This window comes from Calypte anna, chromosome 3 (assembly GCF_003957555.1).
Source record: "Calypte anna isolate BGI_N300 chromosome 3, bCalAnn1_v1.p, whole genome shotgun sequence".
In the NCBI taxonomy this organism is placed as follows: domain Eukaryota; kingdom Metazoa; phylum Chordata; class Aves; order Apodiformes; family Trochilidae; genus Calypte; species Calypte anna.
Window position 1 is genome coordinate 58889239 of NC_044246.1, and position 72089 is coordinate 58961327.

Genomic DNA, 72089 nt, shown 5'->3' on the forward strand with positions numbered 1-72089 from the left:
CAAGTCCAACCCTTGATCCACCACCACTGCAGTTACCAGACCATGGCACTGAGTGCCACATCCAGTCTCTTTTTAAATATCTCCAGGGATGGAGAATCCACTACTTCCCTGGGCAGCCCATTCCAATGCTTGATCACCCTCTCTGTAAAGAAATTCTTTCTAATATCTAACCTAAACTTCCCCTAGCACAACTTAAGACCATGCCCTCTTGTCTTGTTGAAAGTCGTATGGCAAAAGAGACCAACCCCCACCTGGCTCCAACCTCCTTTCAGGGAGTTGTAGAGAGTGATGAGGTCTCCCCTGAGCCTCCTCTTCTCCAGGCTGAACAGCCCCAGCTCCCTCAGCCTCTTCTCATAGGGTCTGTGCATAGAATCATAGAATTGGCTGGGTTGGGAGGGACCTTTTCAGTCCTTGATGATCTCCTTATGTTAGATTTTACATTAACCTGCTGTTAGGCATTTAGTTTGAGCCACGGACACTGACTCACACCCATGGAAGCATCTCCTGCTGCTCAGTGAGGAAACCAACTGCAAACAAACTTACCCTCATCAATCAAAATTATTTCACAAACTTGTTCCTGACTTTGTTGACCCTATGTTTTTAGAGTTGAGAATGTAAAATGCAAGCTCTGTAGCTCAGGGCTGAAAGTTTGGACCAGGCAAGAGATACTGTTCCTTTACATTCAAGTATAAGATTATAATTATAACCAGATTGCTAGTGTGACTGCTTAAAATGTAAAGTCTTTACATTTGTGAGCATAGGGTCTATCTTTGCAGATCTTTTAACCTAATTAAATAGGTGATTGAATATTTCCAGTAAGAGTGCAGAAGAAGATGCAAGCACAGCAGAAGGCAACTTCATTTGTCTTTTAAAAAAGATGCTCAGACTTTTCACCCAAGCATTTGCTAAGGTCTTGATGGCCATAATAGCAGATATACCTAACATGCCCATAGGTTTATTGTTCACTGTCACCAGTCAGTACATGACAGAAGTTAAAGTCAGTGCATCAGTGACCCAGTCAGTCTGCAGTAAATGGATATGTGCCCTGGGAACATTCTTATCTCTACAACTAAGGTAAGTCTAATTCTTTCCATGTTTAATAACAAACCATTGTGACTGATAAGGGTTTCTCTCTCATAGAATAATGAGGATACAGAACTCTGTATCAGAGGATACATAATTTAGTCAAATGACTATTTCAGGCATCATTTGACTATGGTAAGCAAGGACTTAACACAGAAATTAGATGCCAGCGTAAACATGACAAAGCAATTTGTCAAATTTAGCAAGACTGTCCATTCTAGAGTGACCATGATATAGAGTGGCATTGAACTGAAGGTTATCGACCTGACCTCGTTGGCATCTGACAGTACTGATTTTGAAAGCAAATGAGTTCTGGTGCCTATGAGTTCATGGGGCTTCCAGATTCTCAGAGGATAAGCATTGGCTGGCCTTCTCTTTCAGCCTGACTTGTGCAAACACTCCCCTAATGCTTCCCATAGATCACGTAAGTGGAGTGAAATGGTAGCTGCTGAAACCTGGCACTGGTCCCCTCTGGTTGTGCAGGACATGATGAGTACTTCCATATGCATGAGTTATGCACCTGGCTGCTCCTGCTCAGCCTGTGAGGGAGAAGGGCTCATGCAGCACTGAAGGGACATTGAAAGGTTAGTGCACACTTCTGACTCCCTCTGACTTCATGTTTTAGGTTCCTAGATATTACCAATGAGTCTCTCCAAGGAGCCTCCTGTGGCCTGTAATGATGATAAGAGCCATGCAAAATCAGTCTGCTGCCTGAGTGGCACCTCTGTCCTCCTCCAGCCATGTGTCTGGGAGTGCTGCAGTCCATGGCTGGGAAGGAGGATGAAAACGTGGCTCCTTTCATAGCCACTGTTGACCCACTGCATTCTTGGCAGAGCTGTGCTGGATGGCTGACCTGCAATAATCTCAAAAAATAGGATTTCTGCTTAGAAATTGAGCCAACTGAGCTTTTTTATTCTAAGACCTTGATCTGCTTTACGTCTGACGTAATCAGTGTAACCTGATACAACCAAGGTAACATTTATTGTAACTGGAAGGTAAATAATCATGTTGAAAATGGCCTCTTGTAATGTTGCAATGATCTTTGGTGGTTTACTAGGGTTGCTGTGGATTGGTTGCTTTGGCTAAACTGACAGGTTACCCTGACTGAAACCAAAACTTTCTGAAGTGCTATAATTCTTCTTGGTCTATGCATATTTTTTCTATAAGTGGAATTGAAAACTTGTCTTCATAGCATATCAGTTAATTTTTAAAAATATTCTGCTAATTTAATTATATTTTTGAACTTATTTCCAGCACATTAAAAAAAATCTGTTTTTTAAAAACAAATATTCTGAATTTTCTAAGGTTTCCAGTTCATCTTTACCAATGGAGGTAAAAATGTTCTGCATAATAAGAGTTTTCAGGCAAACATGTGTAGGATGCTTCAAGATTATTCTTAATCTTTAAGTTAAAGGAGAGCTTGATCTCAGGCAGGTATCATTCACCTTGGCTTCCTGTGTGGATTGCAATCTGGAAATAAATCTGCAGGAATAATTGGCACATTGTTCTGCTCCATTTCATCTGCACAACCTACCTGATAATAAAGGGCAGGCAGACAGATGAACAAAACTGTTCTTGAAAGACATCAGTAAGAGAGAAAATGATTCATAGGACCCTGCCAGAAGGCTGAGACCAGCTTTGCTGGTGGAAAGCTTCTTTCTAATGGTTTCTATGAACCAGAGAATTGGGTTGGCCTTCTACTTACTACATCCATCTCTTGAAACCCTAGTGATCTTCTGTTCCCTGTGCTGTTCAGTGCTTTTCAGTAACCCACAGGTCATGAGTTACTGCAGTGTCTCTAAACAGCAGCAGCAGACACAACTGAGATGATTTTATTTATTAAGATTATTTTAGAACTATTAATTTGCATCCAGTTGGCTGTTCATGGAGGTTCGGGCTTGTATGTTGTCCATGAGCTCTCAATGAGAAGCATAATGGCTTCGGTATTTGCATGGTGTATAAACCAGGGTGTAAATTATACACCTGCCATCCTGCTCATATTCAAGCCCTTCCTGATATACACTGGAACCAATCTAGCTGGATCTTCTTGGAGAGTGGATTATCCCATTCTGGGGTGTCCACCGAGGTATCTTGGTTCCACAAAGAACCAAACTCTTTCAACCAAGTTCATCAAACTGAGCTGTGTCAAGATGCCACTTTTCATCAAAAGCTGAGCTGTTTGGGAAGTGTTACATGTGCCTGTTTCCATGTGCTCTCTCTTAAGATCTCTCTTGCTTTTTTTCCCCACCCCACCCTTTCCCCTCCTCTCTGTCAAAACAGAGACAGCTTATGTTTTGCACTGTGAGTGAGTTTTGATTTTAGCAAAGTTCAGTATAGCAAAAAATGTTGGCTATCTATCCCTAAATATGTGTTTCCTATGCTGCCTAGCACAGGGGTAAAAGCACCTCTTCTGCCCTACCCATCAGCTGTTAATACAAGACAATATATTCCTGTGAGTTGACACACTTCTTCATTTTTTAGGCATACCAGAAATGTCCTTTTCTCATACTCTGTCCTTCCCTCATACCAAAACAAAGCAGAGAGCAGCAGGACCCAAACATGTGAATTCCACTGCCTCCCTCCTCAGCCGTGCACCTCCTTCCCTCCCGCAGGGAGGTGAGCACCGTCCACACATCATTTGAGACAGGAACAATATAACACAATCTGTTTTCAGATTTTCTAAATATTTCCCAACATCCATTGCAGGCTGTTGTCTTCACATTGCGAGTTTGTGCCAAGAACTCCCCAACAGCATTCTTCTCTGCCTTCCCAAATCACTTGGAGAGCAAACAAACCTTTCCTTGAGTCATTGATTTCTGCAAGAAAGCGATTGTGTTTATTACACATGAAGAAAGAATGGCTAGACTGCACATTTTACATCTCCTAGCTCTCCAGTGAAATCCATAAATAAGATGTTTGACAGCATAGAGCTGCTTTCTCCTCTGTGTACTTTGATCTGAGAACAGAACTCCCTTCCCAGGGCAGAGGAGATAGGCTGCTGTGCTGGGCTGGGCTGGGTAGGAAACAACTGCCTGGCAGCTTTCAATCCCCTCCAAGTTCATAAGGCTCTGGGATATGTTGTGCCGATTATAATTGGTTTTGCTGCCTGAACGAAAGGCTTTTGATGTAATAAACACTGTGTACACAGTGCAGTTTCACAGGATAATATGATCATCTGTAATTCAGTGAGCTAGGCTGAACGGCTTGGTCTAGACTGGAATGTGTTAAATTAATACTGGAACAGTTCAGCAGACATTAGAATTAAGAAGGAGAGGAATTTTTCCCTGCTGTAAAAAATGTAGGTTATCTAACACTTAATAATTAAGTTGGACCATAGACATTTTCAGTCCTTATCATCAGAAGTACTTAAAATGATCACAGTGTGTCCTAACACTTGTCTCTGAGAGCTATACTTGTGACAACAGCAGTTTGCCCTGCCCTATATGAGTGTTTGTCCCTGTCCATGACTATATTTTGAAGAGGCATAATCATAGACTCATAGAAAGTCCAGGAAACTACAGACCAGTCTCACTTCTGTGCCAGGAAAAGTCACGGAGCACATACTCCTGGCATTTGTAGTAAGGCACATTAAAAACAAGGCAATTGGTGACAACCCACATGGCTTCACCAAGGGCAAGTTAGAACCATAGAATTTTCAGGGCTGGAAGGGACCTTTAAGATCATTTAGTTCCACCCCCCCCTGCCATGGGCAGGCACACCTCCCACTGGATCAGGTTGCTCAGAGCCCTGTCCAGCCTGGATGTAAAAACTTCCAGGGATGGGGCTCCCACCACCTCTCTGGGCAACCTGTTCCTGTGTCTCACCACCCGCATGGTAAAGAACTTCTTCCTAACATGTAATCTAAATCTACCCTCCTCTAGTTAGAATCCATTCCCCCCGTCCTATCACTACCTGACATCCTAAGAAGTCCATAGTAAACTTTCTCATAGGCCCCTGGATTGCCTCTGTTTATTTCCTAACTGCTCTAGCAATTGCCTCTGTGCTAGCAATGTAGCACACTTGTATTTCTGTATATTTTTCTTGTGGGTAAAAATCACTGTCATTTTGTATTTTGTAAAGTGCTATTGGAGCAAGTGTCCTACCAATTTTGTGTTTGTGTTTCAGCTCTCCCACTCCTTGCAGGCCTGTTCCAATACAGAAAGTATGATTCAGTGATTAAAGCAAAAAAAAAGAGGTTCTGCTTCTCAAGAGGCCATCAGTAGCTGTCACGTAAAACTGACAAACAACTTTTTAAGTTCCTTGAGATGCTGTAAAACAATATGCTGTACTGGGATGTGATTCAGTCTGCAGGTGCTCCGCATCAGGCAAACAAAGTGAGTTTTCTTTCTATTCAAAAATTAGTGTACCTGAAAGACTGTCTGATCTTTTGTTCCTCACTATGTCACCTGGTTTAAAACACATGCTACCTCATCTTTCCAACTTGTATTTTTGTGCTAGATCATAGTGCAACATAAAGAGATCAGCGTGCTTTCCAGGGTGTGGAGGGCTTTTATTATCCATAGGTCTGAAACAACATTGCCACAGCCTTGAATATGAAGTCTGGAAATCTGTGTGAACATGTCCTAATTTTGGCACCCAGATTCTGAGGCACCCCTCTTAAATCCCATCTGATAGTTATGTCAGTTTGTCTGATTGCCTAAGACAGATGTGGCTACCACAAAACTTAATTGTTCATCCCTACAAAAAATGTCAGGGTACCTATATATATATAATACATTGATATGAAACAATATCGCTGTTGCTGTGAAATACCTGCTCTTTAAAATTATCTTTTCTAAAATGAGGTGCCTGAAATTTCCTTAATGTTTATTTGCTTGATTCATATAGAAGCAGAATAATATTTCTGTCTGCTTTACATTGAACTTGGGGAAAGGCTGAGAGTCTCCATTTTGGTCTACATTGGCAAGAGTCGTCGCAGCTGGGGATGCCCCTTCAACAGTGGTTCTACTCTGCTGCAGCACTGAGCAATCCAAGTTCTGGATTTTGGATACAACAACTGAAGTTCTGATCACTGTTCATGGCACACTTAATATGATAAATCATTAGTGAAACCCATTTCTAATTGCCACTAGCAAGAATATTTGTTGTCACTATCTGCAAGTGTGTGCGAAGAGTGGTAGAAAATATTAATTTGCTTCAGGGGACTCTGAAGGCCATCTACCAGCAAGCAAGTCAAGGCATGGCAAGACAAATGGAGCATGTCTATGCTAACTTCTGGGTGTGTGTCCGAGGACCAGTTCCACTGTCTGTGCACAATTTCACATGTAATTCAGGCTCAGGAGATCCATAGCATCAGTATATTGATGACATATTGCAGATCTGAGTCTCTTCATTTAGGCATTCTGGGTGGATCAAACAGGGGCAGGCCCAGATCTTGCCACAAGTCTTGCAGAAGGCACAGAAATAATTTCCAGATGCAATTTAGCTTCTCAGAAGCAATTGATACTGCCATTTCTTAAGTGTCTGAACTCAGGCTGTGAGTGGCAGGTACCTCACCTGCACAGATTGGGGTCTGGCAAAGCCTGAAATGCAGACAAAAATCTCAGTCATGAGGAGCAGAAAGTTTATGTCTACACTTGGATCTGCTCCAATTCCCACTTACTGGTGTATGATGGACTTTTAACAGAGTGCACTTCATGTTTCTCCCCCAGTAAGATCTAATACAGAGCTATGGACACTGTGGGCCATGCAGGCTATTCCTTCTGAGGCACTCTGCTGCTAAACCTGCTTAATAGCACTCTAGAGGAGCTGTTTTTACAGCTGCATATGGTGCAAAGACTGAACTGTAGGCCTTTCAACTTAGAGGTGGCTCCCTACCATTGTTTTTGTTATGAAGAACAAGGTCAAATATTCCATAGTTTGGTGTTACATAGCTAAAAGCTTTCATAGGGCTTAAGAAAAACAGAAGAATTTACGTTATTAAAAAAAACAGAGCTCTTACTATAGGTAGTGAGCTCAAGTGGATATATTACTGTTTAACAGCTGATTTTAAAAGTACTTGTCACTATTCCCATGGTTTTAAAGCTCAAGAGTATGAAGAGTTTTTTCAAGTAATTAAGCAACTGTAACTGTGATGGACAATTTCATGCAGGAGATAAATTGGCTGTTCAGAAGAGTAGTTCCAGTGCTGTAGGAGAACTTGCTTCCCTGCTTTCTGCCTCCTTCAAGCAATTTGCCTGTGCAGAGCTCAGGCAGTCCTGTTGGGGAGGGATCAATACGCTGCCACATACCATCTGTAATTCTGGAATTTGCTGCTCCCACACACACCATGGCTGTTTCACAACGTGCTTTCTTGTGCTGCAGCAGGAACAGCCTCCTCAGGACATGTTTTTCTTAGTCATGTGGATTTGTCAGATCCAGTCTTTTTTTTCCTATTCAAATGAGCTTTTCAGTGTGTGCTTACCACTGGATAAGCACAAAGACTCACATAATCAGTCCAGACAACTCTTTAAGGAGAATTTTAATATCTGTAATTTATTACCCTTGCTTTCTTCTCTTAAAAGTGTTCCTTACTTCCCCACTTGGACCTAGCAGTACCATGGCACCCACTCTAAGTAAAAAATGACAGTGAGGTCCTGTATCAGCAGCAAGCAATACTTCATTTGAGTGTTTATAGCTGCAGCACTGGTGAGGCCACACCTCGCGTCCTGTGTCCAGTTCTGGGCCCCTCAGTTCAGGAAGGAGGTTGAGGTGCTGGAACAGGTCCAAAGGAGGGCAACCAGGCTGGTGAAGGGATCCAGCACAAGTCCTATGAGGAGAGGCTGAGGGAGCTGGGGCTGTTCAGCCTGGAGAAGAGGAGGCTCAGGGGAGACCTCATCACTCTCTACAACTCCCTGAAAGGAGGGTGTAGCCGGGGGGGGGTCGGTCTCTTTTCCCAGGCAACCCTCAGCAAGACAAGAGGGCATGGTCTTAAGTTGTGCCAGGGGAGGTTTAGGTTAGATATTAGAAAGAATTTCTTTATGGAGAGGGTGATCAAACACTGGAATGGGCTGCCCAGGGAAGTAGTGGATTCTCTGTCCCTGGAGATTTTTAAGAAGAGACTGGATGTGGCACTCAGTGCCATGGTCTGGTAACCACAGCAGTAGTGGAGCAAGCGATGGACCTGATGATCTCAGAGGTCCCTTCCAATCCAGCCGATTCTATGATTCTATGAAAACTGCACTGGGAAAGGACTGCACAGGGGTGGGTAGGTTGAGGAAACTGTGGAACAGCATGAGGACCTGGAGTGTGCGTAGTGTGGCTCCCTGGTTAGGCATGGAAACCTGAGAGATGTCGTCCTGGCAGGCATAGCTTGAGATGGCATGGAGTAGTAGGGCTCTGCTTCATTCAGTGGCACTGCAAAAGTTTATGAAATGGGAGTTGCTTTTTGGTTTTGATGCCCTGCTCTCCGGTGATCACCTTGACTATCCAAACTCCTTTTTCTGAGGGTGTGTTTCTTTGCGGTTAAATGTTGAATTATCCTGATTAAAAAGCCTGCCAAGTAAGGGTTTGGTTTGCTTCCTGCATTGCTGTTGGTAGTTCATGAAGGCTGCTGGTACATGGTTGTGCCCTGGAGCTTAATCTCCCCTTCATAGTAATATTTATATCACAGGAACCCACGGAATGGAGGCTGTTCCCTGTTGCAACATTGCTCTCCTCTCTAAAATAGAGGATCTGTGTGAGAAGAGAGGCATGTTTTAACATTGGTTTAATTCTTCACTATATCTTGAATTTTGAAAGGCTGATAACAGATTTTTTTTTTAATTTATTAGTCTCAGGTAAGGGTAGAACCTGTGTCCTGCAGACTGCCAGACCTGAGCATTGCTGTGATCAGCTTCAGTGAGGTGAACTACTGTGAGGTAGCACTGTGAACAACCATCTTCCTGCTGGAGTTGTGACCCAGTAAGGGGGTGCTGACCTCTCCAGTGTGGGAGCACAGACTGTAGCACAACCTGCTCATGGTGCTGCCTGGCAAAGCTTGTCCAAAGTTAGTCTGGAGGTATCCACAGCCATGCTGTGCTCTGCAGTCTGGACATGAGTTAAACACAGATCTGGGCATGAGTTAAACACAGAAATAGTGGCTGGAAGAATAGAGGCATAAGAGGGAACCTGAGCTATCAAGAAGACTGTACTGGTCAGATGCACGGTTCGGTGCTGGTTTCAGTCAGTTTGCCCCACTTCTCCACTAAAATTCCACTATAATTCCGTTTGGAAAATAAAAACTTTTTTTCCTTCTTCTGCTGGCCTTGTTATTACAAATAGAGATGTAGGCATTTACAAAATCTAGATCTAGAATCACATTTTCTACATAGCTGTGTTGAATTGGGATCTTCCAAACGTGGAAGATCAGAATCTTTTCAGAAATCTTTTTTTTTTTTTTAATTAATGTTTCTCATCAGCTTGCTGCAGAGATTCAAGGAGTCAGTATTTAATTACTGGAAAAAAATGCCAGTGCCAAACAGAATATTGAGTTCCTGCAGGCCAAAAGTTAAAAAGAGGATTTTGGCAGCTCATAGTTTTTTCTAGTGTGCTATTTCCTCTGTTTGTTCTCTTTTTGCTAATATTTAACAGGTTTTTATTGATTACAGTGGCAGATATGTATCCTAAATGGAAACTGAAGGTTCCTTTTCTGTCCCATAAGCAGTTGCTATATATATTTGTATAGCTATTTATTTATATTTATCTCTCTATATATATTTATGTATTTATATACATTTTTATATATAGACCATACAAATTTCACAAATCAATGGTAAGAGAAATAATGTCCTGGAAGAGTTGGTTATAAAGGCAAAATGGCATTAGTAATTTTAAAAACTATAATCTCAAAATCTGAGTAAATTCTCCATGGAGAAATGTAGAAAGTCTTCAGTGCTGCTGTATCATCAGCGTGTCTGAAGCTAGCTATGAACTCAGCTTCACAACTGCTGTAAGTTTCCTATGATTCTGCAGTCAAGTCAGCCATCTCTTCCCATTGAAAGTGGGAGTATTTCAAAACAAATCTGTGGCAAGTCTCCTTCAGATTCATCTGGCAGCTGCAGCTGTCTTTTGGTTTGGGTTTTTCAAATTCCTGTCTGTAGGGAGCAGTGTAAGGTCCCACGAGTCCTCCTGCTTCCCTGTCACAGTCCCAGCCTTTTTCCTCTGGGGTTCAGGCCACCTGTGGATTGAAAAGCTCATTTCCCAGCTAATCATACACCATTAGGAGTTTTTGCTTATTAGCCCAGATTTTTAGTCAAATGGAAAAGATTTATTAAGCTGCTAAAAATTTGCCCATTTGCAAAACTTTCACACAGTTAATTTCTTGTCAGCTAACCTATTCTTATAAATAACTCTTAATTTGTGATTTTGATGTATTTCCCTCCTCCTTGGTTTCTTTGGCAGATATCAGAGCTCCTTGCATCCATCTGAACTTTGTCAGCAAAGTCTATTTCCTTGCTTCATTATAACCTTAATCCTATAACTGTGTACATGCATGTCACATCCATGCCACAAAGGGTGGCAGACCCTGCCACTCTGGTCCTTAATGCCTGGATAAATTTGAAACTCAGTGTCACAGCACATTTAAAATTACATCTGTGTCATCCCCTTTCTGACAAGTGTGCTAGTGCTTGTGTGGTTGGAGGGGTATGGATGCATTTTCTTTGGCACAAGTTTTTTCTGCTACTTTTCTTGATTTTGCCAGAATGTTGTTCACCACTTCTGGTAATTTTGTCAAACAAATGTGAAATCTTTCTGAAATGTGGGCCAAGGTTTTGCTGGCAAAGCCTGCTTTCCCTTTGTATTCTGGTTTGTGAAATCATTAGTCATAAACACTTGGTCCAGATTTACCATAACTTTGCCTGAAACTGATGTCAGCTATGGCTAAATGGGTTATTTCACTCCATAACTGGAAATTTATCAACAGCTCACCCATCACCCATCTGTTATCAGGCTCATTAGATTGAATAATCTTGATCAAGAGATCCAAGAACATTTCTCTCCGGTTAAAATTGTTTTATACTCTTCCTGCTTGGTTGAAAATTCTCTGAAAGTATTTCATCAGCAGCAGTCAGCTTGTTCTTGATTTTCCTCAATGCTGGGAATTAGGTCTTTGGATTAGCTCTTTGAAAACAAAAATGTAAACACTACTCATGAGGACTTTGTCCGATTTCCTATAATTTGGTCTTGATCCCTGCTTATGAAGCAATTACAGTAGTATAGGGGGAAATGAGCTCTTCACCTATGACATACACCTGAGAAATGTTCAAAATCTAGCTTCAGTACTCATTATGTCTGTACCACTGTTATAAGGGTAATAGCAGGCTTTGTTCAAGCTCTGTCAGGAAGCTGTCATCTAAAGTTTTAGAAAATTCTACTCATATTTCACTGATGGCTTGATGTTATCTTGAGACTGTATATTCCATATGAAAAGTATTTCAATAATATACTCTTTGAATCCTCAGATTGATTTCATTATAGACAGGAGAAACTTCTCCTTTTGACCTGTCTCAGCAGACTGTGACAGGACCCTGATGGGATTGTGAGCATCAAGTTATTGTTCAACATTAATAACTCATCGTTTGAAAACCACTTGAAATGGTTCTAGGGTGTTTTTGCTTTAGAGTAATGCAACCACTACTGTGAACAACCAGTATCACTAAAAAAATAAGTGATAAGGTAGCACAGGAGCTGATGTCTTCCAGCTGATATTTCTTAGCCCTTCATTTTACCCCTCATCTCCCAGAGTCCTTTTCCTGGACTCTCCCTCAGCAGTATCTTTGTTTTTATGCTCCTCCAGTCTCATTAGCAGGTTGGTGCTGGGCACTGTAGGGTGGACAGACAGTGCTCTCCTCTGCTCAGAGTATTTGCTGCTCAGGTTCCTAGGAGCACCCTAAACTCTTGGAGGATACCACAGGGGCAACACAGACTTTTAATACAGAGCATCAAATAATATCTGCAAGAGAGAAATGTAAAACATGTTGGTGTTCATTCCTGAGCTATAACTAGTAATGAATTTCTTCAAAAACTGTCTATATCCTCTCTTTCATTGTTCTGTATTTCCGCTGCAAAGAACTTGCAACAATAAAAATGAAGGGATGCCAAATTTGTGTGGCTCTTCAAAGTAAATTCTTTCCTTGAAATCAAGTTCAGTTGAAACATCAGACCCTCTTTCCCAGCTTTCGTGCAGGCCACATGGGGTAGTGCTGTCCTTCAAAGTGAATCATTTTTAGGGTACTTTTTTCCTCTTTCCTTGTGAGCATGGGTGGATCAGAAACTTTTTGTCTCCCTCCTGTCTTTCAGAATTTTTCTCTGCTCTCTTCTCTTGGTGGAGTCCCCTAAGGCCATATGTATCATGATCTATTCGCTGGTGTGGCTAATATATTATTCTCCAGAGCCACTGAGTCATTACTGACCCTTCTTACAGCTCTGTCCTCAGGTTCCTCAATTCTATTCCTTTCTCACTAACAAGTGTTCATTATTTCTCCCTTAAACCTCACTTTGTCATTATGATGGATTTTTTTAATCTTTTAATTTCCAAGGAGGGATATGAATCTCTTATCCAGAAGATTCCAGAGGGGAATCAGATAAAAGCAGAAGTTAAACACTCAATGGTTTTTCATTATCAGCATCAATGCACTTTTTGGAAGAGAATAGCCTTATGCTTATGCAATAGGGTTTAAAAAAGTTTTCTTGTGTTTAAAATGGAGGAATCCATTTCTTTGGAAGTTTCTTTTCATTCCACTGGAGACAGAATAGAGAAATAGAGTGACTGGATACCCTCAGTCCCATACAATCTTCAACAAAGAGGGACTGTCCTTATCACATACCAGGCCATCATAAAGTCCCCTATCAGAAGCTGCAGAGCTGATGTGATTATTTGTACAGATCTAGATTTGTCATCAATATATAGAATTTAAAATTTCCTGTGAGTATTTTGGTATCTGAACTTCTTACATGATAGAGTTGGTGTCCCTTGTCTGCCATGATGAGAAAACTCAATGTCTTTGGAACAGTAAGAACTGCAAGCCAAGCCTTTAGTTAATCTGAAGTGGACTGACCAGAAGAGGTGTGGTACCCTTTCTCCTATTAAATGCTATTAATTTCAGGTGCATCTCATCATGAACATTATGCCAGGGGCTGAACCATCTCTATACACCTGCTGGTAATAAGACCATTCTAACAGCAGGGCAGATTGTTTGAACTGGTGGTGGGATTTTGCACAATACTCCCCATGGGCCGTGGGGCAGCCAGAGCATCCACATTAATGGACTGACTCTGTGCCTGGTGCTCCTGCTGCCTCCATGTCTCCACTGCTAAGCTTTGCCATTTGTTTCCTGCTGGGGAGAGAAGGAAAATCCAAATCACCTTTGAAGATCCAAAAAGAAGGTGAGTGTTGCAATTTGAGAGACTACTATGGGACATAGCTTTAAACTCTGTGCAACTGTCCTTTTATTTCTGCTCATGTTAGGTGAGGAGAGAAGATTCAGATTCAGCCTCTGCACTTAACATGCATTCCAAAGAGTTTGGTTCCCCTGGTCCTGTTTCCATTCTAACTTTCTCTTCTGTGGTTTTAAGGTTGTAATCTCTCTATGTTGGTGTTAGACACAACATGGTACCTTCAGCAGGGAAGTGAGAATAATGATTACAGGAGTATGGTAAAGCTTCAATTACTATTATTTGAAAACAGCTTTGATTTTCTCAAGGAAAACAATGATATAAACCCATATGTTATTAATAGTAGAAATATGCTTACTTTATTAATAAGCAAGTATTTTAGCTCATTTACTCTGTACTGCATTAGAGGCATAAATGCCTTACCAATTGTTTATTAATTATTCCCCCCAAACAACCTTCTGTGAGCATAGTTAGCTGCATGAAAATTTAAAATGTGTAAAATCAGGGGATTAAAAGGCAGAACTGTTCTCTGAGGACTGCCTTACTTCTATAAATCTAACTTGAAGGTTTTCAGAAGCTTCTTTTCTTAGCTTGACTGTTGAACCTGATGATAATTTTGATTTTTTTGTCTGATACTTGATTTTCTAAACTTCCAGACAGTTCAAGGAGAAAAAGTTCCTTTAAACAATGTGCCTCAGTAATAATAATTTATAATAGGAAAGGCTGTGGGTCTGAAGCAGAACTGAATTTCTTTTCAGTACTCTCTCATGGTCAAGCACTACACATAAAAAATGAATCCATGTAATTTCAGTTGTTCCTGTGGGATTGGAATTTTAACTGAAGGAAAAAGGTTTCTGTAATACCTGCTCAATCCTGACACAGTTCAGTGACCCATTTACGAGCAGGTTAATTATCTGTATGCTTCTTAATCCCTTTCAAGGACAATCTTTGGTGAAAGTCAGCCCTGCATGTAAAGCTGGTGGCTTTCTCTCTTCTGAGAGGAAGAGTCAGGCTCTGGCAGCCACCACGAGGCACAGCATCCCTTACAGCATAGCCTGCAGGAACATGCATACATCTGCATATACGTATACATAGAAATATATGTATAACATATATAGGACTATGCTTGAAAGGCTTCTCTGAGCCTGTTGCCCTCTAAGAGAAATTTAGCTACTCTCAATTTGGTTGCAGGCATGAGAATTGGTGTGGCCAGACCAGGGTGATGCAGTGGGTGGCATTACTGAGTGAGCAGCTCTTTGCTTTCTCCATCTCTCCAGCATGCCTCTGACAGAGAAGTGAGATGCTTGTTAGGCTGTGGAAGGTGCAAAGCTCTGGAAAATCCCACAATTCTGAGAGGGATGTAGATTCCTTTTCACAGTGTGAGAACATGATAAAATATTAACTTTTCCTTTTTTTTTTTTTTTTTTTTTTTTTTTTCCCCAAGATGGATTATTCTTATTCTTGTTCCTATATGAAATAGAATTTTCTTCTTGGAGATTACTGAGTTTTATTTGTTTTTCTCATTACAAAATAAATGCATTTAAATTATCTTTATTTTACCAATGCAATATGAGAAGACAGGAGACTTTTAGACAGGAGTCTATAAGGTACCAGGTTTTGTATATCACTGAATCTCAGCAGGCTGTTTGTAGAGGGGAGGAGGGAAGGAAAATCGCCTCACTTTTTCTGGTTGTTGATGGAGCAAGGGAGACAGAGGGGCTGAGGGTCCATCTCCAAATTGTTCTGTGGATGAAGTATTTGTAGAGGAAAGAGGAGCCTGGAGAAAGAGCCAAGTTCCAGCTTGGCACAACTAAGCCCATGGCCCAGGGATACACAGTTGTGAGCACTGTATCTGTATATTAACAATTACACTGACAGAAAATCAGGTTCTGGTGCTCTAGAGTTTCCATTGGCTGAACTGCTAGCATAGGTTTAAAAAATAAATTTTAAAAAATTCAGGCAATCTACTCAGTTTTTTTGGATGACAGCATCACTGAAATGTTAAAATGAGAGCTCAGAGACAATTTTTCAATTATCCTCTGGAAATACTTCATCCAGCAGAGACAGCTGTGAAAAGCTGGAGCTTTAAGGGCAGTTGGTCTACTTCTTCTAAAGAAATAGTACAGCTTCTATAGTCGTATAATTGGTAGAAGAGGAGAGGCCAAGGAAATGGTAGATCTTTTAATCTGGTTTGAGATGTTTCTAGTTTTCTTCTGGATTTGAAGAGAACCATTAGTGTAATGTGCTTAATGTGAAGTAAATAAATAAACAAATAACAGCAATAGCTTGATGGATTTCCCATTTGCAGAAAAGATTTTGGACTTCTTACTAGCAAGAGGGAATAGTGCAAAAAAGAAGCTGCTTCCAGCATCTGAAGTTTTATGGGGAGGCTTCAATACCTGTGTCTTTGCAGCTTTTTCTAATGCATGATTTGGTTCTATTACACTCCTGTTAAACTCTTGACCATCTTGCAATCTAAGTATGATCTGCCTCCCTCTTTATTGTTGGCAGAAAGTTGGGGGACAGTTGAAGCAGAACATCATAAGGAGGTAAAAGCTTTTCTCTTTTTGAGGTTGAACCTGTGGACTTTTTTCCAGGAAAAGACTGGGGTCGTTTAGCACTCATCTTAAATACAAAAACAGCACTACCAGTATGTTTGATTTGCAAGAGAACAGTTTCATATATTCCAAAACAATTTCTTGTGAGGCCTCCCACAGAGAAACAACAATATCCCTGTTACCTCATTGCTGGAAATTGCACTTGGAATAATAACTTCAAAATGAGAATCAGAAGCAGCCCACAGTCTACGTTTCTCCTGTCAGAGTATGCTCAGGGGTTGGCTTTTAAATGCATGGGTACAGAAGTGCTGCAGTCTTACACTTCATTGCACACTTGTCTTTTATTAGCTTGCTAAGAAGTTGTTCCATGGTGTGTTTTTAAAGACTATGTTCTCTGCATTGTCGCAAATTTGCTGCTTACGTCAATATTATGCTATGAAATAATGAGAGAAAGGTGTATATGATCCACAGAACTCTACTGGGCTTTACCAGTGCAGTAGGAACAAATCCTATCAGGCAGAATGGCCAGACTTATCTCTGATGATGGGAATACTGGAAAGTATTATACCTCAACCCTTCTAAATCATACAATCAGAATTCTGTCTGTCAGAAAATATACCCCACAGAGGAACTCTGAAATCTGAGGGAGAGGGGTTACAAAGATGTCTCTGTCTAGCATACAGTTAGGATATAGCTGGGGAGAGCACGTGGACCCAGTCTGGGAAGTGCTTATTCATCCTATGCAGTATGTATAGAAACTTGGCCCTAAAAGCCTTCCTCACAGTTATACTTACTTTCACTGTCATACTTAGGCTATATACTTAGGCTATATTCTGATGTGGCTTGAGTAAACACACTGCCATTCATTCATGTAAAGTTTAATGTTGTAGAAGACTATGTTATAGATGTGTTTTTAGGAAGCTTATCTGCATATGAACACTGCTAGCAGTTGGCAAGTGGAACTCAGTTCTGTCCCTAAAAACCAGGGAGTTCTTAAAGTTTTCAACACTTGATTCACATTTTGGTAAAGATGTTATTTTTGGATACATCTCTTCTCACTTGGATGATGCGGATCAAGTAGTTTTCTCTCATCATTGGGTGGACTCTCTCCTCCGATGTAACTGGTCTTTCATAGCTCCGGGAGCTTCCAGTGTAGTGGCAAAAATGATGGCCAGGACGGTTATGATGTTCTTCAGAGATGGCAGAACATGACCTCCTTAGGCAGGGAGTACTATATGGGTGATAAGACACTATCTGCTATTCTGGTTTTTGAGTTCATGTGCCTTGCATGAGCCTATGGGTAGACTCAGCAAGATCCTTGGGGGACAAATGCTGCAGAAATTGTTAGTGTGTGGAATTAGAAACTATTGAACTATTGCATGTTGACTCCTGCCTCATACAGCCCTATGCCTAGCAGATCATGCAAATACATGAAAGGCTTTTTGTCCATGCATAACTCATTATAAAAACGATGTTCAATTATGGTAAGTAACATCATAATCTCATATTCCAGAGATGATTGCATATGGCACTTGAGAAGAGACAAGCAGTGGATTATCCACTATTTGCTTACTAGAACACTGAAATAAGCCAGTAGTGAAATGCAAAGAAAAACCTTTATACAAAAAGGTTTTGTACAAGCCCAGGCAACAGTGACCCTCCTACCTGTGTTTCTCATGGCTGTAGTTGGTTTCACACATTACTAAGGCTGGATGCACACAGTGGAATTGATGGATTTTCTTTTAGGCACCTGCATTCCATCATTATAAACTCTTTTTAACAAAAGTGGGAGAGCAGAAACTATTCTGATTTTCCATTGTCATTAATGCTTTTTCATGAAAGCTGATTTATAGAAGCACAGATAGCAAACCAGAAGTGGATGCCTCTGTAAAATGCCTATATAAGTGCTTATACCAGAACCACAGCTCTCTGTTAAGAAGGTGGACTCGCAAGGAGGATGGTAGCACAGAAGGATCAGAGCAGAGAATAGTGCTGAAAATATTTCTTAACTGAATTCAGTTAAATACAGGTCACTGTAATAATGTATCTGTTATTTCTGAAACAAAGAAATGTACTTCTATACTATTTACATATACATTTGGCCATCCTTTCTCCTACTATAGGCAGGTCTTTCCATGCATTTCTCTTTTATTACAGGGTGACACCTACTATGTAGTCATCTAAAGTCTCTAAGTGGCCTCAGCACTTCTATGAGGGAATGACAGTGCTGGCAGCTGCTGCTGAGGATTAGGGTAAGAAGTGAAGCTGGCTCAGGTTCACTCAGAGGTTGTGATAAGTGAGTGGGTGTCACAGGATTCAAGCAAGGGAACATCTGGGCCCGGATTAAAGGAGCATTATAATTACTCAGCACAATTTAAACAAACCATTTTAAAAACCAGGCAGCATTGAAATAAAAGGAGAAAATGCCTTGTGGAGAAATTAACCTTTCATACCAGTAGCCTGGTTGGTTTTCAACAATGCTGCTTAGTGTATCAGGGAGAGCTTGGAGGCTAGGGTTGTGCTGCTTGTCAGTCATGCTAGCTGGCTTAGGAGACTGTTGGGATATGGGCAGGAAAGGCAGAATGGGGCTCTCTGATGTCCTCTTTGAGAAGCAATACTAGCGGCTGCAGTGCAGGCATACCCCTTGTTTCAGTTTCCAGAGGTGGGTGATGCTAAAAAATGCTCTGCAAAACATGCAATGAACTTTGATATAGAAAATGATTCCCCTTCACTACACAATTCAGAGAAAACCTTCCCTCCAGTTTGAACTTTCCTGCTCCAGGTTGTGAGTTCGCAATTCAGCTCATGAACCAAAAATTGTTATTTTCCATCAGTAATGTATAGAGCAGAAGTCAGAAGTTGAATTTTAAGGGAGTGAACATTATATTAACTGAATTAATTTTGCTTTTGTTCATAGAGAGGGCTACATCTTAACAGGATGAGTAACAGAATGAAACTCTTGGCCTGTTACCAATCAGAACAGTAGTATTTCTTAATCTTTACACTATTTGGGGCAGAGAATGACAGCACCAGATGTAGTCAGTGTAGCATGAGTGAGTCAGATCTCAGGAAAGTAATTAATAATGGTAGCTGAACAATTTAAAACCTGGTGTTAAGAGATGATCAAAAGACAACATTCAGTTCTTCACAATAGAGACACAAACAACTGCAATAGCTGTTGACAAATTAGCTCTGCTGCAGGGGCTTCTCGAACTTCTCTGTAACAAATGGTAGGCCCAGTAGCAATACATTTAGGAAGTAAAAGACTGTGCTAGAGAGATAACACTATACAGAACTTTGGCTCAGTTACAGGTACAGCAGCACTGGAAATAATAGTGAGAGGTCAGATAGGTGTGTCTATAAACTCCGGTGTCTGCTAAGAGAAGAGTCTTCCAAGTTCGTGACATTGACCAGCCAGGCTATAGGATGCATTTACTGAGCTGATACTTCAGCTGAGCAGGTAAAGCTGTCAGCTTCAAATATAGGTAAAGCTTGTGTCAGATCTTTCCCACTGCAGACACCAGAACTCAGATTATCTCTTGAGAAAATCTTGGAAAGTCTTGGGAAATTAAGTTTATGGCAACTTCCCAACTTTTCATCTCTAGAAAAGACAAGCCAGTCCCAATGTTTAGAATCTTGTTATTTTAGAGGACTTTCAGTTGGATGAAACCTTTATGGACTGCGCTAACCTGTATGCGCAGGAGCGAGCTGGGTGCACAGCTGTATCCCCAGAGTACGTCTGAGCCTGAGAACAGAGAGAGCATTTACGTAAGTCCTCAGATGAATGAAAGCCTGAAGAGCTTTCTGAAAAAAAAAAAAAAAAAAGAACAAAAATTGGGTCAGTGAAAAAAAAAATTATCCATGCTGGAAGAAAGGATAAACACAGGGAACTAAGCAGGCTGAGGTGGCTATGTGTGTGACTGAGTCATGTACAAGAGTCCCTGCAGCTGCTATTACTGGAAGTGAGCTAGAAGTACACCAAATGCCATGGGCAAAGCAGGGAAAAGAGGTTCCTGAAAAATTTTTCTCAGTGACAACTCACACAGACTTTTCATTGGCTCTAATTTTTTATGCTTCTGTTTGCTGTTTTTAAATTAAACCCCCACTGGTTTTTAGGGTTTCAGCAAGGGTCTGAAGGCTGAAGCCCTGGTGCCTGCAGCCTATCACCACACTGTCAAGAAGGTGTTGAGAGGTGGTGCCATGTGAAGTATGAAAAGCAGAGGTGAGAACAGAGAAAAACTTGGTAAATTGCTCTAAAATGCAGTTATAGAAAGATCTGTGAGAAACAGCATTATATGAAAGAATAGAATATATGTACAAATACCCTCCAGTATCCTTAAAACATACTTTAACTTTGCCTCCTGCCCTCCTACCTATCAGGTGTTCTCTTGTTTCAAACAGATTTTTAGTGACACTAAATCCATTTTTCTAGGGTGGTATTATGGCCTGTAATTGTCTCCTGAGAGAAGGTGATTGCACAGTTTTCCTAATACTTTCTCAAGGTAAAGCCAAAGCAGGTTTTGTGATTTGGATTTTAGTTTGGTAATTTGTTGGGTTCTTTTTTGTTTGTTTGTTTAGTTTGGTTTTTTTTTTTGTTTGTTTTTAGTGGGGGTTTTTTTGGTGTTTGCCTATATGTAATGTCGTGATTATCTAATGTCAAATATATAATAATTCTTGAGATCAGAGACTACAACATGAGTCTCCCCATTCTCTCTAACCTGTTGATTCTGTCTCCCAGCTACCTGCTCACTTCCTTACCCAAGGGCTTTACACTCCCAGCTGTAGTACAGTTGTTTCTCAGTGATGTGAAATCCTCTCAGGTTCACCTTTCATCACCTGCAACTTGGGATGGGAACTGGAGCCCCTTTTATAGCATCCCCCCTAGCAGAACAGCAGCCATGGAGGGATGCCCTGCACACTTTGAGCCCTGGGGCTGCTGATCCTGTTGGTTTGCTCAGTGCCAGCACATGGAGCACATGCACTTACAGCTGATTATTCTGCAAAAATTGGGTTGCCATGAACTAACACCCACCTCTGTTCGTGGCCTAATTTTTTAGTTGGAGAAATTGTGTACAGATTGTTGGTGTTTCTCTGCCTTAAGTGTGAGTCATGACAAAACTTGGGTGAGCACAAAATTCCTGGTTTCCCAAGTCAGGGCATTTGTCAACATATGCCTAGGCCCAGAAGCTCAGCTGTGCTCATCTAAAGAGAGATGACCTTCAAATTCAAGGTTGAGTTGGAGGGCAGGTTTGCTCAAGCTTACTCTCAGCTGACTTCCAGCTAATACCCACCTCTAGAGCATAAAGCAACAGTCTGTATCTCTATATGTGTTTAGAGGTTGTATGTACAGTTTGTGCTAGGAAATCCAATTAATTTGTCTGGATGTCAGAAATTATCTGGCAAATAAAAGGTTAATATAAAGACATTCCTCTGAATGCTCTGCTGAAGTAGTTAAGGAATTTACACAACTCATTTCAGAGGCATTACCTTATTCCCGCTGAGTTATTCCAAACAAGTGCAACAGTGAGGACATTTTAGTGAACAAGAAATGTTGCTGAGGAAAAGAATTATTTGCTCTTAAGCTAAACAGGGTAGAGTATGTTCTAAGTGCCTGGTGACAAGCCCTTGTAAGTATGTTTAATAACTGCCAAAGGCAGAACTTCCAGAAGGTGATAATGTGTGCTCAATGGGTGCTACCACATTACTTAATCTTTGCTGATTTTGTCACAGTTTTTCTTATATGCACATTATTATATTGAACTTACTAATTAATGCTACCTCTGAACAGAAACACACTAATGACAGCAATCAGTGATCACAGAAGCTTAACACTGTTACAAACTTGGAGACAACCCCGTAAAAGAGGAACAACCTTAACAGTTTGAACACACAGGTTAAATTTGGTTTCGTTCTAGCTATAAGGAAAGGAGGAAACTGCAGAGATTTCGAAGTAGAGGGTTCAGTGGAAGAAGGGACCAGTGTTAGTGATGGTATGGCCCTGTAGAAGTTTGAAAGAGAGACTGTGAGACAAATTAGCAGTAAAGTGGGTGCTTATGTGTTTCAAAAGGTCTTAGCATAATGAGAGCTAGTAGAAAAAGTTCCAGCAAAGCCTTTAACCAAAACATATCTTGTCTCTGAAACTACAATGTGTTGCTTAAAAGGTCTTGGATTCAACACTCTTCCACAGGGTCAGTGGAAAGTTCCAAGTCCTCCTACTGGAAACATGGGATGTGGGAAGCAGCCGTGTCACTGCTGTTGCACAGTGGCCCTCTTCCTGAGGCAAGGAGCTCAGGAGAAACCTCAGTCAGCAGACGTCTTCCCTTCCACCACTCCCACCTATAAATTCCAGTATTGGAGATTTGAGTGGTTTTGCAGAGGCCATTGTGGCAGCTGCCAGACTGACCTAGTGGCATCTTGGTAAACACCTTCAAGTCTGCAGCTCTGAGAGCCTGCCCTATGCTCCAGCCTTCAGGCATCCACTGGTTGGACTGGGGAGGTCCAGCTCTGTTCACACTCCTATGCTCTGTCCTTCAGGAGGTTGCCTCAATGTGGAGGCACTCTTTCATGTGTGGGGGAAGCAAAACAGTACTTTAATAAAGGATTTTGAAACAATGAACATTTAATACATTTAGTCAGAGACATGAGTTTACCTAAAAGTTCTCCAGTCACACTAGTGGTGACCCTAATTTGTGTTGGGTACTTCTCTTTTTGAGGTGTGAAGATATGTGCCTCCTTTTAGATCATGCACATATTTAGCAAGGGGAAGGGATGTCCTTGAGTTCAGTGAGGCTCATGCTTCTCCTTTGAGGATTTGGGAATGGTCCTTGATGAGCTTGGCTTTTACCCTTAAGTGATATAAAGATTTCACAAGAGCACTATCACAGCCTTTAGGTAGTACATACTTTTTTATTCAGTCAAAAGCCTTCCCTAAAGCAAACCCTCCAACCCTTACACAGGCCTTTCCTCATTCTGAGTGTAGGTTAAAGCAGGGTTGGATCCAAAGTCAGCAGGACTTTTTTCATTCCCCCTGTGGCCTCTGGAAAAAGGCCAGAGGTGCTATTAATGATGCTTCTTCTTGCTCTACACCCCAAAAACATAAGCAACGCCTACTGAAGTAAGTGTGAGACATCTGTATCCCATGCGAGCACTCTGAATGTTGCATTGAAGGGAGAACTTTCCTGATAAAGTGGCAGATTACAAATTATATGAACAGTCTTGAAAAACATTGCTGAAACAGCTCTTCCCCTTCCTCCTCCTTCCACAGACTGGCATTTCTAAGTTCTGAATATCCAGTGGTACCAATTAAATGCTCATAGATTATTAATGAATGTAGCAGCCTGGGAGGATGTATGCTGCAAGGCTCCCTGGGCACCAAAGTGGCTGTTGAGGACACCAAGGCTCCCCTGAGCCTTTTCTTTCCAAAAACATCCTCGCTTTGGTGCTGACATGAGTTTAGAATTTCTTATGTAGTTCAACATAGCAGAGAGAAATAAATGAAAATATCATAAGAAGTTGATAGCAATAGGATTGATATTTGCAGGAGCAAGGAAAAGCCAGGGGGGGATCTGGCACTGGGTAAGAGCCACCCTCACATGTTGCAGGGGAACTTTCCACAGGCTCCAGGCAAATGCTGGTCCCTCACGTGTGTGACTGCAGGAGCAGCCAGATTCCATGTGACCAGGCAGGAATGGTGAGCATGGCTTTCCATGTGCCTTGATGAGTGCCTGCAAAGTAAATTTCTATGGCTGTTATGTAGTCAAGTGGATTTCTTTTATGAAATGCTTCCGAGATGTGATTTAACAGCACTGACATTGAAAACCTGCTCCCACTCTTTCTCTTCTTGTATGTTAAGTGAGTGTTTTGAAGCAGGTAAGTTTTTGAAAGGTATAGCTTGCATTTTTTTAAAATGGCTATTTCCTAACTATGTTTTGAGTGTCCTTATCCTTTAGGAGGCCCAGAGTCCTGGAAAGCCCACACTGCTTTTGAAACTTGTTATTTCCATATTTCATCAAAGGGATACAGGAAAAATGTAAAATCTCCCAGACAGATAATATCTGATGTGTATACAATTCTTACAATTCTCTGACTGCTCCTTGTCACCAGATTCCTTTATCTCCAACTGCAGTCCTCTGAGAAAAGCTGTTGCTAGCAAGTTGCAGAGGAAAGAGTTGGTTTTACTGCACAGTCTAGACATATAAGCATTTGAATTTTGCTTCAAGGTCAAGTCTTCAGAAGCAAACTTTCTAGCAATTTAATCTTTGTTTTAAAAAATCACCCTAGAAGAAATGCCAAAGGGATTTAAAATTGAATTTATAAATAAATTTGCAGCCATGATCACAAGTTTCCTTTGCAGTTGTACAAAGATATGGGATTTAATGTTATGTTTGGTACAGAAAACTATCATCCTAGAATAATTACTTTATGAACTCTTACAGTGAAAACTTTCCAAAGGGGCTGGAAAGAGGCACAGGGACTGGCAGAGGACATCCTATAGCCAGACAGCTGACAGGACTTGGCAATGGTCATACATTGTGACAAATTCACAGCATGGGGTGAGTGAGCTCCCCATTTAACTGAAGTAGGATCAGGTCAGGGCTCCTGCAGCCAGCCCAGGACTTCTCCAAATGGAGGCAAAACCCTTGCTTACAGAAAGAGGAAGGGATGAGGCTGAGCTGAAGGAGTAGAAGGGGGATTTTAGACGGAAGATGAGGGGAGACATTCCTGACGAACTGGAATTAGGGTGTGTCACTGCAGGTCAATGGGATGGAAGATGGGGAGCATAGGTCATGACCCCTTTTCTAGGACAGTGGAAGAAAAGCCTGCTTTTCCTCTGCCCTGGTACAAGTAACCTAGAGTACAATTTCTTTCTCTGACATTAAGGTGTGTGGGACAACCATTTAGGCCTGTGGATAGTCCTGAAGCTCCCACATGTTACTCTGCCAGCATCTTGCAGTTAGCAATTGACACACTTATGACTGACAAGGGAGTTTCTTTGCCAGGTCTTTAGCATCCTTCTCTCTTTAGAGGCTTTTAATACAACAAAAAACCACAAACCACCTGGTCATGAATCTGCAAGTGCATTCTGTATTTTGGCTGCTGGAAACAGGGCTGAAACAGCTACCCTTTTTGCACAGGATATTAGAACAGTAGGTAAAAAATATTAGTCATTATCATGAGGCTGGTGTTTAATTAGTGACTGAGCAGCAAAAGGTTCCCAACTGATCATTACAACAGCTCTGAGAGCTCTGCTGGAGACTCATCCAGAACAGGCACAGTTTGCTGTGCAATGCTATTGGCATGCAGACAGTGTGCACACCGACTGGGAACAATGAAGTGGTGTCAAGAATACTTCAGATATATTAACTCTGAGTATGTCCTTGATGCCCTGGGATTTTGGTTTTAAATGCAATATTGTTTGAAAATGCTTTGTAGCTTTCAATATCATATTCCAGCAAGAGGAAGAATATAGTATGCTGATAAGCTATAGTTTGAAAGGAGGTAGCCAAAAATGCATTTTTTTTTTTTTGAAGAGGAATTTGAAAAGGAATTAAAGGAATTTTAATTTTATTTTCTAATCCTGTATACAATCAGAAAAAGCCTTTTTTTATGTGCTCATTAGCAAATAAAACTAGGAAGTTGCCTCATATCAAGATTTTGGGAATATTTTCATATTGATTAACCTAGTGAAGATCACAGACATACTGAAGGGTATAGTCCATTCCAGCTGCTGAGTTTAGCTGTCCTTGACACAGGGCAAATTCTCCCCCTCTGCATCTTAAAAGAATCTTCTTTTTTCTCTGCTAAAAATCACAATACTCCTCCCCCCTAACGCTCAGAAGCAGAGAATTTCTGAGACTACCATTCAGGATACTGAGCTGCTTTGTCTTCTGCTTCTTGTTGTAGGCCTGATCAGTCATCACCACAAGAAATGTGGCACTATTTTATTTGATTCAGGACTTGGGGCCTTGCTTCAGAGATGAAGCTGAAGGCTTCTGAACAGCAGTCTCCAAAAAGAAAATATCCTGATATTGAAAGTATAGCCATTTATTTTCACTTGGACAATGTGAAAACTTTGTGCAAGAAGAGAAGAAACATGTCACTGAGAGACCTTTTTATGCTGCTTCTCAGTTGTTTGCATTCATACAAATTAATTTTTACCACACTGAATTTAAAAAAGAGCTTTTGGACAGTGAGCTCTGCATCAAGAGGGCTTTACTTAAATTATACCAAATACAAGAAATAAAGCACAGAGAAATCTGGATACCATCCTGAGCTGTCTTTAATAAATATGGCTTAAAATTAGCATCGCATGCCCTATTTCTAAAAACCAGGACATTGATGGTCCAATTAAATGCTCACCTTTTGAAGACTAAGATGATTATTCCAGCTTCCAGTTCCTGAGAAATCTCAAGAGAACTGCTTTCCTTGTGCTCTCGTGTCTGCATTCCTCCTGACTCAGAGATTGTGTGAATCTGACTGGAAAAGACATTTTTCCACTTGTTTTGTCAATTCCCTTAGGAGTATAATCCCCTTAGAGGGGATCTTTGCTCAAATTAACCAAAGATATATGAATCCTCAAAGGGATAATTTAAAGCTGTATCATGGTCCAGTGGATTTTGATTCTAGCTGAGAAAATTTGCTCCTCTAAATTTCATACTTGATCTTCTTATCAACATATAGAGGAACCAAATGGTTTGTCATCCTTCTGCAAAAGGTCCTCCCCTAAAATTTTCTTCAAGGAGTGTAAAGAAAATAAAAGAACAAATGGATCCAGATGGTTTTATTTAAAAATCTGGATTAAAGGGTCCAATATTATTCTCTAATATCTGTTTGTAAAGCCAGCAAACATCCTGCCAGTACTAAGCATGAGAATTTAATGAGTAGGACAGGATCTTGGTGTAGATCAGTGCTACCCTACTGCAGGAGAAAAGATCAGTGGAGTTGTAATCTTTGTGCTAAATGAAAATCCAGCCCTCTGTGTCTTAGTGCATTTAAAGAGGTTTGAAGGAAAATCAGGTAATCTCCAGGCCCAGAAGTCTCTGAATATTTTAACCTTCTTCTCTTGTCTCATCCTTTGGTTTGCTCCTCAGTCCTCTACTATTTTAAATTCTGTTTCTTTTTCAGAGCATGCTTATCCTGTTATTGTTACCTTTCTGCCTCTGCTGCTTTTCCTTTCTTCAGTTAAGTTTTTGAGGACACAGTACTTTTGCTAAGTTTTCTTCATACAACAAACTCCCACAGTAGCCTTTTTTTTATCAATTATTTTTTATCTACCTAATATGATTTTGAACACAAGGAGTTCCACAACTGTTTATTAACATGTATAATATTTCATTGTCAGGCAAACGAGCCTTTCGAATAAAAGAGTGCAGAAACAACCACTGAGAGGACCCTTCTGAGACTACTTTATTTGGAAAAGCTGGAATTCAAAGAGTTGAAAATAAGAAAATACTTAACAGCCAAGTAAAATTGTACACAAGATGCTGGCTCTCCTTGCATTAGGCTGTTAGGATATGATGCTCTTCAGGATGGGTGCTCCAGGAACAGGAAGGATTGGGCTTTTGCTGCACTTCACACTGCTGCCCATTTCCAGTCTGGGAAAACCTCCTTGAAACTTTCTTTAGGTGAAAATTGTAAGACTGGGATTTGGGATTAAATGGACAGGGATGATGACTAATATTATTCTCATTGTTTCTCATAAGGTTTTTTTATAGACAGTAATGAAATTATTACCTCAGAAATCTGGTAGCGCACACACACACAATATACAAAAAAGGACAGATTTGAACACCAACTTCTACCCATCTGATGTGCTCTTTTGACCCCTGCTCTCTAACTTCTCCAATCAGTCTGCAGTTTTCAAGGGGAAGAGCTATAGTCCATAGATTTTAAGGAGAAGTGTATGTTCAAGAGAGAATGACAATATGTCCAGACAGGAATATTAGCAGAAATTATGGACAGGGAGGAATAGAAACACAAGACAAAAATATTGGGGAAAGCTCAACAGAGTAGTTTGTAGAGACACAGCATAGGGGACAAAAAGCAGGGGACATGGGGAGAAACATGAAGAGAAGCAGAAAGAAATATGTAGTGAAGAAATGTCAAATGATGAATCTAGAGATAGCTAGCAGACTGTCAAGGCCTTCTAAAGGATTTTAGTATCAGTATGTGCAAAATGTTAAAGGTTTGAATCTGGAGGCACCAGGAACTGGCAGTAGAGTACAGGAGAAATAATCAAAATTTGGATTTGTTGCTGCTTATGGGGCCATTGCACAATGCCAGTGTGGGGGTGGTCACTGGTTTTATTTTTAGAGACTTATGAAACAAAGAGCTTCTCTTGGCATCTGCCAACCTTGGATGTACCTTGCTTTTTGAACTGTTATGACTGTAGCTGGGGCCTTTGTTAATTTTTTGGTAATATTGTGGAACCGTGCACACCAAAAATGAACAGGAAATGCGCAACAGAGATTTAAATGTTCTTGTTTTTTCCTGTTACACTGTTTTAGTTATGGTTGCTTGGCCTTGGGCTGAGAAGAAGGAAAACAATGGCAAACTGACAGTTTCTGTTTAGTGGTTGGATGCAAGTATAAGGCATGTGTTTCCTAAAAGACATACTCATTGACCTTGATTTCTCCTAACCATATTTGGGCAAATAATCAAGGACCAGAAGCTCCATCCATAATTAAGGGAGGTAGATACCTCTAGAATATGATTCAGATCTTACTTCAGGGATGAGCCAAAAAAAAGATGTTAGCATCCTTTAAGTACAATTCCAAGAGTAAGTTGAATGGGGAACTGTTAAGATAATGAACTGCTGATGTCTATGAAGACATTAATTTCTAGTATTTACTACCATGTCTTCCTAAGGAAGAATTTATGAGAGTTTGCTCTGAAGGAAAACTCACTGAAGTTTTGATTTCTTAAAACTTGTCCCCATTTACTTCTCATCCACAGAAAAAAACAGGTGAAAAGTGATAGATTTGGAGTGCCTGTTCAGATTGAAGTTTGGAGTAACCATGACACTCCACACCTGCGTAACTACCCTGAATTTTCTGAATTTTATTTTCATAGATGATAGAACTCATGGGGTATGCACTCGACTCCACTAATATCAACAACCTCGCCATGCAACCATTGTATCATAGTAGCCCATTTTGTACTAAACCTTGATCTACTTAACAGCCATTGCACTTTGATCTATGCTAACTATGTAAGTGATATCACATGGTGGGAGAACCCAACTTAAGCTGTTTCATAGACCAAACATATTTGACAGGTGCAGTTTAATGACAGAGAGGCTGGGGCTCTTCATCCTGAAGGAATTTGAAAATATAGCTTGGCAAGGCCTTGAGTAACCTCAGTCTTGCTTTAAGTGAGAAATTGGATCAGATAATGACCTCTAGAGTCCCCTCCAACACAAATTTCTCTATTCTTTTATAATTTTGAAGCCACCAGTCTTGGAGAACTTTTTGTGTAAATGGTTCCCTAGAGAAAAGATTTAATGAACTGTTCCCATTCCCCAAACCAGAAACCTGATGTGGCCTTTGAATAAGGGTATGGATTGTTGTTAGCCATCAAGGCTTGTCCAACAAGGTTTTGAACATCTCTGATACCAAAACCAAACAAGTGTGGGTTTTTTTCTTGGGAAATAAATCAGTAGAATTCTGTGTACCGTAACAGGTTGAGTGGTAAATATTTATGGTTGCATCATCCACCAGAAAAGAGAGAAGACTCTCAAGGCCCTTCCCTCTGGGACTGGATGGATAGTCCTAATACAGCACATTTTGGCAGTGGCTGTCAAAGCATCCTTAGCACACCATCCATAATTGTGCATTTTGGAAGGTATTATACGGACACAGGACCTGCCCCAAGGAGCTTGGCACTAGAATGGTTCTGTTTGCCTTCTTTGTGAGCTTAACATTTCATTCAAGTAGAAACTCTCAGTGTTCAAAATTGATTCTTTTGACGTGCCTGTTATATTCTTCCTGCCCACACTGCAGCCAGCAGTCACTAGATGTCTTCTTGTGAGTCAGCATCTCCCCTTGCATTGCCTAGGTTAATTTTCCATCCATTCCATGCCACAGGAGCTGTGGAGCTAGTCTTATTTGTGGAAACATCAGATTCTTCTTCTGTTTTTGTCCTTCAAATACTCGTCGCAAATGTTTAAAAGCATAATAATATTGAATTCAGTCATGCATCATTAGGGGCTCTTCAGGAATGTGTGTAATATTTCTTAACACTTTGCACATTTTAGTATTTCTCATAGTGGAGTAACGAGGAAGAAACTTTTGTCTGATATCTAAATGAAGCTTTTTATCAACAGAGGATATGAAATTACACAGGGCATCTTTTGTTACTAATAGTTGATATTAACAATCGCTAAAATAGCTACAGGCACTTAGCCACTGACTTAGAAATTACAGATTTCAAGTACAAAATTTTGTGTTGTGTCATTGACACTTGATTGTACAAACCTGTCAACCTATTGCCTTGTCAGAACACCTGTGAGTGAAGCCATGTCACTGTTTCTGGGTTCCCATTTGACTGCTTAAACACTGACTGACCTACATAATTCAGTCAAATAACCCAATAGATAGGCTGACCACACAGAAGGGCTAGTGCCAAGTGGAGTATCTGATGTTTAGTACCAGTTATGTCCTCTCTCTTGACTGGGGGGCGATGAGCTTAACCTGTTAAACCCAGTAATGGATACTCTCCTTTTTGAATTGCTCCTTTTGCAGTTCTGTTTGCTGGCACATCATATCCTTTTTGAAAAGGCAAAGTTATACCAAGCCAAAATGGAAGAAATCAACCCTAGTGCTTTTTGATAGCCTGTGACATGGGCTCCTCTGTAGCTTTCTGCCACTGGAAAGCACTTTGAGCTGATTTGTTCTCCAAGGCGAGATGCAGCATAACCAGATCCCACTACAGGGTCTTCATAACTTCTTGAACAGTTTATCAGTATTTTTTTTTCTTGCCTATAAATAAGAATGTCTGAACAAAGCAATAGATTTGATAATTTGGAGAAGCTTGGAAGAGTGAGATCAGACAGTTATTACTTTGAAGCACATCTGTATAACTTATGACCTAGCCTTGATAAGTTTTACATGAGAAAGGTGATTATCAAGTTTATTATGTATAGCTTTTCCAGCTGCATTTGCAAAAGTACAATGAAATAGGTACAAAGATCTTCAAAAGTTGCACGTTGTTTCTTTCCTTTTGATATCATTTTCTCATCTTCTTGTGGAGCTTGAGTCAGTCTCTTCTCTTTTGGAGGAAAAGGACACTGGTGGAGATGTTAGCTTACACTTGAGATTCAAGTTGGAAACCACAGAGGTTTTGTGTGATGCCTTTAAAACTGGCCCCAGTTCATTTTGTCAACAATGTCAGTCACATCTGTCTAAAGTTAAAAATGTTCAAGAATGCTGCCATGTGCAGCAATGCCTTTGAGTCACCTTGACTGAGTGTGTGATGAGGGAATCCCAAATCAGATTTGCTCATCTTCTCAATAAACATCTTTAAAAATCTTTCCACATCAATATCTGCCCTGCATTGAATGGTGATGCTGTTATATCCTTCAGGATGACCCAGAATGAAAAGTTTCTTTATCCTCATTCTCCATGTCTCATATTCTTTATTTCTCTTCCTTCACTGTTCTGGGCCTGCTGTAGACTGGGAGTAACTCAAAGCAGGGGAGATGTGAGCAGTAAATGAACAGCTCCTCCTCACCATCCTCAGGTTCTCCTCAGGACAACAGCTGCCTGCAAGGCACTTTACAGGAGGTGGCTGCTCAGGAATGGGCTTCTGGGTCCTCTTTTCTTTGTGTTTCTTTTAGTATCATGACCTGATCACTGAGAGTGATGATTTATTTCATATGAACAATTCAACTCTATTCATCTGCAAACAGCTTTTGGATTGCTGCTGCCCTCAAGTTGAGTCAGTAACTGAGAATAAAATGTTCTGGTTCCTCTTCTCACCCAAGGACCTTCACATTCCTCTTTGCTTTGTGTAATGTGAAGCTAGGCATAGCAATAAGTACTTCTACAAATAATAATATTTGCCCATCAAATGGCAGAGGAAACAGGACTATGTATTCCTTTGCATAGTTGGACTTACAGGAAAAATGAAAATCTGTTTAGTACACAGTGGCCTTAAGGCTCCCACATGTTAAAAATAGAAATGTGTTTAATACATGAAGCTCATTGGATAATATATAAGTTAAATTTTATGTGAATATTATTCAATATAAGAGCTCTGGGGATTTTAAATGTTTCCTTTCACAAGAGCTTCTCATACTTCTTGTCTTGTCTATCCACAAACAGCAGTTTTACAGTATTTAAGGGGGACTAATTTGATCTTAAAAGTGTGTTTTGCTTCTATATTAGCATCACAGCGGGATCTATTGGGAAATTAACCTGGTTTGGGTCTACCCTGTGATCTATCCGTATAGAGGAACAGGTTTTGGTTATCTGAGCCCTGAAATCTGATATGGGGTAGGATCATATGGACAAAATCAGAAAAATCTTGGACACATGGAATAGGAATCATCATGAGAAAAGGGAGAATTTTGTGTTCTCAGGTCTCTGACCTGCTCTTTGCTTCTGATCACTAATTCATCTCCATTCTAGAGCATTGGCATTAAAAACTATCATATGCTTGAAAGGAAGGCAAAAGAGGCTCAGCCTATGCAAGAATCATGAGCCTTTTTTCTCCTGATGTGCCATGCTTTCTCTTTCTGAAGAACATCCACCCTTGACTGGAGGATGCTGAGCAGCCACCTAAAAATCATTTGCTTCTGCAGGTTATTCAGCATCTGGCAACTGTGAGGGGCAGCTGGAAAGCTTTTGTTAATATCTCTCCCACATGCTTCCTGAGTACTTTTCCAAAGCAGCTTAGTTGTATGCTATGAGCTGTCATTTCCTAATGCCAGTGGCTGAGAGTGTATGCCAGGGGATAACTGCAAAACCGTGTTACTGTGTCCAGTCACATCATCTGTGCCCACTCCCTGTAATTCCTTGAGAATGACTGATGCAAGGCAATGACACAGGAGCATTACACGTTACATAAGGCACATGAAATAAAACACAGTGGGGGGACACAGGCTGCCCTTCTGTTTAGACACATTTTTCCTTTCAGATACTGAGTTTGCACATGGGTCTGGTCAGACAAGACATTTTGTTAAAAGCTGAATAAAAGTCCATTTGTAATAAGGCTCTTGCCTTCGATTTAGTAACTGTGGATAATGCTGAAAATTAGTGGATGGACAAAAAGTAACGTGATCTCCTGGATCCCTGGTACAGTGTACAATTGAAATCCCTGTTGTCTTTAACAGCTACTCTGCCCTGTGAATGAGAGGCTAAAGCAAGAGGAGCTACATCTACCTGTTCTCCTAGCACACCTTCACTGATATGCAGGTATGATTTTGACTGTGTTCCAGGCATGGAGAGATAGGTCAGTGATATGCCCTCTGGGGTTACAAAACACCTGCTTTAGGGAAGAGCTTGTGGGAAGGACTTTAAGAACATAAATCTGACTAGATCTGAAACACAAACAAGCAAATCATATTTATGCCACCACTTTTGCCCTTTTAAAATGAAGACATTTTGCATTTGGACTGCTCCTGAATTATCTTTGCTCAAAGCATGCAAAAATAAAGATCTAACTAAGATAAAGTCTATTGTCAAAGGAGTCTTGTGATACTGCTGCTAGGAGGGATCCTCTTTGGACCTCAGTACTGTCTCAGTAATGATGAATGAAGAGAGAAGTAGACAAGGGGTCTGCTGTTGCACCTGGCATTTCTTCTGGCTTATCTCTTGCTCTCTCACATGTCAGATCTTTGTGTCTGGGTTATGGAGCTTGTTCATCTTGGTGGGAGAATAAGTAAGAACACTAGGGAGGAATTTATAGTCCTTTTTAAATACTCCATTTCCAGATAATAATAGCAAGGACAAACACCAAATGGAGCAAAGACATTTTCCCACATGATTACGCCACCATGACAGATAGTTTCCACAAAGAAAAGAAAAATGAAGGCTAAAACTGGGTTTGATTTTGAATCAATACTTCACAAAATTTGAGGTGAAGGGAGATGTTTGGCAGAACAAACAAAAGAGTGAGTCAGATATTCATGACTCATATTCGTAACTTCTGCTTTGTACAGATAAATCACTATCAGACACTGATAAGCTGATAACTGACCTAATAGTTTTACAAAGCTTATAATGTATCTTTTGTGATTCTCCCCCATGCCTTTTTTTTTCAAAGCTGAAATTTGTCAAATACTCCCTACTCTTTCACTGGATGGATAAACTCCCCTTGATGGTCTTCAGTGATAAAAAACTTGCTTTGTTGGACACGTTTGCTGCACAGGGAAGGCAGTAACTTGACCAAGACTCTGTAAGATAAATACTGGGCAAGAAATGGATTAGCTGTCAACTACATGAATCTTGCTTGCTATCGAAGTGCTTCCTTCTTGCTTTCTCCTAACTTGTATTAGAAGTGAATTAGAAGTCTATCAGAAATTGTCCAGCTTCAAAACTAGGTTTCAGATTACTTTTAGTGCGTAAGCAAAGGATGTCTTCTGCCTGTGAAATGACTTCTGAGCTGTACATGCTATTTTCATCTCAGTTTCACAATTTATGGGCCTTAAAAGTTTCTATTTGTTGTGGAGTGTTTGTAGAGTTTTGTGGGGTTTTTTTTCTCCTTTTTGAGCTCTCTGCTTGCATTAAAACATTTTGTTCAGCCTTGAGTAGTGTGGCTGTCCCTCTTGACCTTAGTCTCTGCACAGAAAACCTTGCTTCATTTTTGGTGTCAGTTCCAAGTGACCATAGCTGGGAACTGCTGAAGCTGAGCTCTTTTTGCTACTACTTTTTACATTAATACAAATCAAATAAAAGAAAAATCTATATCCAGGGAGAAGAAAGATAAGGAGCATAAACATTTGAGCAATAGAGGAAATTTTGACAACTAGGAAGCACATTATTAAGATGGAGATTTTGAAGGGGACAAAGGACATTAGTTGTAACTCTGTGCCTGTAAAGAAGTAGAAGAATTCATCTGCATCCTATACATGATCTTACTCAGATAGTCCTTAACTATCTGAGAAGGATGATGACAAATAGCTATGGACAACCTTTTAAAACCAGTAGGCATAGTTAATTTGTACTAATCTAACATAGAAAAGTTGGCTGAAGATATGAATGATAAACCTGAACCAGGAAGCAGTGTAAACACTGACTGTCAAGGTGTTTTTCCAGCACTGTGCAGTGTTTTGATTTACATATTAGTGCTGTTTGGTATGAAAGCAATGTTAGAGGTCAAATCTAAGGTAAATAAAAACTCCTACAAGTGGTTGCAAGTGAGGAGCCCAAATAGATACCTTTTTTTTTTATATCACTAAGTAAAATTGTCAAGACAGTCACAAGACTGAAACTAGTGTGTATTTTTAGCAACAGCCTAAGTTCATTACTGAGAAAATGTCAGATAATATAGTGATCAGCAGACCATTAAATTGAGACAAGGAAGCAGCTGATGGAATGATCATGATCATGTGATAAGCAAGGCCATTCAAATGTTTGGAAATGAATGTTTATAATCCAGGAACAAAGAAAGCTGAACATAGCTGAAAACATGGGCTTTGGATCTAGAGAGGCCCTTTTGAATTTCAGCAGCAAGGTTCCATAGAGAACAGCAACCAAGGCAGTGCTGGGCTCTGCAAGGCAGCAGCCCCAGCTCCTCCCTTTGCTGCAGAGCTGCTGGGCTGGCATTTAACCATAGGGGCTGTTTTGGAAAAGCCAAAATGAAAAACTGGAGACACAGCCAAAGAGATGTATAAAAATGATTTGAAAGCAGGAGAATATGCCCCGCAATTTAAAATAGGAGACTGTCTGGGAGATGATTTGATTACAGTGCACTGTCATATGAAACACATATTTTTCAACTATGAAAAGGCCCAGACAAAGAAGGAAGCACAGTGAAGGCTTAGCAGCTGATCCTCTACCGCCAGCTCATTAATGAAGTACATAAACCTTCAGGACAAACTAGGGAGTGGATTTGCTGCCCTTTAAATTCTTCGGATATAAATCCAACATCTTTCTGTTGGTGGGGCCATGAGCTTAGCTGGGGGTCAGTTGGGTGAAACTTAATCACATGTGATGTACTAGAGAGAACATCTAATAACCTAGTGGTTGATTTAGGCCTGAAACTCTGTGAATAAATTATGTGGATTTTTCTCATTAGCTAGCAGCAGTGGAAGAGAAATGATCAAATCTAATCATGTGTTTTTAGAAGCTTTAACTTTTAATTTCATACCACCTGAGATACTAATTTGGCCAGTTAAGGAAGAAGGAGTCATGAGGAACTGTGCTGCTTCTGGCTCCAAGTGTGATTTTTCACCATCTTATTTTAAATTGATTACACCAGTGGACCAGTACAACCAACTCTCCTTCCACATTTTTTTGAAAGATTTCACAGCTCATGAGAACTCAAATTTTAGAAAGCTGCTGTTTTTTATTCTCTATGTTTGTATCACAAAATCACAAATTATTGAGTTTGGAAAAGACCTGTGAGATCATCAGGTCCAGCCTATGACCTAGCACTACCACATCATCTAGACCATGGCACTAAGTGACACATCCATCCTTTCCTCAAACACCTTCGGGGATGGTGACTCCACCACTTCCCTGGGAAGCCCATTCCAAAGTCTGGTCACCCTCTCCATGAGGAAGTGCTTCCTGATATCCAACCTCAACCTCTCGTGGTGCATCCTCAAGCCATGCCCTCTCCTCAGAGTGAAAAAATACTTTGCAAAACAGAAACCAGCTGGTACTGTATCTTATCATTTGTGATCTCAAGTAGGAAAGCAACCAACAGGAAAAATTCCAAGGCAGATTGGGTCAGATGAGACAGAAAAAAATTGTTGCAGGTCACTATTTGGCGAGTTACTTTTTACAAGTATAGTGAGCACTGCAATCATTGTTGGTATTGGTTGCAACTGATCTTATCAACAATGTAGGAAAACAAGAAAGAAACTGAAAAGAAATTACATTTCTGTAGATAGCAGCATGAGGTGGAAAGTGAGGTCTGTTAAGCAGTGCGTCTTCTGGAACATGGCATTCCTAGGACTTGGACTGGGGATTTGCTGTGTGGTAAATGTACCCTGCTGCCTCAGGATTGCTTGGAAAAATGCAGCAAAGGTTACATGCTTCTTGAGGGTTTCTTGGTGCATATACTCAGAAGAACAGCTGAAGAGAAAGATTACTGATTTTAAACATGGACTTGAGCCTGAAAAATTCTGTATCTGCTTCCACTTAAGCATGTTACCATAAAATTTGACTTATGTAAGGCTTGCATAGGTTGTTTTTATATATCTCTGTATGTATACAATACATCCCCCTCCCCTACAAATAGAGATATGTATTGTCCAGCCAAAGAGGAAAAAAATACTTAAAATGAAGTGCCTGTCAAACTGTGCAAGATAAAATTGATCTTTAGCATGGCACTGGGTTAAAGTAGATTATTTATTGTACATGGCATTTACCTGCAGCACTGCTGTGGGTGCACTTAAGAGCTATAACCACTGAGTTGATGTTTTCTTGCATTGTCTGGGGGAGTGCCTGTGTGGACAGATATGACATGCTGATATGAAAGCTTGACAGTAGCAATATAAAAACATGCTTTTCAAAAATGTTAGGAATGTTTCTTGGTCTGATATTCTGGTACATTCCATGCTACTGATTAAAAGATACACTAGGAATTGAACTCCATCATGCAATTACATACCTAGGCAAAGTTAAATGGTTTCTAAGTTACTCATGTAGAATGTACAAGAGGCTTTTTGAAGATCAATGTCAAAACAGTAAAAAAATATATAAATATACAAGTTTTATACTTACCTTGCAAGATGCAGTTGTGTATACCTTAGGTGGGCATTTCACATTTGTGTGGCAGAACTATGGCTTCTCTGTGAACTTCATGATTTTTTTTTCATTTAGGTGTCTACACTAGAAATGTCAGGTCCCATTGTATCTTTATCAATTTTTGCAGCTCTTGCAGAAAATCTGGTGGATAACATAATTTGTAACCAAAATATGTGATGCACTTTTCTTACTCTCAAGGACATACAACAAGGAGTGAAAAGTTGGGCTCTAGTTAAGGCACTAGTGTTTTACAATCACCTAAAGTGTATCTAAGTCAGGGGGTCAGACAGGGGTAGAGATGCAAAATATATTGGCAAGCATTTTCCAGCTCTTCAAACAGACATTTGGACAGCTTTCATCTTGTGAATATTGGTTATTAGCACCACTCTGACCATGACAGTGTATGCTGCATGTGTCTGCTCAGGACTTTGTCAGATCTGATACCAGTTGGGCCATAGCTGGGACAGTGGAATTCAAATCTATCATTTTAAAGACTTTTAAAAGTTTTGGTGTCTGCAGCAGCATCAGTTTGAGGCTGTGAAAGATTCACTCCTGCAAAACCTTCACAAATCCGTATGCTTTTTTAAAGCAGTAGAAGGAAAGCAGAATCCATATCTATGTTTCAGATGGTTTACAACTGAGTCTTTCTACTGGGTTTCTATTGTGATTATGGAGTGCTCCTACCTGGAAGCCAAAGATCCGCAAAGTTATTAAACACATAATATACAAGGTCTTATGATAGCTTTGGGCATTTAGCTATGTTTAAGAGCATGGTCCAAAGACAAAAGGCTGTTGTTCGTAAAGATACTGGTCTCTTCAGTGTTGCAATGATAATTTGACTAATTCCTCTATTTTGTATAAAAAATTACTTGCAATTCTATGGCTGAGACTTCAGAGGAATGCAGGTGCTTAAATTAATAGGTGGTCTAATTTCTGCTTGTTTACCCAATAGCTATCTAATGGAAAATTCAAAAAAGTGTCACAGATGCAAGGACTGAAATCTAAATTTCCTTCTTCTCAGATGAGACTGAAGGAATACCAGTTCCAGCTTCTTCCTTTGTGGTTTCTCCCTCAATACATCTTGAATTTTTTGTCTCACAGCTGCAGAGCTTCTGTAGAGAGTTGGAAAGGTTTTCCTCTTGATGCTAGGAGATGTGGTTTTGCATTCTTTTATGTGCAAAAAGGAACTAACTTGTCAAAATTGAATCAAATAATGCAGGACTGAGCAGACTCATATCTCTAGAGACAACTATAGATAGTTAGAAATAGATAACTGCCTCTAAAAGCTCCAGGATTTCTAGATTTACCCTGCATAAATTTACTCAGTAAGTGGGTAAAATGGTACCCAGTGGCAGACTAATAAATTCTCCAAAGTTTCAAGTAGTGATGTGAAAACTAGGCCATTTTCTCTCAGTTTGAGACAGGTTTTTAATGTAGTTGGGATCAGTTAAAAAGTATTCATAAGCCCAAGTAAAGCTTTTCAGTATCTAAAATATCATTAGTATTTGAAAAAATAACCTTCAGCTCCCCTCTTTTTATATAATATCCTAAGATTTATTGAAAAGTGTTGCAAGCTGAAATACTTAAGTCTGCCTTTCTGAATACACTACCTCTGTTATTAGGTAATTGAAACTTTGTAGCACATAGCATTTAATGTAATTCCCTCCTTCCATAGGATTAAATATCAAGATCTCTGTGATGGAAACAACTATTGAGACAATCTCTTTTTAAAATCACCTCACCTGAAAAACTTTTAAGAAAAGCCACTATTGTGGGGTTTTTTGTTTTAATCATGTGGCAGCTTCTCAATTCTACTATTCTATCACAAGTCTTCAAATTTTAATTATTTCTGGCAATATACTTCCAGGATAATAAAACTCCTGAAGTGTTACACTATACTAACTCTGTGAGAGAACTGAGAGTAATTTTAAGGCAACTAACCACTGATTAAATCACTGGTTACCATCTTTGCTAGTCTCAAATCAAAACTTCTCCAAACACATTTAATTAATATTTTACTGTGTGAGAGAGAGAAGCTTAGGACAATTTTCAGCTGGTTGGAATCCATACGCAAAAAATAGTCCAGATCTGGATCCAAAGAGCTTTCATCATCAATAAACAAGACAGATGAAGAAGAGAAAAAGAGAGGCAGTATTACTTGCCCAAATATGAAGTCAGCAAGTCAGTGACAGGAGAAAAATTATTTTTTAATTTCTTTGCTTGAGATTGGTATGGTAATGAGTATCCTGCATTTAAAAATTAAACTGGATTGCTTTGTGATGATCAAATAATTCAAAGAGGCACGATGTTGAATATTATGAACTTCAGAGAACATCTGCATCTCATCACACTTTTAAAATAAGAGTTAATTTGCCTCCAGAGTATTCCTGGGTGAATAACTCCTTTGTTGTTTAAGGGGTGGTAAACCTGAAACAAAGTAAATGCAAGAAAAAAAGATGTCCAAGTTGCATAGAAAGAGTTTTCCTGCCTCCTGTTCCATTGTTGTTCACAACAGATCACAGACTACCCACTGTATCCAGCCTGCCATGAGAGAATTTAAAAACAACAGCAACTAGAAAACCATAACCCTAACCATAATTTATTAATTTTTAAGATGAGAACATACCTAAGAAAGCCAGTTTCACAGACAAAGACTGGACTGGTTAACTCACACGAAGCATTATACCTTTCAGATTTTATACTGTTCCTCCAGTCACAAATTTTTTTGCCTTGAGAGAACTATATTTTGAAAATATTTTTAGGTTCAAAAACTACGCCTTGCCTTTACTCTGGCTTTTATATCCTGTCCTTTCTTGTGTGTGTGAGACTACTTTATTAATTGTAAAGAAAACATCTTTTAGAGATTAGCATAAAACATATTTTTTTGCAACCAGTAATATAGGGCATATCCAATGACATCCTATGACATTCATAATATATCTTTTGCTGATCTAAGAGCTCACCTATTCCACTCCCAAGCGAGAATAATAATCTAAGACAGATGATGGAGTAAAGGGACTGTCTAGCTAAGTCCTGAAGGGGGAAAATAAAAAAATCTTTGTCTTATTCCTGCTTAAGAGTTTGCCAGGATAGCTTGACGGGGAAATCGTCCTCTAGGTTAGTCAGGGCCAATTAGGTTGGGATCTGCACTCTTGTCTTGGCTTAAAGCATGTAAAGTGTAATTAGAGTTGCAAAGTGGTACTGCTACATTGGCATGGTGCTATATCTCAAAAGGATTTACTAATGGGCACAAGAATGACCTGATGTGCCAATAGTGCTTCCAGTTTGTGTGTCTGCTCTGGCTCTCTGCAAGATATTTCAGCACATGGTGTTACACTGTGGCAGGGAGTCCACTGGGCACATTCCATCGCTCCCCACATCCCTGAAAGGGATGCCCTTTCAGACTTGTAACTGTTCTCATCCAAGTTACTTCATTTTAAAAATCAATGTTTCAGCAACTTAGTGAGTTCCCTGGCTTGGAAAATAGAATTTTCAACCATCCAACAGCATGATGAGTCTTATTTTGCTTGGTCCAACTTGCCATTGCAAGCTTGATGGAGAGCGCTTGGTTTCTCAACAAAAGTTGAATTCTCTTCTGGTTGTGAGAGGGGAAATGGTTTATGTATTCATATAAGGAAAAGATGTTGAGACAACGCATGCCAGCCCTATAAGTTCTGTTGAATTGATCACAGGAGCTCTTTGCTTTACTTAACTCAGTACTTCGGAGCCTGGAGAAGAGAAGGCTCCTGGGAGAACATTTAGTGGCGTTCCAATATCCGAAGGGGCCCACAGGAAAGGTTGGAAAGGACTTTTTATAAGGGCATGTAGTGACAGGACGAGGGGTGATGGTTTAAACTGAAAGAGGGTAGATTTAAGTTAGACATTAGCATGAAATTCTTCCCTGTGAGGGTGGTGAGACACTGGAAGAGGTTGTCTATGGAGCTGTGGATTCCTAACCCCTGGAAGTATTCAAGGCCAGACTGGACAGGACTTTGAGCAGCCTGATCTGTGGGAAATGCCTCTGCCCATGCAGTGAGTTGGAACTAGGTGATCTTTAGGGTTCCTTCCAACCCAAACCATTCTTTGGTTCTTTTCGATTTGATTCTATGGTTCTATTTGTCTGTCCTTCCCTGCACATAAATGCACACCAAGGGCTGTGTTTGGTGTACTAGTTCCAGATACAGATGCCCTGGAATAATGAAAAGAGAGACAGAGGGTGAAAAACTAACTTGTTTTGACTTTAGTTTCTTCTGTTCATATGAAGGTCATGTATGGATTAAAGGAGTCTTTATATAAAAAAATCAGTGTGTGTGGAAGAAGTAAAATGAAAAAATGATGGGGACATTAAGGTAGAATTCTTGCATGGAAATTCAAGTCTACTGTGCAGCTAACTTCAAAGGCATTAACTTTTTATCTTTTTCATATGCTTTACAGAAAGCTTCACTACCAAGATGTGTGCTCAGCTTTAAGGACCTAAGTTGTCCTGCTTACATGGCGTATGTGTGCCCCTGAAGCTGAGCATACTAGGGTTTTCCAGAACATGGCTTTACTAGGATCTGTACACAAAGGAATAACATGATTTTCCAGCTTAGGCTTTAGACCTTCATTGATGAAGGTGGCTATCAGGGGTCCAGGCTCTGCTTAGCTTTACACAAAATGGCACTGTGCTGGCTTAGGTAGCTTCTGCCCCATCCCTATGTCTAATTGTGGATGGTTTGGGGTCTTTCTATAAACCTTTCCACCCCAACTAGTTACTTCTTCAGATGGGCAATTACAACTGCTTTTGAAGCTGCATGGGAAATTGGATCACTGAAATGACCAAGGAGAAAAAATAATGCTCCATAATGAGGGCTTCATTCCACCTCCCTTTGGCATTTTGCCCTGTGAAGTCAGCACATTAATTCTCATATAGCTACTCACAAGGCAAAAATTATTGCAAAAATTATTTGATAAATTGGTTTTAGAAGCTAATTGCTGATAGAACTCTTGCTAAGACTCCTCAGAGAGATCACATCTACACTGGAGTAAGAAATATTTGTAATTATGCTCCAAAGATGACAGCTAAATCCTTGCCACTTTTTGAATCATTTTGATCCATTTCCGTCAACACAGAAAAGGCTCTTGTGCCCTTCCTTCTTATGATTTAAGAAAAACTCAATTTGTACCCAAGGGAGATGGGTTCTAATCCTGTGGACTCAAGTTTTCAGTGGCTTTTCTGTTCTGCATTTCTTCTGTCTAAGCATAGAAGGCGCTCTTACACTGCTGTCGACCCCTTGGAAGCCCTTTTCTAGAACTAAACTTTGTTGGAAGTGTCAGTTTTGACCAAATAAAGAAGTAACTGGTCCTATCCCGGGGCATAAATCAAAGCTGATAACAAATAAACAAACTCATTAATCTTTATTTCTTCAAATGTAAATCCCTTTCTTCAAAGGTAAATAAAGTTAGTTGCATTTAGAGTAAGAAAAACTCCACTGAGACATACCATGGTAAAATCTGTGAACAGCTATAAACCATGATGTTTTACCAATGCAAGCTCTCTTGATATCTTGATCTTATACTTTGACATTTGCTAGGTACTTCTCAAAAGAAAAAACACATTACCTAAGCAGAAGTCCTAGATACTGGTGTTTTAGAACAGATTATTGTAAGAAATCCTGGCAATCACTCCAAATAAATGATGTTTTGGACTGTCCAAATAGGCTGTTTGCACTGGTTTGAACTGTCTGAAATCCTTTTGATAAGTTAATAAGAATACTGTGCAGTTTGTACATACATATGGACATGTATATGGACGTGTATACATTTACATGTACATCTGTATACATATCTACATATACATGGAAATGTAACCCTTACACACATCATGAGAACAGTAAAAAAAATAAGAGTATGTTAGGGCTAGTTTTGACTTGTGACAAATCTTGATTTGCTTTTAACTTATGTGCTTTGGAAAAGCAAGTGATAAGGCACCTCCTGCTCTGATTTCTGCTCTCTTGGGACACACCCAGAAGAGACCAGGACAGATCCATCAGCAAGGTGACATCACTGGAAGATGTAGCTATGGGCTGAATAACAATATCTATCCCTTACTTGTTGAAGCAAGAAGATCTCTCCTCTCCTCTCCTCTCCTCTCCTCTCCTCTCCTCTCCTCTCCTCTCCTCTCCTCTCCTCTCCTCTCCTCTCCTCTCCTCTCCTCTCCTCTCCTCTCCTCTCCTCTCTCCTCTCCTCTCCTCTCCTCTCCTCTCCTCTCCTCTCCTCTCCTCTCCTCTCTCTCCTCTCCTCTCCTCTCCTCTCCTCTCCTCTCCTCTCCTCTCCTCTCCTCTCCTCTCCCTCTCCTCTCCTCTCCTCTCCTCTCCTCTCCTCTCCTCTCCTCTCCTCTCCTCTCCTCTCCTCTCCTCTCCTCTCCTCTCCTCTCCTCTCCTCTCCTCTCCTCTCCTCTCCTCTCCTCTCCTTTTTCTTTTCTTTTGTGTAGTGATTCCCTTCATCCCCATATTTTACTTCTTTTATGCACATCTAGCTCATTTTCTTTCCGTATTCAATTTTAACTCTTGGTGTGTAGTGCTTACTTATTTGGACTCCAGTTTTCCCCTCTTTCACTGAGATATTCCTTGGTTTTGCATACCCCGATCTAACTGGATATATTTTAAACTTAATTTGGCTTCCTATACCTTTTACTCCTAAGACACCCAGAGTCTCCAAAGGGAAAAGGCAGGTACGCCTATGTAAGAGTCTGACTCTCTCCTTAGTTCTTCCTTTCACTGATACCTTATTCCCAGCTCTTCAAAAAGGAGGTGGCCATTGGCCACTTCGCTTTGCAGACTTCACCTCTGGTATCTCTCAGGTCTAGATGTGAAGGCAAATCTAGACGTGATTGTATCTAGAATCCCATCCACATGGGGAAAAATCTGAACATCTGTGGGACTTGGCACAGAGAACTGCTATAAACAGAAGCGTAATTCGTCACACTAGCATGCTTTATCATTGAACACCATCAAAAGCTGGCAGAGAATTAATGGAAAATTAGTTAAATGTCATTCTGCCTTTTCATAGCTTGTCATTATGTTTTTTCATCAAAGACATTGGACAAGTTTAGCCTATTTTGGCATTACTTAACAATTGCTTGACAATTACAAGGGCATGCTCAGCTGTACTCCTCTTTTCTGGTTTGGTCTCCTTATCTTTTATGAAAATAAGAATCTAAAATACAGATGAGAATCTCAGAAAGTGTCAGGTATGTACACCTCTTTGAACCATCAAGTTTTTCTACATGTGTTAGGAGCAGTTGAAAAGAAAGAGGCACACAAGATAATTAACAGCTCAACAAAAGCTTCAGAGGGAAGCTGCTTGTGAAATGAATACAGATCAATCTAAATGAGGAGGGGAACAATGAAGTGAACAAGCAAGTGAGTCTACCAGAGAAATGCAAAGCTGTGATTGTGTCAGTTAGAAGCACCAAAAAGGAGCTCTTGCACTACTCCTCTGAGAAAGAAAAATGGACCTCACTCCTTCAGCACCACTGAAGGGAGGCAGCTTTATTGCCAAGTAATTTTTTTTTCAGTGACGTAAAATGGAAAAATAATAAACATAGGTGTAATCTCTTGCACCATAACAGAGGCATGGAGTACAACAAGAAGTGAAACCTAAGCATGCTTGGAAAAAAAGAAGGGGTTAGGATCTTGTATTTTCTAGTGTTTTCAGATTTTTTCAGCTTCATCTTCCCATAATGTGGGATGAAAGCATACTTCTTTAAAAAGCAAGAAACCCAAACATGTTTCCATTTGTTCATATGACTGCAAGAGTTGGTGTTATTGCAGAAAAAGCACATCATGAGATTCGTAACACCATTTGCACAGCGTGGTGACACAGGGTCACATGAAGATGTGATCTTGTCACACAGATCAGTGGCTGCTGAGTGCAGAGGAAGCTGCCCGAATGTCAGAATCATCAAATTTAAAGTTTTTTAAAGCTTACACTGGAATCTAAAGAAACATAATGATTAGATCAGCCTTTTTTCCACAAATATGTGTCAGTGTCATGTGCTTAACTTCAATCTACATTCCAACAGTGTCTGATGTTTTATTAATTTTTCCCAGTTGTCCATAACAAATACTTCTAACTTGAGCTATTTTCCTCCTGCATCACATTTTTTAACATCATTCTAAAGAAAAGGAAATAATTTTTAAAAGGCACAAATGGTAGTTAAGGACCTCACAATTAATGCAAAGCCTTTGAAAACCACATGTGTAGCTGCCATTTAGATTTTTGAATGCTTCTGTAGAAGTTGTAAACCACTCAGTAGTTTCTGGAAGAGGCCAGGTGGGTCTTATTCATTGTTATTTTCATTTGTTGCAACCCATCTTCCCATCCTGAAGAGGAGGTTAAACACAGTGTATGTTTTCTGGGTATCTTTATAAATAGCAAAATGCAGCAAGGTAGCATAGGAGCAATTGTGAACACTCTTACTGGTGTGTGTTGTAAGACAGATTGTGTGAGCTTGTTGTTATAGGTCGTAATTACATACTCCTGCTAGACATATGCCTGAGGACACTGAGCTATAACCCAGTAACATGGAGGAGGTTGTGGACCATGGAGACAGACCCTAATGTCTTTCAACATCCTCTGACCAAAATCTCCTGAGATAACTGATATTTCTCTCCTACTTTTTGTTTGTAACTAGAAAAGTTAATTGGTACGAGTTCTGAACTCCTGTTCCTATGAATTTCATAAAGCAAAAAGCTCTAATGTTCACCAGAGATTCTGGATTTATCAATTGTCACCTGACTGGTTTGCAGGGTAAGAAGGCTCTCCCAGTGCTGGGGGGATGCAGATACATTGCTTTACTGGTTCCAGTTCAGCAACTGGCTCTGAGCTCAACAGCTGATTTGCCGCTTCCTCCCATGCTGTGCCTTCTGCGTGGATTTATTCCCACACCTCTCTCTCTCCACTACCAACCATGCTCATCTGATCTCTCCTTAATCACACACCTTAGGATTTCTGATGTTCTGAGCTGTTTTTCTTACTTTGTCCTGATGAAATAAATACCTAAAGAATTAATGTATTAATGACTTTGGACACCGATAGATAAAGAATATTAAAAACCACATCCAGCTGAGAGTTACAAGTTTTTTCTCCAAGTCCAGTGGCTGGCAAGTGTGCTGCCCACTGTGAGGCTTCACGTGCTTGGGACAGAAGGGGTTGGAGAGTTTTTCCACTCTTCAGCTGTGCTTCTGTTGATGCTTTTTGCAATGGATGGGACAATGAATAGGACCCAGCTGTGTTTTCTCCCAAAAGACAGCTGAAAAGGTTTGGGCCTCCTAGGAAGCAAAAGCTGAATTTTGCTGAGGCGAATGCTGCCTGCATCAGTAGCATGGTGGGCAGACACTTGGCTCCAGACAGGCGGCACAGGTTAATGTCACTGAAACATCCTGAAGTGCTTTGGGAAGTTCTGCTCAGTAGCAGGCAGGCAGTGGCAGACACCACTGACCTATAAACAGGATGAGGGAGCAGCAGCAGCAAAGCAGAGAGACAGTCGCTGGCGCTGTGTTGACAGGCAGACGCATAAACAAAGCAAGGGAGGAAGCTCTGTTTATATCTGGAAAAGAAATCCCCAACTATAGGATGCAAATGATGGACATATGTAGCTATAAATAGCTACAAAAGCATAATGTGACTTAAAAGATTTGGTTGTGCCGTAAAGACTCCGTTTCTATACTTAGAATAGACACCACACATGTTATTTTACATTGAAGTAATTTGCTTGTTTTTCTGATTATTATTACTTAATATTTTTTAAATGTTTCTTTTAAAACCCAGAGAGGAGAATTTTTGCATAAATTAAATAATAACTTTCCTTTATGTTATAAAAAACAAAAGGCTAAATAAAACTGGATGACAGACCGACAACTTTTCAGGCAGTCGTCTAAGAGACCCGGTCACCAGTAGTTTGATGTTTGGCAATGATATTGTGTTTTATTAGATTAATAAAAATACTTTGAAAGCCAAAGCCCAATATTTTGTTGGACTTTTGACTGTGTTCTCAGGGCTTGGGGATATTAATCAGAAGGCAAGTTCCCCAAACATTACAATCTGTGCACAACAACTTCTAGGTGCAGGTAGAGATATTCTTTTTACCTTTACATGTATGTAGTTAGGGACATTTACTTCCAGCTTTTGCTGGAGTACCAGATAGAACTCGATATGTTTTATGCATTCAGTTCAGTGATGGTTTACATCAATTGTGATAGTCAAGAAAGTTGTGAAAAAGAAAATTGTATTACAAATTGCTTTTTTTTTTTTTTCAGAGCTTGAAGTGATGATATGATGCTGACAAGGTGCATACACTTAAATTATTTGTGGATGTGGTCATTTCTGAGAGGAATTAGTTATGTGGTATAAAAGAAGATTAATTGTATTTAGAAACAAAATCACTGGAAATAGGATGCCTGCTGGCACTCTTTTACCAGATAACAGTTCTGTGATCATTCAGGAATTTCTTGTAGCAGCCCTACTGTGGGTTGCTATGCTTTTAGTTTTTAATTTTCCATTTTCACTTGCAACAAACTGCTTTCACAATGGCCTTTCTGGCTTTTCTTAAAAAAAACAAAAACCAACCAAACAAAAATCTCCCAAAACCCAACAAAAACCCCCCAGGTGAGTATTATTGTTTATACACACAACATAAAAACCAGTGCTTAGTACTTTCTGGTATTATGTGCAGACAGAAATACTTGGTTTAAGGAACAAATGAAATTACCATCTGTTCCGTGTTACAGTAACATGCTGTGTCAGACTTTGTCTTGCAAAGTCAAGGAGAAGTAAAGCTTTCCATGCCCTCAAGTCACCTGGCCAAATAGATATTGCACAATAACTTCGGTTTCATTCAGGGTGGCATTTTAATTTTCAACCTGTCTGTCAGACTCATTTCTTTCACATCAGGGCATGCTGTGCTTTCTGCACTGTGCAACTTCCAAAACTGAATTTCTTTACTAAAATTCAGAGAGGAAATGTCAGAATTTCCAAAGCAACATGCTTCTCCAGCTATAAATGTCCTCAGTCTGTCAAATCTTTCTTTCATGGCTTCTTAGGATCAGCTTAGGAAGAAGTAAGGCTTTCATTATTAAATCTCTACAGAAGCTGTTCAAACACACAAAATTAATGTTGTCAATGTACTTTCTTCACAACTGTCAGTCTTCAAACTGGAGAGGAGAGTTTCACTCTGCCCTTGGCAGAGCCTTTGGAACAAGATCTGACCAAAAGGCAGGAACCCCCACAGTCTCCCACAGCTTGGTCTTCAGGACAAAGGCAAATGCCTTATTTTCCTTTTCTGAAGGAAAAGGAAAAATCAAACAAACAATCAAGGAGCAAGATGGGAGGGAACACAGTTTCTCTTCTCCTGTCTGTAGTAGCGAGGTGGACATGATAAATCAAAATGTGGCCTAAAACAATATACATAATTCCTTCTAGCAGCATAGCACCACTGTTGATGGCAGTGGCTATTTTAGCCCTTATTTTCTGGAGGGGGATTCACTTTTTCACTTTGAAAAGTACTTTTTTGCTTACCGTTTCCAAGAGCACAGGCTATATGAGTTCTTAGAAAACATGCCCACCATACTCAACTCCATCTTCTGTGGGACCGGTTTTGGTTGAATCTTCGTGCTTTCTTGAGATCAAGATATTAATCTAGTATTCTTGAAAAGAAGGAAACATAGAGAAACTGATGGGAAAGCTTTGGTTCTCCAGAGTCACAGATCTTGGAGGCAGAATATTTGTGTTCTGTGTTGCTGAGGATTCACTACTTATCCATTCTACAAAGAAAGAAAACCTGTAAGAGAAGGCATAGAACCAAAACCCACTCTGGCTGAGTGAGGTCTTTCTGTTAATTGTCAACACAGCAACCAGAGTGAGTAGTTATTGTTATTTAATCTTTGGAAACATTTGCCACTGATCCTGAAGCCACTTCAAGCTTGGTTGCTCAAGTCCCTTCTCTTTTGGAGACAGGAGCACAGAATCACAAAGGTTGGAAGGGACCTGTTGATATTATCTAGTCCAATCCCTCTGACCAAAGCAGAGTCAGCTATAGCAGGTTGCCCAGAACTGTGTCCAGATGGGTTTCTAATATCTCTAAGACTTTCTTCTTTAGTTCCTCACGTCTTTGTGCCTCTGTACGGGACGTGCTTAAGTATGTCCATACCTTTCTTGTATAGCACTCCAGGTGTGGCCTCTGAGAAGTGCTGAGAAGAGGGGAAGGATCTTGACCTGGTGACAACACTCTTCCTAATGCAGCCCAGGGCACCGTTAGCCTCTCTTACAAGGGCACATTACTGGCTCATATTCACCTTGGTGTCTACCAGGACACCCAGGTCCTTCTCTGCAGAGCTGTTTTCCAGGTGGGTGACACCCAGCAGGTACAGGGCCCCAGAGTTCCCTTTTCCTAGGTGAAGGATCTTGCATTTCACTTTGTTGAACTCCATCAGTTTCCTGCAGGCCCATTTCTCCAACCTGTCAAGGTCCCTCTGACTAGTAGCACAACCCTCTGGTGGATCAGCCACTTCTCCCAGGTTTGTATCATCAGTGAACATCTAGGTCACTGGTGAAGATATTAAGCAGTAATGCCCCTGGGTTATGCCATTACTGTTTTGCCTCCAACTGGACTCTTTGTGGTTGATCATCACCCTCAGGACACAGCTATTCATCCAGTTTTCAGTCTACCTCATTCTGTACTTTTCTAACCTGTATTTTGTTGGCTCGAATATAAGGGTGCTGTGGAATACAGTGACAAAAGGCTCTTTCTTGAAATATGCCTTGATTTTTTTCTCTGCAGCAGAATTGACATTTCTGTTTTTGTCTGCTTCATTTGAAACTGTTTATATCAGTAGACTTCAGTGGTTTGTGCTAAGAGGGAGATTTCTGGTGGTTTGTTTTGGGGGTTTCTTGTGGGTTTTTTAATTTATTTTTTTGTGAGCAAAGTGTGATTTCATGAGTTAAAGCCCACTGGCAGCTCTGCTCTGCAATGCTGTCACTGCTGTGTAAGGCCCCTTCCTTTGCTCAGGCATGTTTGTACTCAAGTACTATTTTCCTTACAGCATTCAAGGAACCAAAGCTCAATCTTGGAAGTGAAAATGTCCCCATTGACCAAACGTAGCTTGCAGGAGTGTTCAAACGACATGTAAGAGTTTCAGCTGCAGTTTCCAACTCTAACATCCCTCTGGTGCTTTCTGCATTTTACCCAGTAAGATGGAAATAGGTTAGTCATATTTGGACTGGATCATGAGTAACATGCGACAAGTGACCTTGGGGGAAGTTTATCAAAGACATAATTTGGCAGATATACCACGGGTATAAAGTGCTGGAACTTTTTAGGGTAATGAAACCAGTCCCTGCTTGTGACTTTTGGGACTTCTTGTCCCAGGTCAATATTGACTAAGTTCTCCAAAGACCTCACCTGGGCATGAGGTTGCTGAGCATCTCTGCTATGTTTCTAAATTACCTGTTTGAACCCGGCCATGTTTGGAGGGCTAAACTGACTACTGGTATTAAACTGTTACTCTGTTCTTAAAAAAGAACAGTGTCTTTGTAATGCAGATATAAACTGTGGCTTTTATAGCATAGTTAGTACTTTTGTTAATTCCGTATTAATCATTCCATTTGCGTTCATTAGTCACTGCATATGCAATGCATTGCATTGCATAAGTTGTCTTAGAAAGCTAAAAATATGAGCAAAGAGAAAGAAAATGTGCTGAAAACATTAAAATTTTGTCCTGTTTTTCTCAGATGGAGAAGTCAGTTGTTACGTGCTACTCAGCTTGGTGGATATGTGCCTGGCTACAGTAGGTTAAAAGGAAATCAAGGGTGGTGCTGGTAACACTCCACCCTCAGCTCCCTATTCACCTCTCCTCATCCACCCTTGCATTTGAACTCAGTCTTTTCACCCACCCACTTAATTTCCATGTGAAATCGTGATGATGGAGATCTGTCCCACAACATGCAGAGAGACTTGAGCTGTTTGTGTAATCTCTTCAAAAACTTTCTTTTTGAATTTCAAGTGTTTCAGACTCACCAAATCCTGATTTGGGTCAACATCTGAATTCCATCCACCTGTGTGATAATTCAAGGATTCTGCCACATTGAAATAAGAGGCTGATTATGCATCAGATCTAAACTTTATTGTTGTTCATGGACAAAAGACCCTGGGATTTTGGTATAATTCTGTGTCTACCAGGAACGAAATGCCAGAAAGAGATCTGTTTAATAATTTGAATGGAGTTGGGTTGGGCATTTGTGTTCTGCATACCCTGCAAGTTCTATACACCCATTAGCTCTGAGGAAGCATTAGAGACATGCCTGTTACCTGAGAGAGTTCAGTCCCTTCAGGAATACTTGCTGTGTTTTTATTTCCTGTTATCTCCTACATGTGCCTTGGCAGAACTAGAGTGATGCAGTATAACACCAGGCTTTACACACCTTTGCTACATTTCCCTCTTCCAAAAGTTTTCCACCTGTCCCTTCTCAATCTAAGCTTCCTCTTCTCTTTCCTTTGTCTTCTTCCACTTTCCCTTCTTTTCCTTCATTCCTTTTCTCTGTTGGAAATCTCCATATCAGGAGAGGCAAAGACAGAGTTGTAGAAATAGGTTGTCTGGATTGCACTGTGAGCTTTTACAGTTCTTGTATTGTATCCTGTTATACTCAGCTGTCAGGAGAAGATGTGCAAGAAGAGAAGATGTTCTGCATGAACTCATGGCATAGCATCAGGGTGAAGCACCTTGTTGTGGATCTGGCCAAGGGTCCCTGTCCAGAGAAAGGAAAACATATCTTATTCTGGGCCACAGTCTTAAATTCTGGATTTAACACGCTAAATGTTTTCTGGTGCTGGGGCCTATAGAAGCATTCACTTAAATGTGGTGTGCAGCTAAGCAAAGGTGACCTAAACCCTACATTTATTACTGGTGGTCAAAGCATGCCTGGCTATGTGCAGCCAGGGGCTAATTTCCTCTTCTTTCTCTGCCTACTATGAGGCCTGATTTTACCTAACTCCTGATGTTAGAAACTATCCCAGATCCTAGGCTGTGTAGACCAATTAAATATTTGTTGCATGAAAAACAAAGAGAGAATAAACCTACAAAGTGGAATTATTTCAGGAAGAGCTGTGCTATTAGGTCTAAAAAGACCTAAAAATCCACTAAAAATCCACTAAAAAGTGGATTCAATGGGGACATGCCATTTTTTCAGGCTGAGGAAAGGCCTTAAGTCTAAGTGCTCCTCAGCTAGATCAGGGATCTCAGCTACTGTCAGGGAATTTGTCCAAGAGGAAAGTCCTTCTGGGGTCACTTTGAAAACACCTGGCACTTCTGCCCTATAACTAAAACTCAGGGAGCTAAAGGGTTGCTTAGACACAAGCAGTCTTGGGCTTCCTTTGTTTTTTATATATCTGGATAATTTAACTGCAGTTGAAAGAAGCACTGGGAGTTCAGATGTCTCCAAGCCTAGGGCATGAGATCTTAAGGAGACAAGGTGACAGTCAGGTCCTTTTGTAGATCCAGCCTATGGTGAAAAAATTTCATGTATGTCATCACTTTACAGTTAACTTAGGAAAATTGTTTCACTAAACTACACACACTGCTATAGCTATTTCTGGGGCAAAGATGGATGCATATGAGAGAACAGAAACAAAGGAAATAGCAACAACTAAATAAATTGTATTCCGTCATACGTCCCAGACCTCAAAAGTGTTTACTCCATCCTTAAGTCCCTCAGCTTTCATCCTGACCCACTCTCACTTTTTCACCTAGCAGAGACTCAGCTGTGTGTGCTAAGATACAGAAACAATCTATAGACGTGGAAATTCATCAAGTCCTTTCATACATCAGCTCTTGCTGCAGAATTGTGAAGTAATGTTTAATTTTCAGAAAATTCTTAGCTGCAAAAGCATTGGCTTAAGTACCGTTCCTTAGCCTGACACTGAACTTTGGCAAGGTGTTTGTTGCTCATAGCTATGGAAGGGTGTTTCTCTGTAGCAGGAAACATTTAAAAACCTGATGTCAAGACAAAAAATGAAGAAAATTCTAATTTCTTTCTTTTCTTTCTCCCTTTCTTCCTTTCTTTCTTTCTTGCTTTCTTGCTTTCTCTTTCTCTCTCTCTCTCTCTCTCTCTCTCTTTCTCTCTTTCTTTCTTTCTTTTTTCTTTCTTTCTTTCTTTCTTTCTTTCTTTCTTCTTTCTTTCTTTCTTTCTTTCTTTCTTTCTTTCTTTCTTTCTTTCTTTCTTTCTTTCTTTCTTTCTTTTCTTTCTTTCTTTCTTTCTTTCTTTCTTCTCTCTTTCTCTCTTTCTCTCTTTCTCTCTTTCTCTCTTTCTCTCTTCTCTCTTTCTCTCTTTCTCTCTTCTCTCTTTCTCTCCCTATCTCTCTCTCGCTCTTTCTCTCTTTTGCTCCCACCCTTCCTCTCCCTCTCTTTTCTTTTTATATATGTTTAGGAGAAAGTTGCCAAAATTTTCCTGAGCCTCCATCAAAAAAATAGAGAGAATCCCTCTTTTTCCGTGTCTCACTGTGGCATGTGATACTTATCTTCTATCAGGCTCTGTTGCACAGTCCCATGGAGGCCGCAGTTAACTTTGGCAGGCGTTGTATCAGTGACTCAGTCTGCCCTGGCCACAAATCAGAGTAGAAACAGGAATGTCAGGCCCCTAAATTAGAAATGATAAAATGATGAAAATGAAGAAAGGAAAGGGGTTAAAAATATTTATTCTGGGTAGGATTCAGAGGAGCTTCTAACCTTGGCCTCTCTGCTTAGTGGAGAGGACAGTGTCCTGAACTTGATTATGAGACAGAGCTGAAATGCAATGTAAAAGTGATTCCAAATATCTGTTGCCAGGAAGCAGATGACATACTAAATTGCTCTGTAGATTGAGTGCTTAATTCAGCGATTTCCTGCTGCAGGAGTTGCCAGTATACAGCCATTTTGTCTTTTTTGGCAGAGTGGCTGCTTTTGGACTGCTGTCTCCAGTAGTCTTTCCTATGCTTCCTGTTGTAGGAAGGCCTGTTTCCTGCCACAAGATTCCTGATTAGGTTCTGCACTATTTTAGTCTGCAAAATGCCTGTGTAGCAGGTTGCTTCTCTGCATTTGATACTGATTTGTGGGAAGTGAGGACAGATCACAGTCTGGCCACAATAGAGCATCCAAATCCTTTGAGAACTCTAACAAACTGTCATAGCTCGGCTGAAAAGAACTGGTGCTTCGTGTGCTATTCAGAAATACAATAGAGATCCCAGTATTTATTGTTTTAGTGAAGTTTCACTCTGTATCTTTTGGTTTTGGTTACTGAGCTCTATCAACTTGGCACTGTCTTTTTAAAGTATCTCCCAAGGTTAGGTTTCTGCCTTTAATATTCACAGGATCTTCTGGTCTGTATCCTTTGTACTTCTACAGGATGTTTTCCATCTCCTTCTCAGTAGATTGTAGACTTAGATTTTTGTCTCTGTTAATAGTGGGGGGTGGCAATACAGTCCTGACATAGCCAGGAAGACTCTGCAGTGATTTAGTTCTTTTGACATGGGAGTGTGTGCTTAATGACTGGTACAAAACCATGTAAAAGGCCTTTTATTCATCCTCTATAGCCAAATTAGTGAGGTCTTATTCTAAGTCTGAACAAACTATGAGGTAGTATTGATCGAGCCTCCAGATATTTCTGCTGCTCGGTTAGAAATGACAAGTAATAAACCATAAGTTTTGTCCTAACTGTTATTGGTAGCATGGAGGTGAGCCCGTAAAACCCAAAGTTATTTATTTTGGAATATTGTTTCATTCACATGTTTTGTTAATATGCTCTGTTTCCCCCACACTGGAAAGTTTCCTACATGCCTGGCCACAGTTACCCCAGTGCTGCACTGAACACAGGATAAGGGCCTTTGAATTCCTAAAGGCAGAAGGAAGACAGTTCAAGTGTTTCTTCATTTCTCTTATGAGTTGTTCTTAAGTCTACAATCTTCTTTTGTAAAGTAGTTATGCTGTGCCTGCTGCTTGCCCTAGAACTCATGTTTCCCATGTTTAGGGGTGAGGAGATAAATGCTGTGTTCAGTGCAGCACTGGAGTTCATATTGTCATGGCCTTACAAAGTAAGAATCCAAGCTGCTCTTCCCCCTGGTTTGCAGTACATGAGATTCTTCCCCCCTCCGGCTATTGGCTTTTTTTTATTATTATTATTGTTATTCTTTCTGATAATCTCAACCTCTTTACCATGCTTCATTTCTCTTCATTTCCCAACTCAGAACATGGAAAATACATCTTTTCTGGATGCAAATTTATATTAAAAAGTCTTTAATTTTCTTTAATTTTCTTTAAAAATACAAGGAAGTTAACACATTAGGCCTGATATTTTAACAAATAAGAGGCTTAAGAAGAGATCAGGAAGTTTGATATTGATTCAAACTGCTGCATCTGTGAAAAAGTGATACTGCTCTTTGGCCCTGGTGGGGACCTGCCTTCACTTTAGCATTCCCGAACCCTTTACAGTGTCTTTCATGCTATGAATTAGACAGCTTTTGTTATAATTGTTTAAATATATACTTTGGCTCTTGGATTACTTTGTTATTCCAACTCACTTTTGTCAAAAGAGAATTAAGTTACATTTCGGCAGGGTCTACTTCCATCCCAATCCAAAAGTCCCTGTTGCTGTGTTAGGATCATGCAGACACACAGACACACACTCTCAGTGGTTTGTACTAACTGGCAAGATGCAGCCCTTTGACTTTCCTTCTCCCTCCATAAATCAAAGTCTGTTTCTGTTGCTGAGTTTCCAGCTGTCTGAGGGCAGCACAACCCAGACTGCCAAGAGCAGATGTGCTCAGCTAGTCTCTGGTGGTCTTTCAATGAAATGTGTTGTCCTCATAATGCAAATGAAATCCTCATACATTAGTAGATCTGAGACTACATTCTTCTAGGATTAGGTTCCTTGCAGAAAGAGCTAAAAATGACATTCAGTAAACTACTCCGGGAAGTGACAAGGTAAACAGCAACCTCCTTTGCCATATTTTATAGCAACAGCCAAATATAACTTACATGGAGAATACAGCAGGGCCTCTGCATTCATTTTAGAATTAGGAAAACCAAGCCAAAAAGTGTTTTTAAGCTTTAAAATCTCAGTTCAGCTGCATAAGTCATCAGTTCTCTAGTCAACATAAATTAGAAAAAGTTTCCCAAGTTTTTCTGCTCTAATGTTTTGAAGTTTTGCTTGAATGCCAATGTTTCTAAGGGAAAAAAGGTTGAGCATAAGGTATCATTTTTGCTATGTTGGTAGTTTCTTGGTCAGACATTATTTGTTACTGAGTGCTCACCAGAGTCCCCCTGCCATCTTGTTGCATCACTTGCTCCTTGTTTCCCATCTCCTTGCCAAAGATGCATTGATATTTGGCCAGAAATTCTAATAAGTCTTCATTCTTTCTGCCTCATAGACTCCAAAGGGGCAGTGGACCATATGAGCATTGCTTTAGAGGGAGAGAGGTTGGTACAGGGTTTAGAGCATGTGCTTGTTTGAAGGAGTTACCAGTGTGCTGTCACCACATTATTCACCAGGGAATGTGTCATGACACATGAACTGCCTGTTGTAGTCTAATCAGTCCATCCTATGCTGTCTGAGAAAGGTCTAGATGAGATTACTGGCATCAGCCTGAACATTTCTTTTAAACTGAACAGCCACCAGGGAGCTCAGAGAAAATCAGCAAAATCATCTGCAAATAAAATCAGCAGTATGAGCCAAAACTGGGGGATAATAATTGAACAAATGATTGAAGGCCCATGACTATTTCTCTGGCTCAGGACAGATGAATTAAGGAAGCTGATTATTCATATTTGCCAGAGGGGAAAGAGGCAACAGGGTAAAATTGCTGAAATGACTTAGTGATATTGTGAGAGGAAAAATACAGCCTCCTGAGTCAGATGGCTGTTCTTACTTGGAAGTACAGTCCTATGCTAGGTGCCAATTGATATTTTCTGTTTGCTAACTTTGTATGCCTGTCCAATCTCTGCCAGTATCTTAGTCTTGGCTTCCATCTCCCCTCCTATCCGTCTCTATTAACGTCATCCACCTGCAGCTGAGTAAATGCTAGCTCTAACAACAGTGTACTTTCTGGAGCAAAATACCTGGCTACACAACCAAGGCTGGTTCTGCAAAAATGCTAATCAGAAATACTTGAAGAATCATGGATTTGATCCCCTGGTGCAGAAAAATAAAGCAGTGACAGCTCCTTAAGTGACACATGACGGGGCAGTCTGATGAAACTTGTCTTTTCATCTAGCTTTTAAATGTCTTGTCTGAGGACACGGTGACATGGTCGAGTAACAGCAAGGTCAGTGTGAACAAATACAGGGGTTCCCAATTTTTATTTAAAGGCAGGGCTAAAAGTTTCTGCCTTTTCCTTCATATACCATTCAGGGCCATAAGCCTTGGAATATTCTGCAGGTCTTCGCCTCCCGGGCACTGCATCCCTGGCACTGCCTGCTTCCTCCTGTCCCCTGCATTGCCTAGAAACTCAGAGTTACCCTGTCCCTTGAGCTTATTATTTTGTCACAATCCAGTCCTCTCCTCTCCAAGAACAGAACATGTGGTGTGTGCTTTGCTTTTAATATTGAGTGCCTTCACAGCCAGAGTGTATTTCAGTCTGGGTGTGAGCTTATACCACTGTAGCTACCTTGTAGTAATTGCCTTGGTGCCATAGATATGAAATAGTTTATACTGCTTTTAGTTAAGAGACATAGGTAGTAGTACATCACTATGAATGGGGAAGAACTTGTGCAAAGATTAGTGTTTTGCAGTAGTGAGCATGTCAGCAAATTGGGGTTGATAATTTGTATAGCCATGTCTGTAATTTGGCTAATTCATATTTCGTGGTTTCAGGTAGGGATCTCTCTTTTCAACAACAAAATCTTGCACAAGGTTAAGGCAGAGTTAATTGTTCTACTGTACCTTTGAGCAGAAATTACAACTATATCTTGTCTGCTTCAGGGAAAAGTAAGCCCTGTGGATCTCCAGAGAGGGTATTAGTATCTGAACAGTAAGACTTTAAATATTTGATGGTGGTTTCTGGACTTGAGGTTTTTATCGTCTGTATTGGAACAAAACAAAGGAAAAGAAAGTCCAAATATTTCTAACAAAATTAATAAAAATGTAAATGCTTCTACCAAAAAATGTAACAATCACTTAAAGAATTCATTAAAAACCCACACAGAACTATTTATTGAGCACAATATTTTCTTGAAAGCACAGCTTGTGTTAAGTGGCAATCCGTATTTTCTGTTTGCTGCATTTGTAGACTTATTTGATACTTGTCTGTATGTCAAGTTTTGCTTACATCTGCCCTCTTATTCTTCCTCATTAACGTCACTAATCTCTACTGGAATTCTTTGCAGGCAAAAAGACAAAGTGCCAGTATGCAGTAAGTGCAAAGAGTACTTGTCACCATGGCTAAGTGTTAACGTAAATCAGCATGGTTAATATGTAAGCTTATCAGATGGCTTCAACTGTGACTGAAGTCTTACCCACTAATACCACTGCAGAACAGCTTTTCTAATTCTTGCCAAACACAGAGGGAGCAAAGAGCTTTCCCACAGGACACCATTTCATTTTATCTTTTTAATGAAAGGTCAGGTATGAACCACAGTCTTTTCTCCATAGTCTGCAGAGGTCAAAAAGCTCTGGCATCCACAGTGGAAATTTATTTAGGAAGAGTGAAGAGTATAATTGCCTGGCTTTTCATGGGCTGCAAAAGGACAGCAGGGCAACCTACAGTGTACAGATGAATGCTGGTACATAGTAAAAGAGTGTTTGTTTTTCTGCACAAGCCCACCAGGCTTTGAGAGTTGGAACATATGTGTTCTGACTGAAAACTGACTTCAATCAGTGTGGTGTTGCCTACTGACCTCAATGTAAAGCTCAGAAACCTAAAAGAAAATTTTGTTATGTATTTTGTATAGATATACGGCTCTCTCAACCCCAGTTCTACTGTTCCTGCAAGAAACAGTTTGTTACAACAGAGCAAGTCAACAGGCCCTTTAAATGGAAGTGTCTGTTCATGGTGCCATGATTAACAGGAAGGAAACCTCAGTATTGATGCACCTGGTCAAACATCCAGGGCTGTAAGGCAGGGAGTGAGTGTTTATATGCTGGCTGTAGACAGCATGGATATAGAGCACTGAAGCTAGATTCATCACATATTTCACAAGATATGGATTATATTTTAAAATAATATGACTTACACTCTGTTTGCCAGTCTCAGAACTTGGTCTGCCCATGCTAGAACTTCTACTGCTTTGATCAGGCCAAGCTGTGAGTCCTGACTCCCAAACTGAGAAAAGTGGGTTGGCAGGAGAAAGTGAGCATTTTTATGTTTTGGGCAAGGAGATGTATATGGCTTAGAAATATGGTTGCAATGTTCTAGGAAAAAGGGCGATTTTTTTTTCCTTTCTGTCTGTACAGCAGAATTATGCCAGAGTAAAATTTCTAATGACTTTTGGTATGGAACATTGAAAAAAATCCAGCACAGGCAGGGAAGTTAATTCTGCTGGTGTAAAGGCCAGATTTTCACACTAGTGAATTTCATACCACAGTAATACACATTATGTGTAATTATATTCAAGTGGATTCAATGAAACACAGCAAAACCTCATATTGCCTTACATCACATGTATCATGGCACTGACACCTAGCCAAAAGCAAGGAAAATCTGTGCTCCTGCTCATCTCCTTAAATCACAAGAGAACATTTTCTCACTATAATCAAGCTACTAGTTACATCCTTTAAAAGTTGATCAGTATTGTTATCATTATGAAAAAAGAGGCAAGTGTTTTCTGGCTGTTCCAGCTACTGCTTTATTTGAATGGAAATCACTATGAGGCCAGTACAGAACATTGCTAGGTTTGGTGCATCAGGGCTGCAGTAGACAACACTCATCACAGAGATCAGCCTGAATTTCTTCAGCTGTTTTTGGCTGTTTATACAGACATCTAAAAAGAAATAAGGAGGGCTAGGTGTTAATTGCTTTCTGCACAGCTGGTAATGAAGTGTAAATAGCAAAATGATCTTTCCCAAACATCCTGCTAGATAATTGGCCACTCACACCTGCAGCCTTACTTAGGCTCTTCCACCCTACCCTGCTGCATCAAAGAAATGAGACAACAGGATATTAAATTATAGTTACATTCAACACAGCATCATCTCTGCTACCAGTGAGAGGCAGAAACATGTGGGAAACCAACTTCTCCTGCTCAGGCAGATGGATCAAACTTCAGGGTAGAGGGTAAGTAGGAGAAATATGTCTGTTGAGGATGTAGTGCCACACCATCCCCTGATGGAAGCTGTTTCAGAACTTTGCCTGCTTGCCTCACTGCACTCAGCACATCACCACTAAATAAGGGAAGAAACAGACCTATTCAGACAGGTGGAAGATAGTGATTCAAAACTCATCTGTATATTAACAACCTATACAAGTGACCGCCTGAATGACCTGTCTATGAAAAGCAGACATTGCTGGTTCTAATTGTTCCTTATTCTCCAGTAAATAAGGCACCTTTGTCACTTCATTAATTACAGCTACTCACCATATTTGCCAATAAAGTTCAGGCTAAATTCCATGGAATTGGTGAAACCTAAATGCATAGTATAGTAAACAAATAAACATCTTAGATTTCAGATGCTTTACACCATCTGTGTATTTGTACAAGAGTTCCATAACACTGAAGATAGTAGTTAAGGCCTTTATTTTAGTTTTAGCCCTATCTGGAAAATGCTGTTACTATTTTTGGGGTAGCCACTTCAAATTTATTTTCATTGAGTGTCTAGCAGTCCTAACTATGTACAATGAACAGTGGTAAAACAGAGAGGTCACTGCATCCCAGAATCATTGAGGAGAGGAGGGTCCTCTGGGGATCATCTAGTCCAACCCTCTCTTCAAGCAGGGTCTGTGACAGTAGTTTCCTAGGACTGTGTCCAGTTGAGTTTTTAATATCTCTAAGGATGGAGACTCCACTTGCCTCCTTGGGCAACTTGTTCCTGTGTTCAGTCACTCTCACAATAAGGAAGTGTTTTCTTGCATTTAAGTGGATTTTCTTGCATTTCAGTGAGTTTCCATTGACTCTTTTCATATCACTTGGTAATTCTTAGAAAAGTCTAAGAGGCATGACAATCTGTGAAGAGCTATAATGGTAAAAAAAATCTGTCTCTATTTTGTGTTAGAGAAAAGGAAGAAATGTGACATATCTCACATGAGTAGAAGCCATAGGAGAACAAGATATATGAGTAGAAATGAGTAGAACATACCTGGCCATGACAGAGCTAAGGAATGACAGAGCTAAGGATGCTACTGAAATGATGGGTGCATCTACAGAATTGTGAGAACTTAGTGGAAGACTTCAACTCTGTGCATGGACAGAAAGCCTATGCCTTAGAAACCAGCCTGGACCACATGGCAAAAGTTCATGTTAGCTTTTGGTCCATCTGATATAAATTAAGTCATGGATGAGCTTGCCTGATCTATATACATAGAAGATGGCTGACTGCATCCAGCTGCAGAATCTTACATGATAGAGCTGCAGAATCTCTGACACAGAGTATTGACTCCTATTCACTGACAAGTGCTGCTGAATGTTCAAGTCCCCCTAGCTAGCTATTTCCAGCTTAGCAGCAAATTGTTGTTCTGCCTCATGTATCAAACACAGCCTGTGAGCATATTGTGCTAAGCAGGTGCCATCAGGTTCCTTCCTTCCTACTCCCGGATATGTATCAGCTGCACACAGTATAGTGATTAACCATCTTGAACACCTGGCAGTATTAAAAGCTGAGATAATTTTAAGATTCAAATAGCATCTATTTAAATATAGTATACAAGTGTGCATGTCTGTGTATTTGTATATACAGTGGTTTATGATGCTGACTGCAACAATCCATTGCAAATGTAAATATCTTTTTTTTCAGATATTCTTATCTTTGTATTCCTGAAGCTCATTAGACTTTTTTGGACATAATTTCTTTATTTATTATCATTCCCAAGTGTTTTTAAACACATCCTGTTTTCTGTCTATGCTGTTATCTACCTGATTAATTTACTTATCTTAATTTCCCTGGAAGTTGTTGTTCAACAGCTAAACCACTGAAAGAGTTGAAGATAAAGAGTTCCTCCCCAACATGGGATGTCATTCATTTGCTTTAACTGATCTTTACATTGTAAACAGCTCTCCATGTTTGGATTAACTTTGTTATCAGGAAAGGAAGGAAAAAGAAAAGCCTCTACAAAAAACTGGAAGTAGAGTGTCCTGAACATTGGGCACATGACAAGTACTCTCTCAAGGAGACTTCAATGCTTCAGTCTTCAGCAAGGTTAACACAGAAGTTAGTGGCAAGAACTGAACTTACTAGGCCTCTGAATTAATCTGTGTGTCTCATTAACTGCTATTGGACAGGTTTTTTCCTAGTTTCAATGAGCAACATCACTCCTACATTTCCAAAACTTATGTTACATGGTGAGCAGTTTGCTGACTCAGTTGAACTGGCACAATCCTGTCTGATGAGATGCTCAATTCAATCTACAGTGGTCAGTGTCCATATGATCTTTGGAAAGTTATCAGTGAACAGTTACAGCTGAACAAAATTTGAAGATGAAATGTAGCTGAGGCTGTAGTTCTTCATATGCAATTCTCCCAGCATAAGACAGAATATAGCCAGAGAAACTGCAATGTGTTTCAAGAAGTACTATGCCTTAAGTCAATGATGCTTTTTGATAAGGCTGAGTGTGAAAGAGGAGATATTGGTCAGGAAAATCTCACTCACTCAGATAAAACAAAATTTAAAAAATCACAGTAAAGCTATTGAAAACAAACCCATGATATTTATGTCAAATTGAAACTAAAGTTTGTGACTCTGAATCAAAACAATGTAGTTTGTGAGTTTTGCGTTCTTCCATTCTTCCTCTTCCACAAGAGCTATAAATAACAAATTTTATGTGTTTCAAAAAAGCTTTTCTGCCATAACAATTTTAGGTATAACCAGACTTACTGGTTATTCTTTTCACCATTCCAGATCCCATTATTCTAGAAGGTACAGTTTTTTTATCCTTTATGTAAATATTACCATGACACAGAACGCCACACCAAACTATAAATGCCAACTAAAGGCAGCATACTTTTAACTTAACAGTACTGTGTGAGACTGTTGCCATATTTCTGTCTGAATTTCTCAGCAAGATGGATATTAAGATATTGGGAAGGCATGGAAAACTGGGGGGAAAAACCCCTCAACTTCTGGACAAACTAGTTATCAAAACAGAAAAAAAATGTTGAGTTCAGGATTTGCAAGAATAACGGTGGCTTTGTAAACTGAGTTCAGTATATTTTCTCTCTATTTCTTCCATTCTTCCTATTGCCATTTCATAGAACTCTTTGTTACTACACCCTCTTTTTTTTCCAATAGTAATAATATTGCTGATTGCTTTTCTCTTTATCCAATGGAAAATCTTAGTCCACATAGCTAGCTAGACAGCATCCATGCTTTGTTTAAAATATGGAAGATTAGGTTTGCTCTTATGGTTCTCCTGATACATGTCCAAATGTTGATGGAATTATCTATGTTACATGTATGTATATATTATTCTTGCATTACATGAAATACAAGAATAATGCCTATTTATAAGAGAAATAACAGTGTGGATTTTTTTCTTCTAAGGAAAAAACTAATAATTTATTTTTGTTTTTATTCTTCAGTCTTTAAAGGAAACAAATAGCTAAGCTGATTTAAATTAAATTTTACAAAACATACACTCCTAGGCAGAAATCTTATAAATCCACTTATAGCCAAAAGCACATTTTTATGGTTGAGCTATAATAAGCCACTCAGAACAGGGATTCCACTGGAACTGCTTACAGAATACAGTAGCACAAAAGGTATTATTGCTATAAAGCTTCACAGTAATATTTGAATTTAGTTGACAGAACCAGCAAGGCTATTTTTTTCGTTTGACCTCTCATCACAAGAACCTAAAAGAATTTCTTGCTACAGAGAACAAAACACAGCCAAAAATTCTAAACAGAATAATGATTAAAATAATAAAGTGAAGGCTGGAGTGTACCAAATGCTATAATATATTTGATGTATGAATGTGCTATTCTGAGTTTCTTGGCACAGGGAAAGGTGAAAAAAAAGCAAAGCATTTGTTAAGTAAGCTCCCAGCCATCAACAGTTAAAAGCCAAGGTGATCTGTGATGGACATGGTTTTATTACAAACTTAATTTAGTAGATGCCTGTTAGCTTCAGTGAAGCTCAGTTTGCAAAATAGGGTAATCTGTCTTGTGGTTATACAACATAATGTTGCATGGCAATGCAGACATATACCAAGAGGATAATAAGTGACAAAGAGAGTGTAAAAAAAAAAATTAAACAGTAGAGAAGGCTGGGCATTATCTGATGGTTATGCAAAGTGCATGTCAAAGGACTAATGCTAGCTGTTCACTACTGAAATGAAATGTTTACATAAAAACTTTCCTATACAGATGCTTCTGTGTCCTTTGGGTAGGTTGCCAGGTTATTTAATAACCTAGTTACTCTTGTATCAAATCCAAGGCAAAGCTTCTATTTCACGTAAGATAAATATTCTGGCTACTAAAATGGGAAGATCTTTTTCTGCCTTATCTAATGGAAGCATCTTAGACTGCTCCTTGGACAGGGCTAGGGTCACAAAGGAGAAGGTGTCAAAGGGACAATGTAAACCACGTGGCTATGCTCAGTAATCCCCTGTGGTTGCTTTTCTCCAAATTAGAAACACTGCAGCTGGTGCAGCTCCAAGTATCAACAGTGGCAGCTTGAACATAAAAGCTCTGTTCTGCATCTCAAACATAGCAAATCTCTTCACCACCATAATCAAGAGAAGATAGTGCAGACCTTTCTTCTGTAATCCCTGCTACATGCAAAGAAAAACATTGAAGCTGGATTAAATTCATCCTGAGCAATGTCTTAAACATACTAAAAGATAAAGCCATTTTGATCACAATTAATTTTAGTTAAGGGAGTATGACTGGAGTAGCTTACACATGTTTGGAAACAAAAGACCAAGAATCAAAAAGGGTCACAGATCAAGATGTTCTCAAGCAAAAAAAAATATGAAGTGACACAGGAAGGGCCTGTCCATCATATATACTTCTGTGATTACCTCTTTGAACAGCTTCTCTCCATTCTACTATTTCAAAGGGCTCTGAAGTATCACACGATGGTAAGAATTAAGTAACAAAACAGTAGTGCAGGAGAGTTGCTTGTCCCTATGTATTCTGAAGTGCTAATAAGTCAATGAACCTGTGAAATGAATGATAATAAAGAAAGAGGGTGTTTCATGCCTGCAGGAAGAAATCCTAATCCTACATTAGAGGAAAAGCTAGCCAGTTCTCTTTTCCTGATCAGTGAGCCTGAGAAAACTGCCTGAATGATGGGAAGTTTAACCACCCATGGATGACAATTTAAAAACTACTCCAACTAGTAAGATATCATTCTGTCCTTGCAATCAGCACTTACAGCTCCTTTGAGGGAATTCCTGGCACTACAAATAGCATTAATTCATATGGAAGTATCTCAGGCTATTGCTGTCTCATTCAAATATCTCCATTGTGCTAAATGTTACCCAGCTTGCAGAAAGAGAAAGGGAAGCCACAATAGTTCTGTAGAGCAATGCATATTTTTTAGCTAATTAGCTTTCTCTGGCAGTGTATTCGACCATCTTGGCTGTGTCAAGTAAAAGACAAAATTCAGAGCTTGGCTTGAGTTGACAATACATGCAGCCAGACTGTGAAATCTACACCATAAGTTATTCAAACTATTCATGCAGAATTGCTGTTAGGATTACCAATAGACTATATGTAATTTCTGATACTCTTCTTTTTAGCAATTGCTATGAAAATTCTGTGTAGGTAAAATATTCCTTTTGGGCATTCACAGATGGAATTTTAGAAGTGTTCTTACCTCTCAGTGTGTTTATTTTTTTTATAACATGTATTAAATCTCTGTAAAATTTCCTCCTGTCTGCTTCAGATAAATACAAATATTCATTATATGAATATTTGAACACTTTGCAGAAGGATATTATTTGTAACATGCCATAATCTGAGGGTATTTTATTAAAAAAAAAAATCTTTAAGGATCTGCATATTGCTCCAGAGGTGTCTTCTCTACGAAAAAAAGAGAACATTTGAGACTCAAGGAAACAAAAAGATACACTTGCTTGCTTAATGAGGTTTTTTGTTCTTTTGGGTGTTTTTTGCTAATTAAAATGAGAGAAACATCTGCTGTCTCTTCTGACTTTTCATGTCTTCCAAGGGAATCTAGGAAATGGAACCCTGTGCACTCATCCAAAAGGCTGGCTGGGAGGTTATAGTGAGAGCAGAACCTTCTAAAAAGCAGTGCTGACCCATTTTGCAATAGCAGTTCAAGTTGTCCAGTCCTCTTTAGGACTCTGATTTAGGTTGCAAACGTTCATACTGTTCCCAGTACAAGAAACTGTGCAAGATGCATACACATTCACCCTGATCTCCCTTTCTCTCACTTAATTTCTTCCCTATGTAGACCCCTTCTTGTCTCAGGGAAATGAGGGAAGCCTCCCCTTAGTAGCTACTTAAACCTGTAAACCTGGTCCTTTTCCTCTGGTAAGGCATGTAAGATAAAGTAATGTTACAGCATGTAGCATGTAAGTAAAGTCATGCTACAGTAAATTAGCATTTGGGCTGTTCACAAGCTGAGATGAAACTCTGGTGAATCGACAGTGTTAAAACTTATGTGGTCGTCATTGGTGCAGCAGAGAGAACAAATATCAGTCCCCCAAAAAGCTGAGTTTAACTTTTCAGCTTGAAATCCTGATAAATAATGAACCTTTTCATCAGCAATTGCAGGTCCAGTGTCTTTGCAGCTCACATTATTGCCTTCTTCCTCCCCCTCATTGCTTGGCTGCAGCCTGATGAGAAATGGTGACACTAATCTTTAAATCTTTGTTATTTAGTAACTAGTTTTATATTAAAGATCTTTAGGAAACTCCCAAGAGAAATGAATATGACCCTTCCATGATCCAAGACCTGTTCAGTGGGTGCAAGGCCCCTCCTGGAGTTGCCAGGCCCCACTGAGGGTCAGGTTGCACCATCCACAAAAGAAGGAAGGAAACAAAGGGAAAAAGGCATATTACAAATGGACTGTCTTGCAAATATTGTTTCCCTGTCTGTAAAAAAAAAATAATGGAATGAAACTGGTGTAGAAGGAAGGCCTGTAGGTTTAATCATTGGGCAGATTTTGGCACAGAAATCTTGGCTCAGCTACAAGAATACCCAAACCACCAGTCTGCCTTCCTGGTGCCCCAGGCAAATGCTATACCCCCTACTCTGGGGACAGGGCTTTTTCCTTCTCTTTGACTCCACAAAAATGCAGGCACGGAAAGACACCTTTCATCTTGCCTGGAGTTGAGTAGGTACATGACAGCATGAACCAAACCTTGCATTGTAGCCTGGGTGAGAGCACGACCTGAGGCTGCTAAAGCACAGGGGACACCTTCTCCCTGGTCCCAGCCACCCTCTTTGCATCTCAGCTACTTGATTGCTCTTGTTGAAGGCAGCACATCTTCCTGGCAGTCATGGTCTTGGATGAGGCCATGTCGATCCAAACCAATGTTTCCTGAGGATGAGGCTAAGAGGAATTTCCTGTCTTTTCTTCCTGTCTTTCCTCCCAAGCTGGGAGGAAGTGTGGACCAACTGGAAGCCAGGAGGGCTCTGCAGAGGGACCTGGACAGACTAGAGAGCTGGGCCGATTCCAACGGGATGAGGTTCAACAAGGCCAAGTGCCGGGTCCTGCACTTTGGCCACAACAACCCCATGCAGCGCTACAGGCTGGGGACAGAGTGGCTGGAGAGCAGCCAGGCAGAAGGGGATCTGGGAGTCTGCATTGACAAGAAACTGAACATGAGCCAGCAGTGTGCCCAGGTGGCCAAGAAGGCCAATGGCATCCTGGCCTGTATCAGAAACAGCGTCACCAGCAGGTCCAGGGAGGTGATTCTTCCCCTGTACTCAGCGCTGGTTAGGCCACACCTCGAGTACTGTGTCCAGTTCTGGGCCCCCCAGTTCAGGAAAGATATCGAGGTCCTGGAGCAGGTCCAAAGGAGGGCAACCAGGCTGGTGAAGGGACTCGAGCACAGGCCCTATGAGGAGAGGCTGAGAGAGCTGGGGCTGTTCAGCCTGAAGAAGAGGAGGCTGAGAGGAGACCTCATTGCTGTCTACAACTACCTGAAAGGAGGCTGTAGCGAGGTGGGAACTGGACTCTTTTCACAGACGACCTTCAACAAGACAAGAGGACACGGTCTTAAGTTGTGCCAGGGGAGGTTTAGGTTAGATATTAGAAAGAATTTCTTCACGGAGAGGGTGATTAGGCTATGGAATGGACTGCCCGGTGAGGTGGTAGATTCTCCATCCCTGGAGACATTTAAAAAAAGACTGGATGTGGCACTCAGTGCCATGGTCTAGCAACTGCTCCGGTGGGTCAAGGGTTGGACTAGATGATCTCTGAGGTCCCTTCCAACCCGGCTAATTCTATGATTCTATGATTCTATGATTCTTAGACTTCCCTTAACACATCAGGGATGTGAGGGAGAGCAGGCAAGATGCATTTCAGTGGAAATAAGGTGGCCTGGGAAGCCAAAGAAGGGGTTTGCTTGGGAGTTAAGAATGTGTCTGTTGGTGGCCTGGACCAGACTGGGTGTCTGAGGGCCTGGGAAGGGAGCATCCCCAAACTCTGGCCCTGGCATGGGACAGCAGTGATGGAGGGACTGCAGGGAGGCTGAACATTGCCAGTGCCAGCATGTGAGAAGCTTGGAGGCAATCTTTTTGCCTGTCACTCAAGGAACCATAAACTTGCAAGCTCTGGATGTGTTTCTGAAAAAAATTATCTGGCATTTTAGTTCTTGCAGAACAAAACCTAATCAGAATTCCTATCTTGCAGGAAAACCAGCTATTTTCCCTTTTAATTGTTACTTGAAGCACCTGAAAGAGAAGATTGATGTTTCCTAGGAGACAAATTTTGAGTTTAGCCAACTTTGTTCACCTTTCAACTCCAGCTCCTGCAGCAGCTGAGGCAGAGAAATTTCAGAGAATAACTTTTGTCATTGCACATTTTGTTCATTCCAGAACAGCTCCACTATACTAGGTGACTGTAAGAAAAAGCCCTTAAATAAAGAGCAAGTGACCAAATACCCAGTGACCAAGTACCAACCATAATGCACATGAGCAATGGATCTATATTGAATCTATCATGTTGTCCTTACTTCTGGTGTTGCTTCATCTTTTCTGAGTCCTGGTCTTTCCAACCTTAACTTTTTAATTCAAGCACACTTCATGCTTTTGTTACAATGTTTTGAAAATGCATAAATTTTGCAGTGTATAAACTGAAGAGATTTAAAACCACCCCACTAGGATACAAAGAAAATGAGAGACAAAGGTGGTTTAACAATGCATGTGTCTAAATTAAGGCCTCAGCTTGTGAGGAGTACTACCAGTTTGTACCCAGAACTCATGATTGGGATGTTTATGATGGAAAACTGACTGGGAAGAATACTAATACCTGATGCAGTAGCACCTAAAATTCCAGAGGGAAAAAAATTCTCCTATCATGCAGTTTCCAGATGACAATATGATTGCTGGTGTCTGAACTAAAAAAGTGCTATAGTCTCCAGTACTTGAAGAGCTGAGCACCTTTTTGAGCCTAAACACAAAACAGACTGGTTTCATATAAACTGAAATAGGGAACATCTTCATTCTGTTGAAAAAAAGAAATATGCAGTACATGACTTCATATCCAAGATATCCTTACCTAACCAAAACTGTTATTTTGAGAGAGAACGTGAGGCATCTGAGATATATCATAGATCAGCTGATTTCAGCTGCCTTGTATGAGCTTACTGCTGCTCTTGTATTCATCTAAGCATGACTCCTGAGTTCAGTGGAGAGTGTTAATTATTTACACTACTGTAAATCTTTAGTTATTGTGTTCTGGTGGCTATAGTCCCTTTATCATTTGGAGTAGCAGAATGGCTCTTGCTACGGTACACAAAAAGTGTAATATGACGGAAATGAAAACTGTTCATCACTGGCTTGTATGGGAGGCAGCAGTACATCTTGGTTAATCAGGTCTCTGACGTCCTCAGAGACAAGCGTGTCACTTAATAAGCTAGCAGGGTGTGTGGCCAAGCTATTTACAGTGCACTAAAATAATACAGCGTGAAGCACTGGGTAGAATTTACTGCTTCTTCTCTGGTAACTGCAAAGATACAACTCACAGCCAATGAAGACCCTGGTACTAAGTAGTATCATTCAAGCAGTCACTGCAGCATCAATGGGACTATTTGTGTGTGTACAGTCAGGCCTATGAGTAACTCTCTTGTTGGGTCAGGGCTTATCTTGCCTTGGCATTTAGGGATATTTTAGCCCTATTTTGTATAGGATTCAGATATTTGCATATCTATTGCAATAAATGGAGACTAAGGTGGAAATAATGAGATAAAAAGAACAGCAAGATTTTTGACTTGGCTTTTCTTTTAGAAGCAATGATTGTATAGCCTAGCTGTGTCCCTAAGTAATTCATTGAGCCTATAACTACAAATAATCTGGAAAGCAGAGGGAACACAGTACATTCATACTCTCATTTATACGATAATGTTGCCCCTGATAGTGTGAAACTAGATCTACCATATTCATAGAATCATAGAATCATAGAATTGGCTGGGTTGGAAGGGACCTCAGAGATCATCGAGTCCAACCCTTTAGCCACCGTTGCAGTTACCAGACCATGGCACTGAGTGCCACATCCAGTCTCTTTTTAAATATCTCCAGGGACGGAGAATCCACTACTTCCCTGGACAGCCCATTCCAATGCTTGATCACTCTCTCCATGAAGAAATTCTTTCTAATATATAACCTAAACTTCCCCTGGCACAACTTAAGACCATGCCCTCTTGTCTTGTTGAAAGTCATCTGGGAAAAGAGACCAACCCCCACCTGGCTACACCCTCCTTTCAGGGAGTTATAGAGAGTGATGAGGTCTCCTCTGAGCCTCCTCTTCTTCCAGCTGAACAGCCCCAGCTCTCTCAGCCTCTCCTCATAGGGCCTGTGCTCGAGTCCCT